This window comes from Sus scrofa, chromosome 13 (genome assembly GCF_054392235.1).
Source record: "Sus scrofa isolate SSC_HxYL_T2T_F1_AM1 chromosome 13, Sscrofa_HxYL_maternal_Yorkshire_Landrace_v2.0, whole genome shotgun sequence".
NCBI lineage: Eukaryota > Metazoa > Chordata > Mammalia > Artiodactyla > Suidae > Sus > Sus scrofa.
Genome location: NC_139395.1, coordinates 221,120,461 through 221,181,408, shown reverse-complemented (window position 1 = coordinate 221,181,408; position 60,948 = coordinate 221,120,461). Strand labels below are relative to the sequence as shown.

Sequence of the window (60,948 nt, the reverse complement as noted above, 5' to 3'; positions counted from 1 at the left end):
TCTTTTTAGGGCTGTACCCGCTGCGTATGGAGGTTTCCAGGCTAGGGGTGGAATCAGCTGCAGCTGTCGGCCTACACCACAGCCACAGCAACACCAGATCCAAACTGAACTGCATCTACGACCTAGCCACAGCTCCCGGCAATGCTGGATCCTCAACCCACAGAGCAAGGCCAGGGATTGAACCTGCAACCTCATAGATACTAGCCTGGTTCTTAATCTGCTGAGCCACAAGAGGAACTCCCCACCATTAATCTTTCTCTTTTCCCAACTCTCTCGTTTCGGTTTGTTTTGTCTCACTGTGCATCACGGTGCGTCTGGCCGGTGAACTTGCCTTTCGTAACAACTCGGGTAATAGTGACGCTTCTTCTGCACGATCCCATGGCCTGTACTCCGTTTCCAAGCAGCAGGGAGGTGACCTGCAGACACGCTGCCTATGTGAGTGATCCAGAACCTGATCGTGGGAGCAGCTGTTTCTTGAACCACGTCTGGTACCAGTTCTTTAGTCAAGGTTGCATCGGGAGAGCCTGCGGGCTCGTAAGGACAGTCTGAGAGGGGCTGTGTGTAAAGATGGGGGAAGCCCCGTAAGGGAGGGAGCGGTGGGAGTAGATTCCGCACCCTCATCCCCCTCCCTGCTGCCCGTCTCCTCTGGCCTCCCCAGTGACTGGAGGGGGAGGGAGCCTGGGTGATGCGGTCCACGCAGGTCGGCCTGGGGACCGGGGCAATCAGAATACCCCCAGCTCCACCCCTGCGCGCCCAGCCCTCAGCACAGAGCCTGGCAAGAAGCGGCAATAGCCAACAGCTAGTGTTAAAATAGGGTAAGGTTTGCGCAAGAGTTGCCAGTGTCACAGGGCCCCACCACGCATGCGCAGCAGCATCAGGCCAGCCCCACAAAGCTGCAGTGCGCAAACGCTCTTAGGATTCCTCATCCACGCTTGAGCCCTGGCTTGGACCAGTGTCTCCTCTGCTGTCCCCTTCCCCGGCCTTCTGGAGGAGGATAAAAAAATCTTGAAATGCTGTCTATGCGCCTGGCCTGCCTAAGTTTAGGGTCTGATTTTACTGAGAGCTTAAAAAAAAAAAAAAAAAAAAAGGTAAGAGTTCCCTGGTGGCTCAGTGGGTTAAGGACCAGCGTTGTCACTGCCAGTAGCTCTGGTGACTGTGGTGGCTCAAATTCCATCCTTGGCCCAGAAATTTCTGCGTGCTGAGGGTGGGGCCAAACGAAAAAGAAAAGAATAAATGGTTTTCTCAGGTTCAAACCAGGCAGCCCCACTTTCCATATGCATACCTGGGAGACCCACTGGGGGAACAGAAGCCTCTACACTTTTCTCCTCCAGGCGCGGGGTCCTCGAGCGACCTGCCCCATGACCATGCGGCCTTCATGGTCGTGTGAAAGCAGAGCGGGCCTCCCACAGGCAGAGAGGCCCAGCAAACACTGCCTTTACTGAGTCGCATATTGCCTCTGGGGGATTCTGTGATATTCTTCCACCGCTGAATTTTGGCAGCAAGAAGTTACAGCTCAGAGCCCTTAGTGAGCTCCCGCCTGGGTCCCAGGAGCCACTAAGGGGAGGAGGGTCACTGCTGTGCAGAGCCTGAGGCTGCAGGGTGGTGTGTGGGCTTCTGAATTTCCTTGTATATATATATGTATATACACACCCATATATAAAGTCATGGGGGCAGCTCCCTGTCCTATAGGTGTCTGGCCTTTAAGCCCACTTGATGTGAACACCTGGTCACCAACTTCAAAGGGGCCACCCTTCCTGATGGGCTGGCCATGAGCTTCCTTCACAGAGCCAAGTTCCCTACGGCAGAGGTTTTCAAACCTGGGCACGCATCAGGGTCACCTGCGGGCTTATGAAAACAGGTTACTGGGCTCCGCCCCAGAGTTTCTGATTCAGTGAGTCTGGGGTGGGACCTAAGTTTGTGCATTTGTTGCGAGTTCCCGGAGTATGTGGGTGCTGCTGGCCCAGGGACCACACTTTGAGGACCCCCTCTCTGAGAGCACTTAGCACATGGCTCAGAGTGGCAGTGGTTGGGACCAAAGGCAGATGCGTTCCACGTGCCAGGATGCAGGCACCAGCTTCGCAGCCAGCCAGCCTCGTGCAGGCTGCGTGTTACACAATTTCTTCTGTGTAGATCTCAGAGAATCTCTAGGAGGACTGCAGGAGATGCTGTGGAGAAGGCGCTCAGGTACAGTTCCGTATAGTGGTGACTGTTGCTGTGTCATTAAGTCCCCCAGATTCCTTGAATGCACCAGCACGCCACAGCACATCTGCTGAAAAAAAATGCATGTACTTGAAAATAGTACCCTAGAATTTGGATTTTTTTTTGTTTTTTTTTTTTGTCTTTTTAGGGCTGCACGTGCGGCATATGGACGTTCCCAGGCTAGGGGTCAAATCGGAACTGCAGCCGCCGGCCTACACCACAGCCACACAACACCGAATCTGAGTCACATCTGTGACCTACACCACAGCGCATGGCAACACCGGATCCGAAACCGGCTGATCGAGGCCGGGGATGGAACCCACATCCCCATGGATACTAGTCAGTTTTGTTACCACCGAGCCACAACGTGAACTCCCTGGAATTCGAATTTTTACGAGTATGTAAAACAGGATGACACTAAATGCCTGGCTCTTCTCACCTTTTGCAAATGCGGTATAATTATGGTTTTCATAAATGTGTCAGTTGTGAACCTTGACACGCCACAGGACATGTTAAAGTCATCGAGTGTGTTACAGCTGGGTTCTGCGAGGTTTGTCGGCACCATAAAAACCACTGAAATAAAATGATGGGAATTCCTTCATGCGCTTTTCATGTGATTCAATGCCTGGAACAGGGACTGGGAGTGGGGCTTGGTCGGGGGATGGGGGGCGGGGGGGGGGCGTGGAGGAGGCAGCACAGGACAGGTAGCTCTTCTCCCCTCCCTAGGCTGTAACAGCGAGGTGTACACGTGTCAGAATGACCCTAAAGGCAGGGCGAAGGGAAGCATGTGGAAGTGGGGGCGGGACGGCGGGGTGGGGGGAGGGCTGGGTGGTGGCCAGGGGGCTGTTGGAGCTCAGGTGATTACAACCTGGACTCCTGGTGCCACATCAGGATCAACGGTTCCTGCACTGGGGGCACCGGGAAATAGTGTCGCTGTATAAACGGTGGTTTATGGACAGCGCGGAAAGGGAGAAAATCGTTTGAATTCTACAGTCACCCTAAAGATCCAAGGCACAGTTTTCCATCAGGGCGGTCAGCTGTGGGGGCATCAGGGCAGTCAGCTGTGGGGGCAACTTATAACGAGCCCAGGTGCACTTTCCCAAGAGGGCAGCTCGGGGGCATGTGACAAGGGCTGCCCTCTGCCGGCACCAGGGTTAGCCCTTGGGCTCGTTAACAAGTCCTTACCCTAAGGTGTATCCCAATTTCCTTAACAAAATTAAACATAAACATTTTCTATTGACTTCCTTGAGGTCTATTTTATAGCAAACTGATTACACCCATTTTGAGTGAACAGTTCAATGGACAGCCTCCCAGGACAGTGGCGACTCAGAGCACTTGTTACCCAAAAAAAGTTCATGGCCATTAGCAGTCAGTTCCCCTGTACCTGGAGCCCCACGCAGACAGTATTTTGCTTTCTGTCATCATGGATGAATCTTTTCTAAAGTTTATATAAATGGAATGATGTGGTATACACTGATTTGGCCTCTAGCTCAGCACGATGTTTTCGTTTGTATCATGAGTTTATCAGTAGAGTCTGTTCCTTTGCTGGTCTGGTCCCACGTTGATGGACATTTGGGTTTCCAGTTTTTGTCAGTTTTGAATAAAGTATGGATTGAAATTTATCTTTTCCTGTGTGGATATTCTTTTTTTTAAGCATCATTTATTGAAAAGACTCTTTTCTCCAATGGGTTGACTTAACAGCTTTGTGAAAAATCAGCCTTCTGTATACATATGGGTAATTTCTGGGCTGGCTCTTTCGTTCCATTATTCTGTGTATATAATTAGGTGCCAACACGATATCTCGCTTGTTACATCTTTATTATATACCTCCAAGTCCTAAGTCCTTCGGCTTTGTGTCTCTTTCAAAGTTGTTTTGGCTGTTCTAGGGCCCTTCGCATTTTTATGAATCAGGACCAGCTTGTCAATTTCTTTACAACACAGACCCAAGAGTGCTGCTGGCAGTTTTGTGGGGATAGCACTGAATCTGCAGAACAATCTGGGAAGAAAGGACGTTTTACCAATGTTGAGTCTTACGACCCAGGAATATGGCACATTTCTCCACTTCGGTCTTCCACAATTTCTCTGAACAATGTTTTGCAGTTGTATCACACATCTTGCATGTTTTTGTCAGATGTATCGCTTAGCATTTGCATCTCTTTTTTTTAATGCCATGATACTGTTTTTAATATTAACTACTAATCATTCACTGCTATTATATAGAAATATAATTTTTTGATTATTGACCTTATATTCTTCAATCCTGTTAAACTCACTTATTAATTCTCAGCATTTTGGGGAGCAGGTTCCATTGAGTTTTCTGCATATATGATTAGTTGGTCTATGAATAGGGGAACTCTTACTGCTTCCTTTCTAATCCGAATGCCTTTTATTATTATATTTTCTTGTCACATTGAACCGTCTAGAATCTCCAGTCCCATGTTGCATGGTGGTGCTGCTCTTACAGGGAGAGCGTTTATTCTTTCATCATTAAGTTATTGTGACAGCTCTAGGGGCTTTTTTTTCCTCTTTATCAAGTTGATAAATTCCCTTCCTGATTTACTGAGAGTTTTTAATCAGATAAGGGTGTTGAGTTTTGTCAAAAAATTTTCTCTGTCTCTATCGAGAGGATTATATATATATATTTTGCTATTTTTTGCTTTTTAGGGCCACACCCACAGCATATGAAGATTCCCAGGTTAGGGGTCTAATCGGAGCTGCAGCTGCCAGCCTACACCACAGCCACAGCAATGCCAGATCCAAGCCGTGTCTGCAGCCTACACCACAGTTCACGGCAATGCTGGATCCCTAACCCACTGAGCGAGGCCAGGGATCGAACCCAAACCTCGTGGTTCCTAGTCGGATTCGTTTCCGCTGCGCCACGACGGGAACTCCGTACACATTTTTTATTTTAGTTGTTAACATCATGAGTAACAGATTTTTATTTTTGGATGTTTGCATTCCTGGGATAAATCACTTGACGAGGCTATATCATCCTTTTTATATATTGTTATATCTGATTTGTTAAAATTTTGTTAATAAGTTTTGCACTTATGTTTATGAGGGATGGTTATTTGTAGTCTTCTGTTTTTGAAATGTGTTTCTCGAGTTCTGTTATTGAGGTGATATTGGCCTCATAGAATAGGTTGGTAAGAATTACCTTCTCTTCAATTTTCTGGAAGGGTTTGTTTAGAATTGGTATTATTTCTTCCTTCCTTGTTTGGTAGAATTCACCAGTGAAGTTATCTTGAGTCTGTACTTTTCTTTGTAGGAAGGTTTTTTAACTACAAATGCAATTCTGTTACTAGATATAAGACTGGATTATTTTTTCTTGATTGAGCTGTGGTAGTTTGTGTCTTTCTTCCTGTTTTTTTTTTTTTTTTTTTCAGTCTTTTTAAGGCCGCACCCCTGGCATATGGAGGTTCCCAGGCTAGGGGTACAATCGGAGCTACAGCTGCCAGCCTACGCCACGGCCACAGCAATGCCAGATCCGAGCCGTGTCTGCGACCTACACCCCAGCTCGTGGCAATGCCAGATGCTTAACCCACTGAGTGAGGCTAGGGATCAAACATGCATCCTCATGGACTCTAGTCAGTTTCATTTCTGCTGAGCCACGAGGGGAACTCCTGCTGTTATTCTTAAATTTGTGCCTCTGTATGTTATGTATATTTTTGCTCCATCTGCTATTAAGATCTCTCCTTATTTCTGGTTTTGAACAATTTGATTATATATATTTTTCTCAATACCTTTCATTATATTTCTTGTGCTTGGAGTTTGTTGAGATTCTTGGATGTGCGTTTATTGTTTTCATCAGATTTAGAAGCGTTTTGGCCGTTGCTTTCCCCAAATACCTTTTCTTCTCCCGTCCCTTCCAGGGGCTCCAGTGCGTCATGTACTAGGCTGCTGGATATTTTCCTACAACTCACTGACATTCTGCTTGTTTTAGTGTCAGTTAATTTTCTTTCTGTTTCCGTGTGGTTAGTTTTTATTGCTGCGCGCTCACCTTCACCCATCTTTTCTTCTGCAACGTCTAAGTGACTCTCAATTCTATCCAGTGTGTTTTTAAGTCTCTCACACTGTAGTTTTCATCTCAAGAAATTTGATTTCAGTAAATGCTGAAATAGCCGCAGTTCGGTAAGTGCTGGATGACTCAAGCTGAGCACCCACACACCTCTGGGGTTCTCTCTGTGCTACTCTCCTCTCTGGTCCTGGAGCATTCCTGCTGCTTTGTTTACAAACTCTCAGCCTCGCTCCTTTACTCAGGCAGCCTCCTCGGCTTGTCTGGGCTCTTGCTCTCCGTATCAGGACTTAGAAATCCCCTCTCCACGCAGCAAGATGCGCAATTGTAGGGCCCACCTTGTTTGCTTCTCTCTCCGAGGGGTCGCTGTCCTCTGTTGCCTGGTGTAAAATATCTCCATAACCATCATGGTAGGTACTTTTCCATTTCTGGCAGGAGGAAAAGTCCATCTCTCCGCAACTCCATCTTTGCCCCAAGCTAATACTTGTCTAGGAGTTTTCGATGATATACCTGACATCACCAATGTGATCGCCAGTGCTGGGTTTTAGTCTATTTGTTTTTCGCCTTTTTGGCAAAGTCAGATCCTTAACCCACTGAGAAAGGCCAGGGATCAAACCCGCAACCTCATGGTTCCTAGTCAGATTCGTTGCCGCTGCGCCATGACAGGTCCTGCCTTATTGTATTTCTTTAAAGGCGGTGGAGTTTTTTCTATTTCGCAGTTAAGATATTCGAAGATGACTTTGATTTTTTGGAGTCTCGTGTTGGGTTGTAGCAGATCTAAAGCATTCTTTTCCTCTAGGGCTGTTTTTGTCCCACATGCCATTTATCGCTTCCTGGCCTCTCAGCTCCCGACGGACCAGTTGTTCTCCTGTGCTGTGATAATGAAGCAGTAAACATTTCTTTCTCCTCTCCAGTGAGCACAATATCAGGCTTTGTCAGCAGAGGGTGCTGGAGGGAAATTCGGGAGGAAGGAGCTTCTTTTTCTGGTTCTGATGTGCCATTTTTTTTTTTTCTTACGCAGATCACGGCCCGTGGTGCTCGGACCCAGTCTGATCACCACCCGGATGTAGCCCTCTGGGTATGGACACCACGGTTCCTGCCACCTGTTGGCAATCGGACTTCCAGTGCCCCAGCTCTCTGCACACTGGCCCACCAGCCTTGGCCCATCTGCACCTGCAGGATGCTTCCTGTTTCCATGGCTGCTGTGAACCAGCTGAGCTTCGCACAATCTGCAAAATTCTTCACTATCCTGCAAGTACTGTCTCCAGCGAGGTCTGAGTCCCGGCCGTGAGGAAGAAGCCCTCCTTCCAGGGGTGTCCATTCTTGGCTACGCGCCTTCAGCCTCGGGATTTTCTCGCGTTCTCTTTTCATCTTCACAGTTCCTCCCCTATTGCAGTTAATACTTCTTTATATGAAATTTTCCTGTTCAGACACCTGGCTGGTTTGTGCCTTCCAATTGGACCAGAGCCCATAGGTAAGATTTTGTCGGCCTCCAATGACGGCTTTATATATTCAGTGAGGTCTCTGCCCTCTGGCTCGTGGGAACTTAAATATTTCACACACGTGTAAAGCTCTGGGCAGTTCTGTGGGCATCGCTGACTGGCCTGTGGAATTTCGTGCTGCCCTTGTTCAGACTGTGGTCAGGCAGAGACTCAGGAGAACCTCCGTGCAATTTCCAGACTCCTCCTCTTGGGTCCCCTGTCCTACAGTCTGCATCTGCCTTATCTCCCCTGAACTTTAATTTTTGTCTCCTCAGCTCCACGAGATCTCGATTCTGTTCCTGTGTCCCCTCCCTGCACTGTGCTTTGGAAATTACTCGTCAGTAGAAAGCTGCAGTGATAGCGGGGTTCTTCTTTTTTTTCCCTTGCAATATCGCAGACGTGCACCACCTTTTGTCCAGCATCTGAAAGATAACATATTTCATGTAGTTTTGCCCAGATTTCTGGTTGTTTTTGATGAGAAGGCAAGTCCCGGAACAGTTACTTCTAGGACCCAATTGCAGTTTGCTACTGGATCTCTATATATTTTTCCTTTTTTGGTCGCACTCGCAGCATATGGAAATTCCCAGGCCAGGGATCAAATCCAAGCCACATTGTGATTATGCCACAGCTGCAGCAACACCAGATCCTTAAGCCACTGTGCTGGGCTGGGGATCGATCTGATGCCTGCGCAGAGACAAGCTGGATGGTTAACATGCTGTGCCATGGCGGGAGCACCTGGGTCTGTCTAAACCTGTGCCCGTCTCCTCTCACCTGGCTCCATCACACCCCAGGTGTTTGACTTGGGAAGGCACACCTGTTCACCTACTGCATCTCTCATACCGACGTGGTCCTACTCGCTCTTCTTATCAACTCTGAAATGCATAAATTGAAAGAATGCAACATGATTCCAGAAAATAACCAAGCATTCTATAAAAGCTACCATTAGGTGGCATCTGGCTCTTTTCAGGTACCTTGTTTGAACTGCCTTTCTCTTCTAAAATGCTCTTTCTGCATCCAACAAATTACCCTTTCACACTTTGGGATAGAATTCTTTTAAATCCAAATACATAGAAAAAAGTCGATTTTAATCCGTTTTCTCAAATGCCAGTACCTGCTGCCTCTGTCTTAATGCCCCACACAGATGTCCATTAAACACGCCACATCCGTGCTCACGCGGGCCAGGGTGGAGGAGAGAATCTGGAAAAAACCTGAATGGTTTTATCGGTAATTCAAGCTACAAGATCAAAACGTGTAATGGAAAAACATAAAAATCATTATATAAAACAAATAAAATAAAATAACAGAGCTTCCACCCCAAGCTGAGGTCCCTGTCTTCTGGGCAGACGGAACGGGAGAGTCAAGCAGCGCAGACGAGGCAGGAGGACTGCTCCTCCCAGAGGAGGTCCCGGCCAGGCCATGGCTCTGCTGTCTCCCTTGGGCCCTGGGCCTGGGGGCAGGGGGCTGCTGGTGGGGGTCACGGCGGGGTGAGAGCAGGCTGGGCCCGGCCCACCGATCCCAGGGTCCTTCCTGAGGCTCTGCGGGCTTGTCAGCCCTGAGAAGGGGACGGGCAGGTGTCATCAGCCACATAGAGCCTCCTCCCCCCTCCCCCTAGCCCCCTACTCTTGGGAGGCGACTCGTCCACCCAGCAGGGCCCAGGCCCAGGGTGGATTTACAACCTGAGCAGAGGGCCCGTGTGGTCTGAACAAAGAATGCTTGGTGCATTTTCTGCTTGCTTGCTTGCTTGCTTGCTTGCTTGCTTTCTTTCTCTCTCTCTTTCTTTCTTTCTCTCTTTCTTTTTCTCTTTCTTTCTGTCTCTCTTTTCCTTCTTTTTTTTGCTGTTTTTTTTTTCTTTTGATTAAAGTCTAGCTGACTTACAATGTCGTGCTAACTGCATTTTTCGTTCTTAACAACCCCCAGGATGAACACCTGCGCTCACTTTGCTGGGCTTCAATTCCGGGGCTCTCTTTGGGAGGTTCGTTCCATCTCTGGCTCAGGAAGTGCTGGGTGCTTCCTCCCCAGCCTCGTCCTTGGTTATCTCCGAGCAGCTCTTCAGGCCGCCAGGGAAGAGGGGGGCGGCGCTGCCGGGCGGGGACGCAGCGATGCTTGGACGAGAGGACAGGTGCAGGAGATGAAGGCCGACGCGGCTGGATGAGGCGTCTCCTCGGGGCTCCTCGGACCCCTGCCCACCCCGATTACCTGCCATCATTGCTCACCCATTCATCCGAGCGCGGCGGGAGCTTCTGCAGGGGGGACCCGTGTCCGGTGCTCTGTCTCCAGGGCCTCCCGTGTAGAAGATCCTCTGCTGGTCCCGTGTTAAACTCCGAGGCTTCCTCGGAGGGCTTAAGGGATGAGGGCAGCTTTCCCTCTAGTGCTCAAAGTATAGGATCACTTATCTTCTTTTTATTTTATTTATTATATTTTTTGTCTTTTTGCCTTTTCTAGGGCCGCACCTGTGGCATATGGAGGTTCCCAGGCTAGGGGTCTAATCGGAGCTGTAGCCGCCGGCCTACGCCAGAGCCACAGCAACGCAGGATCCGAGCCGCGTCTGCAACCTACACCACAGCTCATGGCAACACCAGATCCTTAACCCACTGAGCAAGGCCAGGGATCGAACCCGCAACCTCATGGTTCCTAGTCGGATTCGTGAACCACTGCATCACGACGGGAACTCCACTTCTCTTCTTTTTAAAAATGAAGCACTGTTGATTTGCGATGCTGGTTGACTTTCGGGTGGAGAGCACAGTGATTCAGTTAGACGTGTTTAGTGTCTATTCCTTTTCAGATCCTTTTCCGTTATAGGTCACTATGGGATACTGAGTATAGTTTCTTGTGTTATCTATTTTATGTATAGTAGTGTGTATCTGCTCATCCCAAGACCTTTTTTTATTGTTTGCTTTTTAGGGCTGCACCTGCGGCACATGGAGGTTCCCAGGCTACGGGTCCAATCGGAGCTGTAGCTGCCGGGCTACACCACAGCAACGCCAGATCCCTGACCCACTAAGCGAGGGATTGACCCCGCATCCTCTCGGATACTCTTCCCATTCATTTCCCCTGCGCCACAGCGGAAACTCCCAGATCATTCTTTTTTTTTTTTTTTCCAGATCATTCCTTTTTTTGAATGGCTTTTTGCTTCATTAAGAAAATTGTGTGTGTGTGTGTGTGTGTGTGTGTGTGTGTGTGTGTGTGTGTGTACGTGTGTGCCTGAATCTTAGCTTTTGAAATGGGCTTCCCTCCTGGGAGCAAATGGTATTCAACAGCTGGAGGTGGCATTTACTTGGAACCAAACAGAGATGAGAAGCTAAGGGTTCTGGAAATTTGCTGTGGAGACTTGCAAAGACTGAGCGACACAGCTGGGTTCCTATGACCCTTGGTGAAATATAAAGTCTCTAAGGTTAAGTACAGCTTTAATAGTTTGATGCCTCCGCCCCGCAGACTTTGCTCAGGGTACGGCGTGTGCTGGCTTGGTCTTGCCTTGGTGGAAGTGTGCGGTTCCCTCGAGTTGGGGAGACAGTGGGGCTGGAGGGGTGGAAGCAGGCTGCATCCAGTTGAATGGGGAGGCTGGGTCCAGATAAGGGCTGCGGCTCCCTCCAGGCGTGGTCTAGGTGCCAGAGTCGCTGGCTGGGCTGGGCGCCGGGAAGAGACACAACCTTGCAGGGTCCTGGGAGCTGAACACCTGTCTGGAGCCCAGCATGCAGCATGTCACTACATAGCCCAGCCCAGCCCTTCTCCAGGGTCTTTGGTCCCAGCCCAGTGCTGTGGTCTCCCCTCTCGCCTGATCTGGTCCCCTCCTCCTGTCCTCCCCCCTCTTTGTGGAAGAGACTTGTTTTCTTTGGCAGGAAGTGGGCACCAGCCTGAAGTGCCTGGGGTGCAGGTGCCTGCACTCCACTCAAAGCACCTGTCACTAAACCTGACCTCTCTCCTCAGAGCACAGTGGGCTGGAGCCCTCCTGCCCGCTCAAGAGCAGATTTTCAGTCTTACATTTTACTTTTTTGCCACATCCAAGGCATGTGGAGTTTCCCAGGCTGGGAATTGAACCTGCGCCACAGTAGTGGTCCAAGCCACAGCAGTGACACTAGATCCTTAGCCCACTGCCCCACCAGGGAACTCTGAAAGAGAGAGGCATTGTGCAAATCAACTAATCAAACATCAGTGGCTCAGAATCAGAATCTGGTGGGCGAATTTACAGCATAGCAATTGGCATACAGCACAGACACTCCAGGTCAGTGCCCCCCAACCCCAACCTGCTTACTAACAAGATGACACTTGTCTAGGACAGAGGGTAGGATGCTGTGACCTAGATGGCTGCTGACAGCCTGTATCAGGTTCCTAGATGAACCCAAGGCACATAGAGGTCGTGCCAGAGGTCACAGGGGTAAAGCACACATGGAGTTCAGACCTGGTCTCCCGATCCCAGTTTAACCCTTCTGAAGAGCACTGCTGTTGCTGTACAAATGTGTGGAATAATTAATGTCTCCTCATTATTGGAAACGGTGTCTTGCGATCTCATTAATTTTTGTGCCTCCACTGTCTGCTGGCCCGTGGGGCCGGTGGGGGGCAGGGGGTGGGGATTGAGGAAAAGGTCCCTCTGTTTGAGGACCCTGCGCCCGGTCCGAGGATTCTGCAGCCATTGGGGGTTCATGGAAGACTTTCAAGTTCTAGAAATTGGTTGGGAAATTCCGTCAAATGACTGAAAGACTAGAAACAAGGCTGGGCTGTCACCAGGACCCGGCCACCAGGACAGAAAGGCCCACTGACCACCCTCAATGCAGCTGTGCCCCCCCACAACCCCCCCAGGGTCCACAGGCACATCTGAGCTTCCTCTGTCCTTGGATCCACAGGCGCCTGCCCTTCAGAGCATCACAAGAAAGGGAGCTATTTGTTGTGACATTTGTTCTCATAATGGCAAGTGTACCCAGCCGGGGTTCCATGGCAACTGTGCAGGTCGTGGAGACTCCAAGGGCTTTGGCCCGTGACAGCCTGGGATTGGGGCTCTCAGCATCTCTGGGAAGGGACCACATCAGCGGTTCTTGGCTGGGCAGAGACATTTCTGGTTGTCATTAGGTGGAGGAGGGGTGCTCCTGGCATCTTACTGGGTCCAGATCAAGGCGGCTGCAAAATGTCTCACAGTGCATAGCCCCCACCCCCAAAGAATTGCCCCTCCCCAGTGCCAGTGGTGCCATGGTTGGAACTTGGACTATGTGACCAGAGCAGGTTCTCAGGTGAATCACAGAGGCAGAGAGGACCAGGGGCTGCCCCTGCCCAGGTCGAGGGCTTGGGGTGGACTTGGCACATGATCACCCTTGCGCCCTTTGAAAGAAGCAATGTCTCCACAAACAAGTGACAACAAAGAGCAAAGCAAGGCGGACTGTGACTAATGGCACTGGGGTCCCTGGGATGCAGGCTGGGATGCAGGCTGGGAGGCTGGATGGGCCTCGTGGCAGATGAACTCTGAGGAGGACCCCAGCTGGGGGCGAGGGGGTGTACATGGCTTCCCCCAATTTTACTTTTCAAATTTGTTTAAAGTGATTTTTTGGGGGGTGGGTGCTGTGCCTGCAGCAAGTGGAAGTTCCTGGGTGAGGGGTTGAACCCAAGGCACGGCAGCAACCCGAGCCACTTCAGTGACAACACTGGGTCCTCTGTGTCACAAGAAAACTCCTCAAAATGCTTTTTCTTTCTTTTTAGGGTCGCACCTGCAGCATATGGAAGTTCCCTGGGCCAAGGGTTGAATGGGAGCTGCAGCTCCCAGCCTACACCACAGCCACGCAATGCAGATCTGAGCTGCGTCTGTGACCTACACCACAGCTGACGGCAACGCCAGGTCCTTAACCCACTGAGCGAGGCCAGGGATCGAACTTGAATCCTCTCGGACACTTTGTCAGATTCCTAACCCTCTGAGCCACAGCGGGAACTCCCTCAAGGTGCTTTTTAAAGTGGATTTGAAAATGTTTTATTTGGACTGATCTGTTTTTCCTGTTACAGTTCCAGATGTCTGTACCATGATTAAAAGTCCTTCTCCCACTGAGATACTTAAAACCCTCCTACCTGATGTCTGCGGGTACGTTTACAATTTCACTTTCTGCATTTACGTCTTTGATGCGTGTGTGTGTGTGTGTGTGTGTGTGTGTGTGTGTGTGTGTGTGTGTGTGTTTCTAACTTGTGAGGAGTAACGCCCACCTCCTTCCCTGGACGGTGACCCTGTTGTCCCCACCTCACCGACTTAATCACCTAACTGGCCCCAGTCACTCCATCACCACTTTAACGTAATTAACCCCTGAATTTTAGGGCCAATTCCTGTCTATTTATACCTGCGCTCTCTCTGCCTAAAATCCAGTGCTTTGGAAACGGAGCAGGCCCCTGTGCTCACCCCACCCCCGCCACATCCTCCACCTGCCTTTTGTCTGCAGAAAAACTTCAAAGAATAAGTTTAATCAGAAAAGTGAGAAAATGCAGGCGCAAAGGAAAGCAGTCCAACGAGACCAAGTCACAACATTTAGTCACGAAGCAAAGGCAAGGACTTTAGTTCCTCTCAGGGGCTGTGGGTCACCTTCTGAGCCGTGTCCTGTGCGCTGCCTTGTCGACACTGAAACCCCACCCGCTGGAAGACGTTAGCGGCGTGACGACCAGACTGGGGCCATGACATTGCTGCCACAGTTCCCAGAAGTGGCCTCAAAGAAGCAGGAACAAACCGACCCTGGAACTGAAGACAAACTGTGCTTGACACAGTCAAGAGGCTGCTGCTCAGATCACCCGACCAACTGCGAGGTGACGGCGGAGCGGACGGCGCTGTTTCCGCACGCAGCCCCCGCCCTCCGCCGTAAAACCTCTTGCCCCCCGATTGTCAGTCTTTGGACAGGAGGCCCCCTCCGTGCTGCCGGCCTCCGAAATAAAGCAACCTCACCTCTTTATTGTCTTCAGAGCCGCGAGCGGCTGGGCCCCACTTTCAGTCAAGCTGCCACCTGCCGCCGTAACCACCGCAGCCCTAGGAGGGGTTTCACATCTGTTGGTCTTAGTTCCCGCTTCCTCCTGTTGCTCTCTTTGGGATTTTTTTTTTTTTTTTTTTCCTTTTCTAAGGCCACTCTCACAGCATATGGAGGTTCCCAGGCTAGGGGTCAAATCGGAGCTGGAGCCACCGGCCTACACCAGAGCCACAGCAACATGGGATCCGAGCCGCATCTGTGACCTGCACCACAGCTCACAGCAACGCCAGATCTTTCACCCACTGAGCAAGGCCAGGGATCGAACCCACAACCTCATGGTTCCTAGTTGGACTTGTTAACTACTGAGCCACGATGGGAACTCCTGGGATTTTTTTTTTTTTTGTTATTCCTCCTGGATGTTTGCTTTTCATTGTGAACTTTAGAATCCACTCATCTCTCCCTAAAAAGCCATTTTCATGATTTTTATTTGATTGTGATCACTCTGGGGCTTGAGTCAGGAGATGGCTCCTGTAGGTTGACTTTTCTTTTCTACAAAGGCTGTGACGGGCCTTTCCAGCCAGCTCAGGCTTCTTTTGTGGCACTTCGTGGTCGCGTGTCCCATAAGGGTGTCCCTAGGGGTTTAATGTCTGTTGTCATGGCCATGCAAATCGGACTTCTCTGTCATCGTACCTCCTCTCCATGTGTCCTTAAACAGAGCCACTGACACCTGGACGTACCCTTGAGCTGAGCCACGTTGCTGAAGTCTCTTCTCGTGGCACCAGGATGTCAGCGGCCTTGCTGGGGATCCAAGGTTGTGCTCCTGGCTTGTGATGTGTGGGCTGGAGGGAGCGGGGGCTCTGTGTGCAGGTGGAGGGGGGCGCCTCTGTCCCCACCCCAACCTCCATGGCTCCTTGGACCGAGGCGGGGGCCTGACGGAGTCGGGGGAGCAGTTAGGGCTGTTTGTGGGCCTTTGTGAGCCCCCGAGACCAGGCGACAAAGCGCTTCAGAGCGGAGAAGACCCCCCAGCCTGGCTCCATGTGAGGAGGTTCCAGGGGCACTGGCGCTGACCCTGGGCAGGTGCCTGGCCTTCCTTTGGACAGCAGGTTGGCAAAGCCACCAGACGCTCTCAGGCATAAGGGCTGGGGAGGGCTGTTGCCCACAGACCCCTTCCTGGGCCCTGTGCTCCCTGGGGGCTCTGGGGAACGCCTGTGGTAGGAGCTCAGGGGTCAGCACAAGTGTCTCTGGGCCTCGATGGTGCCCACAGCCAGGGCAGCAGGAGGTTTGGGTGATCCCGGTTCTTGCCTTTACTCCTCGCAAAACCCGCCCTCAGGGAGTCAGATTTTTATGAATGTTTGAAAGTAAATACAGAAAAAGTCAGGAGGGGTTGTGTATTCCCTGATTCCATCCCTGACTCAGGAACTTCCATATGCTGCAGGTGCAGTCATACAGAAGGAGAAGGAGGAGGAGGAGGAGAAGTGGTACTTGCACACAATGGAATATTACTCAGCCATAAAAAATGAAATGCCATTCACGGCAACATGGATGCAACTAGAGATTCTCATACTAAGTGAAGTAAGTCGGAAAGAGAAGGACAAATACCATGATATCACTTATTGTGGAATCTCAACTATGGCACAAATGAACCATCTATCAAACAGAGACAGACTCACAGACATAGGAAACAGACTTGTGGTTGCCAAGGGGGACGGGGCCGGAGTGGGATGGACGGGGAGTTTGGGGTTAGTAGGTGCACCCTATGACATTTGGAATAAATAAGCAATGAGGTCCTGCTCTATAGCACAGGGAACTCTGACCAGTCTCTTGGGATAGACCGTGATGGAAACTAATACAAGCAAAGGAATATGGATGTATGACTGGGTCGCTTTGCTGTTCAGCAGAAATGGGCACAACATTGTAAATCGACTATACTCTAATGAAATTAAAAAAAAACTACTTAGACGTAACAAGGGTGAAAAGAAACTACATAAAAAAAAAAAGAACTAGAACTATAGAATATAAAGAAAATAGTGTTTATTGCCCACTTGACCTGAGATCTGAGATTCAAACCCACCTCGTCGCCTGTGTAGACCTCCGTCAGCCCCCCAGCAGGGAGGGGGTGCTGTCTGAGCCTGTGTTACCCTGGGCGTGAGACCAGACACCTCGCCCCAAGAGGGTGAATCCATACGTCTCTTGGGCCGCCCGAGAGAACAGACAACTATTTAAACCCTTGCTCAACTTGTGCCATTTTCAGCATCGTCACAACTAGTAAGTCAGTGTGGTCCTGGGGGTCCAGAGAGGGACCCAGGGCAGCACCTCCGGCCGTGACAGTCCCCTCGCTCCGAGCACTTGGAGGGTTTCTCTTCTTCTTCCCTGGGGATGGGATGAGAGCACAACGCTGGGGGACCCCCATGGACGGCCTGGAGCAGCGTCTTCCAAATGAGAGACCCCCGGATTCACACCTTTGCTGGAGACTTCACCGCACCTGGTGACATGGGCTCGTCACGGGCCCACTCGCTCCATTTGGAGGGGCCCCCACCCCATGGTTAAAAGGGAGACAAAGAGAAGCCAGATAAGACCAGAACCCAGGGAGCCCGTCTCAGATCCTTATACCTGGGCCCCGTCTAAGCAGCCTGATGTGCCTGGGGGAGCTGGGGGGGTGTGCATGCTGGGTTGAAGAGTGGCCCCAAAGCCAGGCACATCCTAGTCCCTGTGCCTGTGACTGCGTGACGTCACACGGCAAAGGGGGCTTTGTAGATGGGCTTACGTTCAGGCTTTTGAGACGGGGAGATGCTTCTGGATTATTGGGTGAGTTCAGTGTAATCCCAAGGGGAGTTACAACAGGGAGGCAGGAGGCTCAGAAGCGGAAGGCAAAGCAGCGGAATGGGGAGGTTTGGGGAGGGGCCATGCTGCCTTTGCAGGCGGGGGAGGGGCCAGAGCCGTGTTCTGTGATGAGATCAATTCTGTCATATTTTAGACACCACATAGTCCACGTAGAAGTGATGTCACATGGCATTTGTCTTTCTCTTCCTGACTTATTTCACTTAGTATGAGAATCTCTGGAGGCACCCATGTTGCTGTGAATAGCATTATTTCATTTTTTATGGCTGAATAGTATTCCATTGTGCATACGTACCACATCTTTTTTTTTTTTTTTTTTTAATCTTTTTGTCTTTTAGGGCCGCACCTGTGGCATATGGAGGTTCCCAGACTAGGGGTCAAATCAGAGCTGTAGCCGTTGGCCTACACCACAGCCACAGCAACACCAGATCCAACCTGTGTCTGTGACCCACACCATAGCTCAGGGAGATGCCAGATCCTTAACCCACTGATTGAGGCCAGGGATCAAAACTGTATCCTCATGGATCCTAGTTGGGTATATTTCCACTGGCCACAATGAGAAATCTTTTTTTTTTAGGGCTGTACCCGTGGCACCTGGAGGTTTCCAGGTTAGGAGTCTAATCAGAGTTACAGCTGCCAGCCTATGCCAGAGCCACAGCAATGCTAGATCCAAGCCGCATCTGTGAGCTACACCACAGCTCACGGCAACGCCAGATCCTTAACCCACTGAGCAAGGCCAAGGATAGAACCTGCAAGAAGACGGGAAGTGGGGCTCTCCCAGAACCCGCTGGCCTACCTCGGAACTTCTGACGGGGACCGTAGCAGAATAAACCTGTGTGTTTAAAAGTTGTGTCTCTAATCACTGCCGCAGGGGAAACTCATCACGGCAGCATCAGGAAACTAACACTGGCTCTGTGGACACTGAGCTCGGTTCCCGGTTTTGATTCGGGAGGTGGTTTCTTGTACCATTTTATTCGACAGCCTGCCTCTTTCGGCCCCTGCGGACATAGCCCAAGAGCAACCGCAAACGGAAAAAGGACAAAGGCTGGGGAGCTTGACGAAGAGGAAGGTGTAAAATGAAGGGGGGTTTTCCTCCGGGAGGGGTGTGTGTTGAGTCTTTAATTCCTCGACACCAGAGTCCCAGCTCCTCGGTCCCCTCCAGGCTGACGATGCACATGGCGCACGGTGGCGTCCCCACGGCCGAGCTTGCAGGACAACGGGGCCGCTGAGGGCGGGCACCGGGGGGAAAGCCCAGGGCAGACACTCTGGCGCCGCAAAGTGCATTTTGTGCTTCTACCAATCACACTGGGGGCAGGGCGGGGGCGGGCGAAGACCCCGTCCACCTCATGGTGCCTCCCAGCCTCTGTGAAGGGTTCTGCCCCCTCAACGCCACCTTATGCCAACATCGAGGTGGCTCTTAGTTGTCCTGGACCCAGTGCCTCCAGTTAAAGGCGGGGTTTGAGCCATGAGTCAGCGTCTTCACGGGAGGGTTCACCAGCTCCCATTTCCCTTCCTCTTTGTTTTCTTCGCAGAAGCACATGCCCAGAAAGGGGATCTAGAACGGAATGAAATCCCTCATTACTCTTTGACACCAAGCCCACCGAGTTTAGACTCACTCTGAAACCAGCTATGCCTTGGAGGCCGGTGTGACGTACCCAGGGTGGTCCCGCTGCCGTGAGCGCAGAACCAAGGTCCAGCGCGTCTGTCCTGGTGGGTGAGGGGCTCCCCCGCCCTCCCATGGCAACGAGAAATGTCTACAGACCTTACCGCTTGTCTCACCCAGGGGCGCTCTGGCGTCTAGAATAGGGGCCAGGGATGCTGCTCAACATCCCACGAGGCACACGACGGTCCCCGTGGTGTGCCATTGTCCTGCCCAAACGTCAGCGGTGCTGCAGCTGAGAACTCCGGTCAGGCGGGCACATTCTCAGGGGACAGCTGGGTCCCTGTGGCCCTGGGCTGCCAGGACACTTATCTCCATTCTGAGAGGGGACTGCAGTGGCCCTGCATCCTCGGGCGGCCGACTCTCTGGCCCAAGGAGGAAAGAGGCCGCCTTACCTTTCTCACCAGCCGGCCGAAGTCTGCACAGTCCCGGGGCGGCAGCCTGAGCAGCGGGCGGGTGCAGGAGTCCAGTGCCGAGCCATGGCCCACGATCAGGGTGACACCCCCTGTGGGAGGAAGAACACCCCAAGGTCAGAGAACGCGGGGGTCCCCAGTGCTGTCGGCGGAACGACCTCGGGGTGCCCCGAGGCCTTGCGCCACCCGGCAGGAGGAAGGAGTGGTTGGTGGCAGCTGACTAGTGCGGGCAGTCGGCCTATCGCCCGTGGGTAAGTTCTGAGCAGTCGCGGGGCTGGGTCGGCCGCACCTGCCTGCTCGCTTCGGGGACAGGAGGGTGTGTGACTGAGCCGGTTTGCTGGAGAACTGTCACCTGGTTGGTGTCACCTGGTTGGTGTCACCTGGTTGATCACAATAAGCTGCGATGACTCACTCGGGAGAAAGACCTCCAGGATCCGGGGCTGAGCGAGCCTCCTGAAGGTGACGGGTGTGGGAGCCGATGCCGGGACAAGCAAGGCTGGGAGCTGGACCTGCCAGGTGAGTCAGGAAGGCCGGACCCAGCTGGGAACGAGGTCAGAACACACGGCTCCCAGAACGTCCGGTTCCCGTCGCCCCCGGCCTGAGCATCAGTGCTCTAGTGTGACGTCCAGGCCGAAGCCCCTCCCTGCTTCTCCCGGGTCGCTTCCTCGTAACGGGACACTCACTCCTCTGGCCTCCAAAGTCATGGTGCAGGGGAGTTCCCGTTGTGGCGCAGTGGTTAACGAACCCGACTAGGAACCTTGAGGTTGTGGGTTTGATCCCTGGCCTTGCTCTGTGGGTTAAGGACCCGGGTGGCCGTGACCTGTGGTGTGGGTCGCAGACGTGGCTTGGATCCCAAGTTGCTGTGGCTCTGGCGTAGGCCATCAGCTACAGCTCCGATTCAACCCACAGCCTGGGAACCTCCATATGCCACGGGAGCGGCTCAAGAAAAGGCAAAAAGACAACAAAACAAAACAAAACAAACAAACAAACAAAAAACCCCCAAAGTCATTGTGCAGCTGCCAGGCAGCGCTTCTGGGAGCCAGACGTGCAGGTTTGAGCCCTGGCCTGTGCCCTCCAGTGGGTGACCTGGGCCCTGGCCGTCTCGTCCCTCTGAGCTTCAAGGTCACGTGGTGTATGTGGAGGTAACACTTCAGACAGTGTGAGCAGGTAGAGACCTGACAGGTGAGGTCTGTGCCGGGTGCCCCGTGCCGGGTGACTGGAGGTTGCGCTTTTACCAACTCCAGCCCCCCTGGAGTTTGCGTTGCTCCAGACGCTGATGTGCGCCCTGGCTTCCTGCCTTGCCCGTGCCCTCTGTCTCCTCCGGGTCCATCCTCTGTCTTCTGAACCTACTCATCCGACTGCTCAGGTGCTGCTTCCTGAGGGCGGGTGGGTCTGCGTTCCTGCAGCCGCAGCTCAGAGACGGGCTCCGTAGACCCAGAGGTGACACAGCGGATCTGCATCCACGTCCAGCAGCCCTCACGGCCGTAGGAGGCTCTAGGCAGGGAGGGTGCCCCGGGGACACCGACGCCAGCCTGGGTGAGGCTGACGGGGCGGGGCCCTGGATGCGCAGAAGAGGCTGTCATTGCATTCTGCCCCCAGGGGGCCTGTGGCAATAACTGTGAATCACGTGAGTTTGATGGTTACTCAAATGCCACGAAGCTGTGGTTGCCCAAAGCACCTTCCCTGAGGTGCCCATCAGTCTAAACAGGCGACGTGGACCAGCCTCGTGCCAGCTGTGCCTGGGGTGCTGGACACCGCAAGCTTTGGGGTCTCAGAGGGTGTCCCCATGGTGTGCTGGGGGCTCTGGGGCGAGGCCGGGGGGCTCGGCTCTGGCCAAGACCCTGGTCATCAGCGTCCTCTGTCCACCGAGCTCCCTGGGACGTCGGGGAAGGAACGCAGGCGGGGCCAGCGGGCGAGGTGGCCTCTTATCAACTCGTCTGAACTTGTCTTCGTATTGTTGAATGCTCTTAACCTTCCAAATGTTTGTGCCCCTCTCCCCTCAACAACACTCAAGCCCCTCGAGGGTGGAACGCGTGTCTTCTTTGCTTAATTTTCTTTCTTCCTTCTTTCCTCCCTTCTTTCCTTTCTTTCCTTCTTTCTTCACAGCCACACCTGTGGCATATGGAAGTTCCTGGGCCAGGGATGGACTCTGAGCCCCCGCCCCGAGCTATGTCACAGCTTCAGCAACACCAGACTCTTAACCCACTGCACCACAGTGGGAACTCCTAGATTTTCTCATCAGGTTTTCTTTGCTGCCTGATGCCTCCTGGTGGTCAGTGCTCACTTGCTAACTTCATTTTTTTTTTTTTTTTTAGGGCCACACTCATGGCACATGGAGGTTTCCAGGCTAAGGGTTGAACAGGAGCTGCAGCTGCCAGCCTACACCACAGCCACAGCAACGCCAGATCTGAGCCACCTCCCTAACCTACACCAAAGCTCATGGCATTGCCGGATCCTTAACCAGCTGAGCAAGGCCAGGGATCGAACCCACATCCTCATGGATACTAGTCGGGTCCTTAACCCAGGAGTCACCACAGGAGCTCCGTAACTTAAATTTTTATAGAATGAGGTTTCCATGTTTTACTCTGGATGTTTTCACGTATACCCCAAAGGAGGGTCTGAAGAATGCCAGGCACCTGTCACGGAGCACCAGCAGCTGACGGCGTTTTGTATCGTCTGTCTGCGAAGTATTTTATTTTATTTTTAAAATTTTTACTGACGTATAGTTGATGTACAGCATAGTGATTCACAATTTTTAAAGGTTATATCCCATTTATAGTTATTGTAAACTGGCAGCTTGATTCTCCATGGCGTACATATATCTGCATAGCTTATTTTATACCTAATAGTGTGTGCCTCTTAATTCTCCACCCTTGCAATGCCCTTCCCCCGTCCTCTCCCCACCGGTAACCACCGGTTTCTTCTCTGGATCTGTGAGTCTGCTTCTTTTTGTTGTTGTTGTTGTAATATTCAATGGTTTTGTAGTGTTTTTAGATTCCACATAGAAGCGATCACGCAGTATTCGTCTTTCTCTGTCTGACTTATTTCACGACGCATGATACCCTGAGGGTTCCTGCTGTGGCTCAGTGGATTAAGAACTTGACATAATGTCCTTGAGGATGTGGGTTCGATCCTTGGCCTTGCTTGCTGGGTTAAGGATCTAGTGTTGCCTCAAGCTGCAGTGTCGATCACAGACGTGATTTGGATCTGGCATTGTTGTGGCTGTGGTGTCGGCCGGCAGCTGCAGCTCCGATTCCATCCCTAGCCTGGGAACTTCCATGTGCCACAGGTGTGGCCCTAAAAACACCCCCAAAAACCTCCAAATCCACCCATGGCAAAATTTCATTCTTTTTAATGGCTGAGTAGTATTCCATTGTGTATATATATATGTGTGTGTGTGTGTGTGTGTGTGTGTGTGTATGTAGGTGTGTCATATCTTCTTTATCCATCCATCCGTCGATGGACACTTCGTGAAGGCTTTTAGAGCAATCCCAAAGTCCGACCATTTCACAGGAGGCCTCAGTCTGCATCTTCAAATGCGGAATTTTCACTCTTGCACAACCACCATGCTGTTATCGCAGCTAACAAAATTAACATTTCTTGAATACGTCCATATTCAGATTCCTAATTCCACATTCGAATTTCTCTAAGGGTCCCAACTACCAGCTTACCTGGATGTTTTGTTTGAATTGTCATTTAAACATGGTACAACATTGGGATCTTTGGTTCTTAGTTTCTTCCGTTTGCTACGAGGTGGCACAGGCGCTCTGTGTTGCGCCTGCTGCCCTCAACCCCAGACTCTCGGCTCCAGAACTGGGGGGCCCCCCGGGCCTGGCTGGTGGGGGAGTGTGTCTGTCTAGGGACAGTGATGTGACACTCTGGTGGCTGGAGAACGGCGTGGGGGAGTGACACTCTGGTGGCTGGGGAACGGCGCGGGGGAGTGACACTCTGGTGGCTGGGGAATGGCGTGGGGGAGTTTGGGGCATTGCGAGCTTCAAAAACCAGCCACTTCCATTGCAGAGGTAAAAGCTGAGCCCTGGGGCTGCTCGCACCCAAGGTTGGAGGGGACACTCACCATCCTGGGAGCACGTGCTGACGATCTGCTCCATGCTCACCGCACACCTGTGCACGTAATCGTTGTAGCTCTCGGCGGGCAGGAGGGAGGCCAGGGGGAAGGCGGGCCTGCAGGAGGGGAGGGGCTGCCAGCTGGGCCTGCTTTCGTGTGGTCGGCAGAAGGGCCAAGGTGGCTCTGCCTCCAGCAGCGCCCAGGGTCTGCAACGAGCCTCAGTTTTGTGCTCCAAACCAGCAAAGGGCCAGCCTGCATTCTTGCTGAGCACCAGACAGGCAGGCCTGTGACAGCTGCCAGCCACGGGCAGAGGGGGACATGGGTTCTCTGGCTGACAGACGCCAGCCGGGCTCCCTGAGGCTCTTCTCAACAGCCTGACCTGTGGGCCTCATGTCCAACCTTGTGGAATCCATTTTAGGGAGAAGCTGGCTGACTCGGTTTAGCCAGAATTCCCCACGCCAGTACCCGATCACCCTGGGTATCTGTGCCAACTCTGCTTCCCCTCCATCCCCGGGGGTGCCTGACCCCTGGCTGGCTGCAGAAGGGTCCTCTTGGGTCAGTTTAGCAAGAATTAGCCTATTCTCCTAGGAGTGTCCCTCCTTCCACCTTGCCCCTGGGCTAAAATTCCCCACTTGGCCTTAGACTCGGCGCTGAATCTGACCTCCCCCCCTGTAAGCCCCCACCGTGGGGGACCCTCTTGAATAAAGCCACATCCTTGCCATCTGTAGCAAGCATCATGAGTGATTTTTCTCTAGCACAACGAGAAAAGCCCAGCAGCAGAGGACGCGGGCTGGCTTACCTGTAATCCATGCTGACATTGAAATTGGCCTCTTTCAGCTCTTCCAGGGTCATGAGGGTTGGGGTGGTCTTGCCGGCCTCCCACTTGGTCCATTCAAAGATGCCAGGTTCCACTCTTATCTTAACTTTTTTCTCCAGTTTGAGCTCTGGATGCAAGAGAACACCAGGGTTTATGCTGTGCATGGTCCATTCTGGCTTGATGCAAAGAAGTCTCTTACTAATCTACATCAAACCTTTGAAAACATTTGATTTTTTTTTTTTTTTTGGCTTGGTGAATATTGTCCTGTGATTACGCATGGCCATGTAATTTCTCGGATGCGGGCCACTGGGCCATTGGCCATTGGAGGGTGTCAGATGAGGGATGACCCTCTGTCCATCAGGAAGGGACAGAATCTCGCGGGATCTGAGAGGCACCACTGGCAGCCCCCCCAACCCCGTGGGCATTCCGATCACCCAGGGCAGCCCCACAGCAGCTGACCCAGGCGCATCCTCAGGTCAAGGGGAGGGCACCTATAAGGACTTGGCCAATCCAATGATGCGTTGAAAAGACGGGCCAATCACGGAGCTTGTTAGTCACAGGGAAGGGCCATCCTGGTAAAGACTCCAGATGGAGCCCGAGCAGAGGGTAGAAGGCAGTCATCTTCCAGAACATTCTAACTCCCCCATGCTTTTCTGCCTTCACTAAGGGACCTAGGGACTAAGCTGTCTCTTTGAGTGGGAGAAAAAAGAGACCCATTTTTATTCGGAATGGGGAAAGGCTATGAAACAGGTTCTTTGGTCAAGCACGTTGAGAAAAGAGAGTTAAGCCGCGTGGAGGGGGGTCCTGGGCCCTCCTGCAGCCTGTGAGGGGCTGTGTCCCCGGGAAAGAGGTGACAGGAAGGAAGAGTCTGGACGGTGTCCCGAATGGCACTGGCCCCTCTTCCTGTTCCACGGGTCACTCTTGGGGAAATTGTCGGTCTGGACACGCCCTGAGCGGTGTTGAGATAAGGTTTAGCATCCTGGAAAACAGGGTAGCTGTGTCTGAGGAGGTGGGAAGAGGCCAGGGGTCCTGTTTTTCTGGATTAACACAGGATTTATGAATTCATGCTCCTTAAAGTGACCTCTCTGCATACAGAGCAAACGTCCATGAGAAATCATGTTGAAGCCATTGACAGGATCAAGGGCAGAAACCTTTGGGGAGAACTTGTAGTTATATACGTAAGAGACCCAAATAATAGAAGTCAGAGAAAGAGTTCCCGCTGTGGCCCAGTGGGTTAAGAATCCAACTGCAGCAGCTCAGGTTGCTGCAGAGGCATGGGTTCTGTTCCTGGCTCTGGGCAGTGGGTTAAAGGATCCAGTGTGGCTGCAGCCCTGGCTCGGATTCAGTCCCTGGCCTGGGACCTTCCATATGCTGCAGGGGCAGCCGTTAAAAACAAACAAACAAACAAACAAAAAGAAGTCAGAGAAATTGGAGCACCTGCTCCCAGCCACAGGTGAAAATTAAAGTGGCTGCTTAGGTTCATGGAAAAGTAGCAGCCTCCTGGGTGGGTTAGAACAAAATAAGCTCATCACACGGCAGGTATGAAGGTGGGCGGGGCCTGGGACATTCAGGACCCCGGCACCTGTTACCTTTCATCCTGGATTTGTGTGTGTTTCTCGCTTTCTTCCCATCGGATTTCTCTAATTGTGGAATTCACACAAACACTTTGATCCTAAGCTGTGCAGCGATGAAACGACATCACAGCTATTTTGCTTTGCTAACGTCATATTTATTGGGTTATCAGACAGAAACACTGAGAGCAAACACTGCCTAGAGGACTTGCCCAGCTACTGGGAAACTCTGAGCCTTCATGTGGCCACTTCTGCTCCTGCCACTTCCTGCCCCCCTCTGGCAAGAGGCAGGGCTGGAGGGAACACACCCAGTTCTTACTGATGGAGAAAGGGAATCTGACCCCACAGGACCATGGTTGCTGGTGGGGGCTGGGGTGGGGGTGCCATCACTTCTCTGAAAAAGCACTGGGGCCACAGCATCCTTCCAATCCCTTCCCCCAACACTAGAGTCTATGACCCTGCAGTTGAATGAAGCCCCGAGGCGAGTGTGTGTGTGTGTGTGTGTGTGTGTGTGTGTTAGTTGTGTGTGTGTGTTGGGGGGGCGGGTGTGGTTGTGACCTCCTGCCCCATTTTAGCCCTAGAGCCAGGCCCCATCTCCCAGGCCACACTGAAGTCACATGCTGGGGGTCCTGGGTCCCTCCCTGGGTTTAGCCTCGGACGTTGTGCATCAGGCCAGAGCCCAGAGCTGCAGGGAAGCAGAGCAATGACCACGAGAACACAAGCACCGGTGAACCATGGCTGTTTCACGGTCTCAGGGACCCGAGGCACCATGCAGGGGCGTCGGAGGCCCCTGTCATGCTCCGGGGAGAAATGACAAATGTAGGGTGGCTGCAAGGCCGATGAGACACAGACACGGCCCTTGAGTTTTAAGTGAGTGGAAGGCGGACTGTGACGAAATGGATTCCCACCCCCACAGTCACTGCATGGATTACGAAGCAGCACGTCCAGGAGAAGGTAGGAAAGGAGAGTGGACTGGCCTTGAGCCCAGGCGGGTCCAGAGTGTGGATCAGGTCCGTCCTGGGGTGGGATTCCCAGCCGCCTGTAGACTGGGGGGCATTGGTCAGAGCGGCTCTGATGTACAGGTAGGAGGTACGGGGTGGGGCTCGGGCTGGCAGATCCAGCATCAGTTGGACAGCCCCTGTGGGGAAGGTTTTAACCCTGGTCCCTGCCCGCTCTCGGACACCTGCCGCTATGCCAGTATGGGCAAGTCAGCTCGTCCAGCAGGAACCTCTTTGCTCCCTGTCACCCTCCTTCAATGACACCCTTCCTCCCCGACCTTGATCTTGTGCTTCCAGCCACTGCATCCTCCCCAAGCTCAGGGCCAACCTCTCTGTCTCCACCCAGCAGCCCCTTCCTGCAGCCTCCTCCCTCTCGTCCTCCCAGGCTCCGCCCCATGGAGCTCACTCTTTTCCTGGCATCGTTCACCCCCCACGGCCTCTAACTCCCACTTGAAGCAGCTTCAAGTCGCCAGTAACCGTGGCCCCCATGTGCACCCTCTCTGGCTTCGTCATACTCAGAGGTAGCGCCAGCTCCTCCTGCCCCTCCCTGGCCATGCCTGGGGGCCAGCCCAGGCCAGCCCAGGGGTCTCCGTGTGGAGCCCTGCCCACGGACCTCAAGCGGCTTTGTGCTGCCTGATGGCATTTTGGACTTAAACCACCCCATCCCGGTCCCCTCCCTGAGAAGCATGTCTTGCCTTATTGCGCCCCCTGCTCAGCTGGTACCCTGACGTCCTGGGCGTCTGAGAGAGCAGAGGCAAGCCCCCTCCTCCAGGTGCACCCACCTGCTGCACCTGTCCTGCACTCTGCTTTCGGTTTGCTCCCGGTGGAGGGGCCCCTTCCTCACGCTGGGAGTGCAGGACCAAGGCCGCCCCCGCAGGCAGGCTGCCCTTTCCTGGCAGCAACTTGCTTCTTCCTGCAGTTGGAAGCTCAGAAGGGTCTGCCGCTGGCTTCCCAGCACGTAGCAGCCTTCAGGGCGCTGGGTGGCTCCCATGAGCCGATTCCCTTGTTGGGGCAGTCCTGAATTTTTTTTTTGTCTTTTTGCCTTTTCCTAGGGCTGCTTCTGCGGCATGTGGAGGTTCCCAGGCTAGGGGTATAATCGGAACTGTAGCTGCCAGCCTACACCACAGCCATAGCAACTGGGGATCCGAGCCGCTTCTGCGACCTACATCACAACTCATAGCAACACTGGATCCTTAACCCACTGAGCAAGGCCAGGGATCGAACCTGCAACCTCATGGTTCCTAGCCAGATTCGTTGACCATTGAGCCACAACGGGAGCTCCAGTCCTGCATTTTGGACTTAAGAAGGGACCACAGCAGGATGCAGCTCTCTGGGAATACTCACACCCTCAAATTAAAAAAATCCTCCAAACAAAACCCAAAAACCACAGGGCAGAAGCAGACCAAAGGCCAAGGGCGGTGGCAGCCCCCTGGCACACGATGACGACCTGACGTTCCAGAAATGCCAACGGGTGGGGTGCCTGCTCACAGCTCTCAGGGGCTGGTTCACAACGGTCTGATGACTTCAGGTGGCTGCTCATGGCCACCCACCCAATTCTCCCTCTGCCCTGCCCTCTCCCCCTGCAGGAGAAGCCTGAGGTCAAGGCAACACGAGAAGCCCGCTGCGGCCCCCACTGACCTTCCAGGATGTGCTTGGCTGTCTGCACGCAGCGGAGGGCCGGGGAGGTGAACACGGAGGTGATGCTGGTACCACTCTCCAGCAGCGCTTCCCCTGGAAAACAGTGGGTGGAAGAGTGCCGTCTCCATAACTGCAGCCCCCTGGCAGCCACTCCAACAGGTGGCTTACTCCCCACGGTGGGTGGGGCCTGAAGTCGCCCCAAGAATCCCCCCATCCCACGGACAAGCCCTCCCCTTGAGCATGAATGGAAGCTGTGCATGTGGCGAGCTGACACCTCCGGGACAGCTCTGTTGGATGGCCGAAGGGGATGAGTGTGTCAGCTGAGCCCATTAAGAGCAGAGTGTCCTCCAGCGGGTCCCAGAGGTCAGCCACTCAAAGCTGGAGGGGTTTGACACGCAAGCAACTCCCTAGAGATGGCGGCAGCCACGTGGCAGGGAACGTGCATGGGCTCCTGGAACCGCGAGTGGCCCTGTGCCGATGCCTGGCAAGGGAGCAAGGACTTCAGTCCTACAGCCACAAGGAACCGAATTCTCCCACCAGCCTGAGGAGTTTGGAGCTACTTCTGGGAGGCTCCACCTGGCCCCTTGATTTCAGGGTGGAGACGCCGGGCAGGGAACCCAGCCAGGCTGCTGTGTTTGCATGTCTGACCCACAGAACCGTGAGCCATCAAGTGGGGGCTGTTTCAAGTTCACCACCATCAACTCTGCAGTGATGGAAACTCCAGGACCCCGCGGCTCATGGAAAGACAAGCCTGTAAACCCCACTCCCTCTTGCCAGATCAGAGGACCTGATCTTTGGGAAAGAAGGGGATTCTTCAGCCCCAAATCCACATGGTACCAGCACCAGTGAAGTGTCGGCAGATGCTGTGAGGGGCTGATGTGTGTCCCTTAATTCATATGCTGGGGTCCTAACCCCCAGTGTCTCCTGTGACCTTTAGACGAAGGGTCTTTACAGAGGTGATCAAGTGAAGGTGACATCATTAGGCAGGCTCTAACCCAGTCCGACGGGCGTCCTTATGAGTAGGGGAAATCTGGACACAGAGGGTGACACGCTGACAACCAAGGGAGCAGACGTCACCTGTGAGCCCAGGAAAGAGGCCTGGAAAGAGCCTGTCCCTCCCCACCCCACCCCCACCAGCCTCAGGAGGACCAGCCCTGCTGACGCCTTGACCTCAGCCTTCCACCCTCCAGAATTGTGAGACCGCACACTTCTGTGACCTGAGCCCTTGCACCTGGGGGGCTTTGTTAAGGCAGCAGCCACAGGAAATGAACACAGGGGCTGCCAGTTGCCCACACGCACACCCGTTCACACGTCCTCCCACGGGGATTAGGCAGCCCTCTGGGCGAGGATCTGGGCGTGAAACAGCCTCGGAGGTACGGTACGGAAGGGGCTTTCGCACAAGCCCGTGCGCACACATACACATACGCACGCACACACACACAGGTGCACGTGTGTGCACACACACGCGCACGCGCGCGTGCACACACACACACACACACACACGCAGACTGGGAGGAAGGAGCCCGGGCAGGGCTGGGGGTTGTCACAACGCCCCCCCCACCCACCGCCGGAGCCCCTGTTGTGTCATCTCTCCCAACTTGAGCTCAGGGACCAAACATCCGTACCCTGAAGCCACAGCCGTGGTGCGGGCTCAGCATTTCCACCATGGATGCCAGCAAATGCTGCAGCCCAGGCCTGCCCACCCGGCCCGGGAGCTGCTGACCGGACACTGACCGCCCAGCTCAGGGCGGGGAACTCTGGCACGTCCCTCCAGTTAACAAGCGTGTACCTGGCAGGCCGGGGAGCCCTCCCGAGTCTAGCTTTGAGTTTCTTAATTCGTAAAATGAAGACAAGCTAGCTCAGTGGCCTCTTCTGCTCCAAAAGATCGATCACGTGGCACCAGAACCCCACAAAACCAAAGCCCAAGGTGACAGATTTTGAAGTAAAATCAAAGAGAGGCTGTGTGTTTTAATTTTTCAGTGACATCCTTAATGCACACAGCGGTCACTGATTTTTTTTTCCCCTTTCCTCTCTTTTCTTTTCCTTCCTTTCGTCCCTCCTGCCTTCGCCAACCATGCATTCCCAGGCCAAATCTCTGAGCTCTTTCACCTACTGGCTGTGTGACCTTGGACAACATACTTAACCTCTCTGTGCCCCAGCTTCCTCAGCAGAGTGAGGATAATGCTATTACTGATGCCGTGTGTAGCAAGCGTGAGGGGTGACAAATTGCTACGACTATTGTTACGACTCCTAGCAGAAGGGGCCTCCAACACACCTGCCATTCTGGACTGGAAAATTCCGCAAGATGATAGCGGTGGGTCGCTCTCGAAGTCTTTGATACCGTTGCTCCGTCTGGGCAGACCGCGAGGGAAGTTCAGGTCTGGCCGGTAGTATTTCCCTAAAGCATAAATAAGCACCAGGGGTTTAGTTTGTCAAGTTCATGCAGATTTGTCCCACAGGACTCTCAAGGACAAGACCCACGTTTAAAAATAAAAATCATTATTAAAAAAAAAAAAAAAAGACCCGCGTTTGAAGCTTGGCAGTTATTTCAATTGTTGTCAACTGCGTTTTTGCCTTTTTGTTCTTTTTCTTTTTTTTTTTTTCTGGGTGTGTTTGTGGGAGAAGGTGGTGCCACGTCTTCCTCCTCTGCCGTCTTGATCTTCCTGCCTTTTTTTTTTTTCTTTTGGCTGCACCAGCGGCAGGTGGAAATTCCAGGCCAGCGATTGAACCCTCACCGCAGCGACAGCCTGAGCCTCACAGTGACGGCTTCCCCGGCTGAGCCGCCAGGGGCGCCCCGCGTGTTTTTTCTCGAACGCGCCCTGTGACGTGGGTTCGGTTCCGGGAGAAAGTTCTGCTCTACTGAGCATGTGTGTTTCCTCAGACACCGAAACTCATGTTTTGATGCAGGAACCGCAGGATGCCCTCTTTGCCCGCTCACAGCCGACAGATTCGCTCATGCAATTTTCCCGACTGAGAACCAAGCGTCTCCGTGACCGATGCGGCTTAACTTGATAAGCGTCTCGAACGGGCATCAATTAGGTGAAATTCCACCTGCCCCCTTAGCCGTGAGGCGCACTCTGCCCACAGGGACAGGGTCCTGCGTGGTGCAATATGAGTCAGTTGGTTGGGGGGGGCTGGAAATCAGGGGGCTTCCCTGGGACTCTGCCCACCCACTCCTCCAGAGGCTCAGAGCCCCTTGGGTCAAGAGTTTGACCTTGAGCTCTAAGATGAGACTGTCTGGTGCAAATGCCGGCACCACCAGGGATGCGTTGTGTGATTAGAGGCAACGGGTTAATCTCCCTTATCAGCGAAAAAGAGGGGGCGGTCGAGTTTGAAGGAATCAGTGGTATAAGGCCTGCAGCCCAGAGCCTGACCCAGAGGGAGCTGTCAACGCGGGGCGGGTCCGACCTTATGGGCAGATTACCAATAATCCCTTCGGAGGCCACGCCACCACCCAGCCCTCGCGTCCTCCCGCGTCACCTGGCTGGCCTGTCACCTGCGCCTGAGTGCGCACCCAGCCCTCCGTCACAATCAGCGGGAGGCAGCCGCTATTTTGTGTGCCTTGTGGTTTGGGTTCCAGGACGGATTTTTCTGGAAGCGGCCTCCCTGGAACGTCCCTCAGCAGAGACTTAGTTGGAACTCTAAGCTCCGAAGGCTTTTATTAAACTCCAGGGTTAGCTGTGTCCAGGGAAAGGTGTTTTCTGTTGTTCATGCCAAGAGAGGCTCCTACACGCGAATCCTGTTCTCAAGGGCGTCTGGGATCCCCTGCCCCGTCTAGGTCTTCTGCCCACATTGGCGCTTTATCTGTGGGCACTGCGCGAGGCAGGGGGCAGAGGGCAGAGGAAGCCGAGGACCGGGGCAAGGTTAGGTTCTGGTGGGTGTAGAGTCTGAGCAAATAGGGGGGCCCTGGGGAGTGAGAGGCCATGGGAGGGGGTGGGTTGCTGGGCCGGAAGTGAGAATGGACCCCAGACTGTGAAGAGGGGCTGGCGGGGCCCCCAAATACCCCATCGTAATTGCTCAGACAATGCAGCTCGCCCAAGTCAAGGTCGGCCACCGGAATTCACTCGAGCAGGGCTTCCTTACCTTGTAAAAAGATCCACCAGCAGTTTCCTTTAAGCTGGGACCTTCCGTGACTTTAAACTATTTTCCCCTCATAGGAGGCTTGACCTTTTTTGTGTGTGACCGAGCTCTTCCCTCGTTTTACGAAGTCCTGGCACTGGTTTTGAGGCTGGCTGTCTGGTCTGGTTCCCGCACCACCACCGCAGACACACTGACAGGTGGCCCTTTTCCGTGTGTCGTTTCAGTCATTGTTTTACTGCAAGAAAGCATCCTGTAATTCTTTGTTTGCATGTCAGTGCATCCGCAGACACACCTGTTTCTTCCTTGAGCCTTTGCGTCTCTGGTCTTGGTTTGTGGAGACAAGCTCGGCCTTGGGTCCGTGGGTTCCGGGAGAAGGGGGTGGTGCGTTTTCTCGTGTGCTGGTCATCTGCCAATGCTTTCGTCCCTTTACGCCCCCCTTTCCTGGCTCGCTGGGCTCCTGTGGGGGGCGGGGATCCCCAAAGGGCTGATCCCCTACGTTCCCCAGCCGCTGCGCGTGGATTCGATCCCTACGTTCATTCAGTGCTTTGATGTACGCAGTTAGCCAAGGGTTTGAAGTTGGGCTGCTGGACCTTCCGGGGGGAGGGCTGTTGACACAGTCGTGGGTCAATACAGAGACGGCCTGCGGGCTTCTGTATATGGACAAGCCCTGTTCTTAGTTCTTGGCCTCCGGAGGGGTGAGGCTGGGGTAAGCCCCGCCGTGTTAAAAACGCACGCCCTTCGGGTTAGGGTAGGCCGGGGGCCACCACAGAGAAGCTGAGCTCAGAGAGGTGCAGTGATGAGATGGCAAGACGGGGACCTGCCAGCAGCTGAGGGTTGGAGCCTGCCAGTCAGAGTGACCTGCCCTGGGGTCAATGCCCCACCCATTAACCATAAGCCCTGTGTGTGCGGCCAGGACCCCCAGGCTGTCCACGTGTCCCCCCAGCAGACGTGCTCACCACTGAATGCCAGCCCTCATCGTCCCCAAAGTGTTTGATGTAAGATCCTAACAGGTGCAACCCCCTCCAAGGCACATGGGTAGCAGCAGGGGCGGGGAGAGAGGGAGTGCGTGTCCCCTGCCCCTAGTCTCTGCGTGCTCAGTGACGCCGCCTGGGGCCCCGGGGGCTCAGGCTGGAGAAGGCCCGAGTCCCGCGTCTGGCCTCTGCCCGGGCTGCACCTACCGTCCGGGGTGGAGCACTGCTGCAGCCACGACTTCCCGAAGACTTGATCCACTCTCTCCCCGTGGCGCACCACCAACACGCCTCTCCTCAGGATCGAGGCCTGGGGGCGGGGGGAGAAGGGCACAGGACATGTGACACCCCCGACGGGACTTGTTCCAGCAGCGTCTCCCCTCACCCGGCGGCGGCCCAGACCCCGCGTCCTGCGCGTCCTTGTTTAGCAGCGGCCGCCCGTTTTGCCGGAGCTGTCCCTGTGCGAGGGGACTCGGACTTGCAGCTCTTCGATGTCTGGCAGGTTTTAGTGTTCTGGGCGTTATCACGCGCACAGGAGATGAAAACAAAGTGGGATGAACGCGCCACCTGGCGGCACGTCAACGGTCTGCGTTCTGTGCCCCCCGCAGGCCGGGCCCCTGCTCAGGCTGTTGTAACACAGTACCCTGGGGGCCTAGGAACTACACAGAGACGTGCCTCACCGTCTGGGGGCGGTGAGTCTCAGGTGCCAGCCAGCAGGTGCCAGCAGGTGCCAGCAGGGGGTGCAGGCCCACCTCCAAGCCAGCTTCTCCCTGTGTCCTCACGTCATGGAGGGCGAGGGAGCATCTGGGGACTTTCTCTAAAGGCCACTAGTCCCAGTCGTGGAGACTCCACCCCCGTGACCCAGCACCTTCCAAAAGCCCTGTCCCCAAACACCGTCACATGCATCATCGAGATTTCAGCCCAGGAATTCGGGAGACACACAAGCATTCATCCTCCTATAGTGACGTCGCAGAACGTTATCTGCATCCATCTTAATACGATAATAGGGAGTTCCCGTCGTGGCGCAGTGGTTAACGAATCCGACTAGGAACCATGAGGTGGCAGGTTCAATCCCCGGCCTTGCTCAGTGGGTTAAGGATCCGGCATTGCCGTGAGCTGTGGTGTAGGTTGCAGATGCGGCTTGGATCCCGTGTTCCTGTGGCTCTGGCGTAGGCCGGTGGCTACAGCTCTGATTAGACCCCTAGCCTGGGAACCTCTGTGCTGTGGGTGTGGCCCTAGAAAAGGCAAAAAGACCAAAAAAAAAAAAAAAGAAAGAAATACAATAATATATACATTTATACTATGTGTGATATGTAATTTTAATCTATTATGATATATATCATATTGCAAATGGTATATATAATATGATATATTATATGACATATAATCTATTATTAGAATATATAATTATATGTTATAAAATTAAAGTAACATTATGATAAGGTATAATATAATTAAAATTATAATAAAGTATATTATAATTATAAAATTATAATGAAAACATAATATTCTTATCATATAATTATAATAAAATATAATTATAGTGATATAAAAGGATAAAATTATGTCATAGTATTACAGATTATATGTTGTAATTATGTGCAATATATATAATATATAATGGAGGTATCTGTATAACACATAGGTGTATATAGATCTTTCTCTGCTTATGGTGAAATTACATCCCAATGATCTCACTGTAAGTGGAAAATCTCAAGTCAGAAACGCCTCTAACACACCGAAGGTGCTGAGTCGTAGCTGAGCCCGGCCACCCCAACCGTTCTCACAACACATACGCCTACCGTGGGGCAAAATCGTCCACCACAAAGCCTGTTTTAGAATAAAAGGTTGACTCTCTCCCGTCATTTCCTGAGTCCTGTACTGAAGGTGAGAAACAGGACGGCCGTGTGGGTCCAGAATGGTGAGTGTATCGGCCATGGTCCCTCCCGAGTGTGGGGCCGCCTATGCCCAACTCAGAGAGGAGGGGGCTGCACAGGAAAGAATCAAAACTCAAGGATTCAGAGTTCCCGTGCGGCTCAGTAGAAACAAACCTGACTCGTATCATGAGGATGCAGGTCCCATCCCCCGCCCCTCTCCGTGGGTTAAGGTCACCAACACGGCTTGGGTCTGGCGTGGCTGGGGCTGGGGCTGTGGCGTCGGCCGGCAGCTGTAGCTCCAATTCAACCCTCCAATTCAACTCTCCAGCTGCCTGATGCTTGGGACCGACTCCGTTCTGATGGACACGGGGCGTGTGGTGTCTGGGAGCCCGAGGGGGGTCGAGGTCTCCCTTGGGAGTTTCCCAGGCCCTGGGGCCGGGGCTTCAAATCGGGCCCACGGTCAAGACAAGGTGAGCCCCGAGATTGCTCGTAATGGGGGGCAGGTGCTTGGTTCTGGATGCAAACACCCACCTAGGTGTTTGCACCCAGCTCCGAGGGCACGGCCGTCTTTCCGTCTGCACACTGAAGTGTGGCTGTGCAGAACCGCCTGCACCAACACCAGCCGCCTTTCCCACCCCTGCCCCCTCCACGGGCTGCTCCCTCAGCCCTGGGCAAAGTACCGCCACGGCCTTGGGGTGAGGTTCTGGATTTTTGCCGAGGGGCTAGGGGGTGGAGGGCATTTTCTTCCCTGGAAGAGCCCAGAGCATTGAACTCTGAAGCGCAGAGTTTGCAGCAGGAGTGGTATGTAAAGTGGAAGGTCCGGGGGGATGGAACGGACGGACCCCTGGGTCCCCAGAGCTTTGGGGCTGCACTGAATCTTTCCACGTAAGGTGTGGGATGCCTTTCCTGGGACAAAGGCACCACCAGCGGGGATGGAAAACAAAAGCTATTCTCTTCCACTTCTGAAGGCTGGACATCCAAAAGCAAGATGTCACAGGCCCAGGCCCCTCTGAGGCTTGGGGGGGGGGGGCAGGTGCGTTGTCTTGCTCACCCCTGCCAGCTCCTTGCTGTGTGGCCATGTGGCTCCAGCCTCTGCCCCACCCATGGTCACACGCTCCTCCCCTGGTGCCTGGGCCTCCCCATCTCTGGGCATCACGTCCCCTGGTTCCCAGTCATGAGGACGGATGTGCTTCAGGGCCAGTGGGTCAATCCAGGATAATCCCCGCCCAGACCTTTGTCTCAGTCCCGGCTGCAAAGACCCCTTCCCTCGAATGTTTCCAGGGGCAGGAGCTAAGCTCACTTTGCCATCTTTTTATTACACCTGTGGCCACCGTTGTCCTTTCTCACGACCTGGAGGGAGCGACCTCAGACCGGGATGGGTTTTATTCACGGGACGGTGTCAAGTTCACATCCACTTAAAGCACCAGCGTGTTCGGATGGAGGCTGAGCTTGGGGCTGAGCCTTTGGGTCCAGCCCCTCCCTTGCTCAATCGGGAGTGCCGGGCGCAGCCTCGGGGAGCCCCAGCCCCAGGCCGTGCCCCAGGCCGGGGCGCCTCCTCCCCTGCGTCTGCCTCTGGCTCCCAGTCAAGGGCTCCTCTGCCCGAGTCGCTCTCTCCCACTGAGGACCTGGCTGAAGGGGTCACCCCTATGCCCACCCCGTGTCCCAGGGTCCTCAGCCTTGTGCTCAGCTCTCGTGTGACCTGGAGGCGGCCCTGGGGGGCTGGTGGGTTCCTGAGAAAGGAGCCAGCTGGCTGATGGCAGAATGAGGGTGAGGGCGTGGCATCCTGGGAGGACCGTGCCCTGCCCCTTCCCTGTCCCGGGTCCTGGGCCCATGCCTGGCAGGGCTGTGGACACAGCTGTATGTGCATGCGTGTGTGTGCTGGAGGAGAGGTCACCCTCTACCCTGGTGCAGGGAGCAGGGCGACCCAGTAGCAGAGGGACGGGCCCCTTGCTGGCCACCCGGGTCTGGGCTCAGGGCAGCTGGGTCTCCACCCAGAGTTCACACAGAGCGCGGTCTCGCCCGGCTCACTTTGCCCTCAAGGGGTGCGTCACCTGGAGGGACTGCAGGCTGCTGGCGCTCCGGGACATGTGTGGCACGTGGGGCTCCCCGTTGCGTCTGCTGCTGGCCTCGTCCTTCCTGGAGCCTGGGTCCAAGGCACGACTGAAGGTGTACGTCCTATGGGAGAAGAAAGACACCCGGAGTCAGGAAGGCGCTGGGAATCACCTGTTGTCACGCGCTCGAGAATGTAGGCGACATGATGGGCTGCTGGGGTCCCCGCGAGGATGAAAGGAAGCGGTGGCTGCAGAGGACACGGCGCCCAGCACGTCGCGCTCCCGAGCCAATGGCGGTTGAGCGTCTCCATCACCATCTGCGCGGGACGAACCTCGGATGTATAGTCCTGGCCCCCAGGGCCTCCGATGGGCCCGGTGTGGAGGCAGGGCCTTTAAAGAGCTGCTGAAAAATGAGGCCACCAGAGGGGTACTGACTCCGTCTGCCCGGGTCCTTCTGAGAGGAGGAGATCCGGACACAGGCCCTCACAGCGGGACGGCCGTGCGAGGACACGGGGAGGAGTCGGCTGTCTGCACACCTCCGGGAGAGGCCTCCGAGGAGCCAACGTGGTCTCGGACGTCTGGCCTCCAGGGCTGTGAATGGACGCCCCATCTACAGCATCTTGTTCCAGGGCCCCAGCAAGCCCGTGCATGTCCCTCCGAGAGTCCCCTTCTGAAGCAGCCACAGGCGTGAAGGTGGCCGAAGCGGGGACACAAGGACGAGGGAGCAGACACATTTGGCAGCCCGGGGTAGTAGGGCAGGACACACGCAGGAAAGGCCCAGGGGCACCAGGGGCCGTGGGCGACTGGAGTGCCCGAGCAGCTGCAGGCAGAGAGGAAAGTGCTGCTTGGCTGGCACACGGAGCTCCCGGGCCAGGGATGGAGCCCGAGCCGCGTGCGTCTGCGACCCACACAGCAGCTCGTGACCACGCCGGATCCTCTGCCCATGGAGCGAGGCCAGGGCTGGCACCCACATCCTCATGGATTCTAGTCGGGTTCTTCACCCACTGAGCCGCAATGGGAACTCCCTTCCTTCCTGCTTCTGATGCACCCGTCAGCCGGGGACCCCCAAGATGCCAAGTCGCTGCTCTGCTAGCTGTTCTGTCTCATCGATCTGTTTTTTTTCTCTTTCCCTGAAGGCAGGACCATCTTAGGGGTTTATAACACGTTTCTAATATCTAATCAGGTAAAGATCTTCTCTCATTTTCCCCCCACTATTTTAATTCCCAGACGGACTCTCAATCGTTCAGTGAGGTTCCAGCAAACGCTCCCCCTGGGATCGTCCCCCGAATTCCGTTAAACCCGGGAGTAACTCTGGGAGGGTCCATTTTCCTTGATCTCACACGTGCTGTGTTTCTACATATTTGGTCCGTTTGTAAGTGTTTGCCTTTCTCTCCCACAGACGCCCTAGTCTCCCCGTTCTCGTAAAGCTGACGGCTCCCAGGCTTCCATCTGGAGACCCTAATGGGGTCCTGTGCTGGAAGGGGCGGCATTTTTCCTGCATCTCAGTGGCCCGGGGTCAGGCCATCTGCCTTTCACCTCCGCAACTGTGCTCCCAGCACCCTCAGTGCCCACGTGGTGTTTGACGCAGTTAACGCATTTCCCAAGTCCTGCAAGTGGCACCTTCTCTCTCCACCTGGGTACCTCTCCCGTCTTGCGCTGCAAAGCCTATTGGCGGATCCGGGTCACATAGGCTTATGGGATTCGTATGCTCTCGGGGCCAGATGCCACGCGTAGGAAGTGTGGGTGCTGGCTGGTCATGGGCGGACGAGAGCACGACCCCTGTCTTCAAACTAGTGACAGTTTCCTCTTCAAATGAACCTGCTTCCAGTATTCAAAGAGCCTCGTCTTGACACAGGAAACCTTGGTTGGTTTCCTCTTCCTGACGGCGCGGTGGCGGGCGTGGCTCACGATGCAGGGCGCAGGCTGCTTATCTATAAATAACATCTGTGAAGTTTACAGTCGGAGAGAAAAATTGACTTTTTCTTTTTTTGGGGGCCAGTTTTTCAAATGAAATACATCATAGCTTTGCCGCCGGGATGTTGGTGATGAGAGGAGAAAGGAAAGAACCTAGCACTTTATTTTATTTTATTTTTTTTGTCTTTTTGCCTTTTCTTGAGCCGCTCCCGAGGCATATGGAGGTTCCCAGGCTAGGGGTCGAATCGGAGCTGTAGCCGCCGGCCCTACACCACAGCCACAGCAACGTGGGATCTGAGCTGTGTCTGCGACCCACACCGCAGCTCACGGCAACATCAGATCCTTAACCCACTGAGCAAGGCTAGGGATCGAACCCGCAACGTCATGGTTCCTAGTCGGATTCGTTAACCACTGAGCCACGATGGGAACTCCGAGAAACTAGCACTTTAATATTTTCTGTTTTCCTCTTAAACTTCAGAGCCTGCTTAGCATGTACGGTACACTGCAGAAGTAGATTATTTAAATTCTCCCTGGTTCAAAGGGGCCCAGCTTGGGGGCTGTGTGGACCGTGACCGTTTGTCTGCTGGGGCTGCTATAACAAGGTACTGTGCCCCGGGCGGCTTAAACAACGGACATTTATTCTAGAACATTCTGGAGGCTGGAGGTGCAAGATGGAGGTGCGAGCAGGGCAGGTCCCCGCCAGTCCTCCCTCCTGGGCATGTAGATGGCCGTCCCTCCCCGTGTCCCCACACGGCCATCCCTCTGCGGGCACCTGCGCCCTGCTCTCTTCTCATAAGAACACCAGTCAGATTGGGTCAGGGTCCACCCTTGAGACTTCATTTTGCCCCCATCCCCTCTTTAAAGACTCATCTGCAAATGCTGGGGTGCTGGGGGTCGGGACGTCACTGTGGGACTCTGGGGGGCACCACGCAGCCTGGGGCAGCCCCTTTATGACGTCTGGGCTACTGGCCATTGACTCGCTCTGTGGTTTTGGGAGGTTCCTGGACATGTGCTGCTTCAGGATCGGGACTCTTCTCTCGGCTCGAAAAGGACAAAACGTTCTCGGAGCGCGAATGGTCGTGGTTCTTTGGAGATTATGCTGCCGGTCGTCTTCTCCGCGAAGGGTCAAAAGCCTGAGATTCACCCACACACTCCGTCGCCGTCACTCGGGTGGCCTCCCATCTTTTCCTCGGGCAAATACTGTAGGGTCATGGTACTGCCCCGTGGGACCCCATCGGAGATGTTGACGGGCTGTCGGCACCGCAGTCTCCCTGCCCACAGCGGGAACAGACTTGGGCCAGCACCATCGAACCGACTTTCTGCTCAACAGACCGGTGATATGTCCAGACATTCTAGGGCCATTTTCTGATTTCAAACGTTTGACTGTTTAATAAGGTACACTTGGGGCTGCTTTAAAAGACACAGCCAGGACAGCTGAGTCCCACAACAGGGCTGGTTCTGCCCTTCTGGCCCACAGTCACAGGTCACACTTTGTCCCACTGCCTCCCAGCAAGGGCGGAGCTTCCAACACACAGCCCATCACATGCCCCATCCTTAGCCCTTACGATACAGCTCAGGCCAGTCCTTAGTTTCCTCTTAATTCCTAGGGGACACCTGTTTCCAGAAAGAAGAGTCCCAGGAATGTCCACTTAAAAGCTGGAATGGTTATTTTGGTGGTAGGTGACGGATAGATTAACTGTGAGGTGTGTAAAGCCACCATCTCATTTTCTAGAGTCTTCTCTGCATAGTTCTAGAAACATCCACTTGGCTGAATGCTTGGTGACGGTGAAGCTCGCTTGTCCTGGGCAAGGTTTGGAGGACTTGCTAAAGGGCGGGGGCCAAAGTGGACCAGGCCACCTGGAGCTCAGACAGCCAGTTAGGGTAGAGCCAGCATCTTCTCTCCTGCTACTCCTGGAATGGTTCATGGACCAGTGACGGACTGAGTTGGTTCTAAAAGGAGACAAGTGCTTCCTTAATTGCAAGATGTCATTGGGCCCCTCCACCTCCCGGGGCCCAAACGTCCATGGCCCTCAGGGAGCATGACACGATGCAGCTGATTCTCTCCGAGGTCCCTGGTGTCACCAATGTCCTGGGATTCTGTTGTGGCCACTGGACCATGGCCATGTCTACACCTGCAAAATTGTGCTTGTTCAGGACGACTGGTCTACCTGCGGCTGGGAAGGCTGTGGTTATTCGGTGGAAGTCGTGTCACTTTCCACACTGGGTGTGGGAGAGCTTGGAGCCTGGGTCCTTCATCGTGCAAGGTGTGTACAGAGCTTGGCCCTGGGTTCGTCTGATTTCTCCCCTTTATTCTCCCTTTGACCCCATTTCCTTATGTTTTCTTTGAACTTAAAATTGATTCATTTATATTTTGAATAAGTAATGTATTTCTATGGTTAAAGGTTTTTAAAAATTATGCAGTTCCTATCCTGTTCTCCCCACTTTGCAGCTAGTTACCGTTAGAAGTTTCCAGGGATTTCCTTTCCAGGGAACTTTTAGGCCTAAACACGCATATAAATAACTGTGTATGTATATACATACCGACAACAACGTTCACTTCATCTTTCCCCAGAATAATACCATCCTGTACCCATTGTTCAGCAAAGTATCTTCAGTTTTATGTCAGTCCGTAAAATACTTTCTCATGAGCAATTGAAAAAACTTCAAGTATTCTACTGCCTGCAGGTATTGCCGTTTTTTTCGCTGGCTTATTTTTAATTTGATTATCTGCTGGATGAGGTGATAGTGGAAAGCCACACACACCTTTGCCCAGTTGTCCAGTGAAACGTGACGCCAGGTTCTGCCGCAAAGAGATTCTGCAGATGTGGTTAAAGTCCCTAATCAGTCAACCCTCAGTGAATTGAAAGGGAAGCTCTCCCGGGTGGGCCTGACTTACTCAGCTGAAGGCCTTTTAACAAAAGCTCAAAAACTTTTCCAAATAGCAGCTGTGTCTGAAGTTCACTGCTCTGCTGCCCACCTGGGTGGTTCTGCCCAATGGTCACACCTGGGTGAGAAGTTCCACGCATCCCTGGATGTCCACACATCCCTGGATGTCCTATGGTCACCTGGCCTTCCTTCCTGCCTGCCCTCGCTTAGCCAGCTCAACAATCGAGTACGGCAGTTTCCTTCCTTCCTTCCCTCCCTCCCTCCCTCTCTCTTTCTCTCTCTCTCTCTTTCTCTCTCTCTTTCTTTCTTTCTTTCTTTCTTTCTTTCTTTCTTTCTCTCTCTCTCTCTCTCTCTCTCTCTCTCTCTCTCTCTCTCTCTCTCTTTCTCTCTTTCTCTCTCTTTCTTTCGCTTTTTAGGGCCACACCTGCAGCACATGGAAGTTCCCAGGCTACGGGTTGAACCGAAGCTGCTGCTGCTGGCCTACACCACAGCCACAGCAATGCCAGATCCAAGCTGATTCTGTGGCCTATACCACAGCTCACAGCAATGTCAGATCCTTTAACCCACTGAGCGGGTCCAGGGATCAAACCCACATCCTCATGGATACTAGGTGGGTTTGTTTCCACCGGGCCACAACTGGAACGCTGTAAGGCAGTTTCTTGTAATAAATCCACATGAGTGTACATATGCAGTGTGCAGTATGGATATATATTATATGCTATAATAATATAAAATAGTAGAACAAACATAAATTATTTATACAATTAATAAATCAGCATATGTTAAGTATAAAATAATATAAATATCTTCTATGCATATATTTATGTTATATAAGCACATGATATAAAATTTAACAGGTTTTGCTTCTCTGGTCAGCCTTTCCTGACGCTAAATTTGGTTTTAGGAGTGAGGTGTTGCTGTAACAGATGCAGAAAATTTGGGAGCAGCTTTGAGACTGAGCAGGGGGTGGAGGCCAGGAGGATTTTGAGACGTGTGGACAGACTGTCGATAGAGATATGGATGTTACAGGTGTCCCTGGCAAGGGCTCAGAGGGAAGTGAGATCCGTGTCGCAGGACATTGGAGGAAGAGGGGTCCCTTTCATGTAGTGAGGAAGAGAGTTTAGTGCAGTTGTCCATGGAGAGCAGAACTTGCAAGTCCTGAGGCTGGTTATGCACCCAAGGACCTTTCCAAGCAAAGCGTTAACGTTTCTTCTCAAGGCTCATGTGTGAGGAGAGCGAGACATTGAAGGAAGAAACGTTAAGCCAAACTGAATGAGTGTCTGATGATTTTGAAAATCCTTAGCCTCCCCAGGTGATGCAAAAATTAAGAAATTCTATCTGAACGGGAAGAAGCAAGCTGGGGTTCCCATCGTGGCTCAGCAGGTTAAGAACCCAGCTAGTACCCATGAGGATTTGGGCTCGATCCCTGGCCTTGCTCAGTGGGTTAAGGATCCAGCATTGCGGAGTTCCCGTCGTGGCGCAGTGGTTAACGAATCCGACTAGGAACCATGAGGTTGCGGGTTCGGTCCCTGCGCTTGCTCAGTGGGTTAACGATCCGGCGTTGCCGTGAGCTGTGGTGTAGGTTGCAGACGCGGCTCGGATCTCGCGTTGCTGTGGCTCTGGCGTAGGCCAGAGACTACAGCTCCGATTGGACCCCTAGCCTGGGAACCTCCATATGCCGCGGGAGCGGCCCAAGAAATAGCAAAAAGACAAAAAAAAAAAAAAAAAAAAAAAAAAAAAAGGATCCAGCATTGCTATGAGCTGTGGTGTAGGTCACAGACACAGCTTGGATCTGGCACTGCTGTGGCTGTGGTGTAGGCCTGTAGCTGCAGGTCCATTTGACCCCTAGCCTGGCAACTTCCATATGCCGCAGACGTGGTCTTAAAAAAAAATAAAGGGGAGATGCAAGCCACCAGAATGCCTACAGCTTCAGAGAAAGGAATTCTCCCAACGACCACATGTGCTTGGGAGAGAACCCCTTAGATAAGACCCCAGCCTCCAGCCCAAACTTGGGAGACCCACCACGTGGAAGGCCCAATTATGCCAGACCCATTGGGGAAACTAGGAGACAACAAATGCGTATTGTTCTAGCTGTTAAGTTCATGGCCATCAGTAATAATGGTCCTTAAGACTTCAGAGTTTATACCCTAAGCAGAAGGATTAGGGCGTCTGACCGTAACTTACTAGGTCCATAATAAAGAAGTGGTGATTTGTAGTCATTTTGGGATTAGGATCTCAGGAAAGTCTTAAGTAATTCATGTTTTCTGACTGTTATGAGCAGAAAACTGTGATATTTACCATATGCCTGCAAGGATAACGCTGCCAGCCGGGAGAGGGCAGCTTTGACCAGCGGTGGAAAGGTCTAGACGCATATGGGCACCATGATTACTGTGAGCAGACTCTAGCGGGAGGGAGGAGCCCGGCCCGCGGGGATGGGTGGGGGAGGGGGCCCTCACCTGTGCTTCACCCAGGTGTCACACTCGCTGGCCCGCTCCGTGTAGTTCTCGGGCAGGAAGCCCCGGCAGCCTGTCCGCTGGGAGATCCCAATGACCCAGCCCTCGCTGGCTTCCTCCTGCTGAGTGGGGTCCACGAAGATGTAGTCCCCGAGGCTTAGCGTTAGTTCGTCCACGTTCTGGGGTTTGTACTGGAACAGGACCCGCAGGGTCTAGAAAGGAGGCAGGTGTCTTCACGTAGGGCAAGGACTCGGGTTGGAAAGAGAGATGGGAGGCCTTCCGTTCTCAGGGACCCCCGACGGGTTCTGTGTCCCCAAGACATACCCAAGCCTGACAACAGGAGACTATGACAAAGGGGGCACGGACTTCTGGATAGATTTAGAAGTGAAATTTGGTATCTATCCATCCATCTATCATTGGTCAATTTAACATTTATCTACGTATCTGTACCTATCAATTATCTATAACCTATCTAATCTATCATCTAGCTACCTCTTACCTGTCTACTTCCTATCTGTCTATCTATTTATTCTCTATCTATCTACCTATCTCTACTTATTTCTTATATGAAAAAATCTCAAAGCTACCCACCTCTTTGTCTCTGTCTACCTTCTATCTGTCATCTATCATTTATCTACATCTGTATCTATCAACAATTTATCATCTATCTAACCTATCGACTATCTATCTCTCTATCTATCCGCTACCTAACCTACCTTCCTTATTTCTTATTTGAAAAAATCTCAAAGCCTCACCAGATGTTCACACCCATCTTCCTTGGAGCGGGGGTGTTTGCAGCTTCTCCCACCCCGTGGGACACAACGGACTCATTCACACTTATTCCATATGGGTCTGAAAGGACCACCCAGCACAAGCTTTCTGCCTAAAACCAATCCATTCCGTGGGGAGGAGGTCCTGCAATGTGGCTTCACTCAAATCAGATGTGAACAAATTAATACACAACACGCTGTAGTCATAAGTCTTGGCACCAGTCCCTTTATAACACCAGACTTTTTTCAATTTCCTGCCCAAATTTCTGTGTGTCTGCAGCTCATACAAAAGAATGTTAATTCCAAAATGCAGACAACAAGATGATTTTAAAGAGGGGATAGAAGTTCTTCCTTCTACCGGAAGACCTCCAGCTCCTGGGGCTCCTGGGGGTCAGGGCTCTGTCCGGTGCTTCACCTGTTCCTATGGCGGGAGGGGGGGGGGGTCCGCTCACCTGGTAGTGTACGAAGCGCATGTCGCGGGAGTAAAGCGCGGCTGTCCACTGGCAGCTGTGGCCTGGGTGGACGGCTCTGGCCAGCTGCTCCAGCGTCCTCTGGTGGTGGGGGTAGAACTTGTGGGCCAGGGTCAGATGCAGCTGCTTGGTGCAAGGCTTCACCGTGCAGTCTGTGAAATCAGGCAAAGGGGGCACTTTTACCCAGACGTCTGCAGCACACACCCGGGGGCTCAGCATCCAGGGCGGCTGCCTGCCCAGGCCAGTGGTGCAAACTTCTCTGCACATTGCACCTCCTGCCTCTGCCACCCCTCCCCACGGCTTTGGCGCATCCCCGACAAGGCGAGGACTGGGCGCAGACTGGCCATCGCACAGCTCACCTCGTTAGGGAGATGGCTGGGCACCTTCAGGTTTTATGGGGAGTGGGAAAGCAGAGGGTGTAGAGGTAGAGGTTTGGGGTCTATCGAGTTGCCAGCTAGTTGCCCAAACAGTTGATTCTAGTCCTTCATCCCCTGGGACATGTACAAGCCTCAGTGGCCTGGACACGGGGGCTCACACTCCAAGTCAATGGCTTTTGGCTCAATCACAGAGTCTCTGGAGGAAAACGGCCTGAGCAATGCATCCATCAAATACGGCCGCGTCTCCAGCACTCAGCTGGCCTTGGCGTCATCGGAAGCCCTTGGAGCCGCCAGGCCGGGGCCTTTGTGAGTGGCCTCTGCCCTTGTGGTCCCACCCTCCCGGGCGTCATCTCTGGGCTCTCAGGTCCATGGACAGTGGCGTCCAGGAAGCAGCCAGGACCTGATTACAGCCGGGCCACAAAGCTGCTGTGCTCCGGGGCAGTGGTGATCAGCACAACTGCAGACCTCGGAATCCGAGTCACTTAGCTCTAGACCCAACCTGTCCCATTTGGCAGGTCATTTTGGTCTGACCCAGCCTCCTGGAGGCTGGGACAGCTGCCTGCTGGGTTGTCCTGAGAAACCAGTCTTAACGGTGAGCTTCCCGAGGGGACTTTCAGAAATAGGTAGCCGCTACCTTTCCCACGGGCAATGCTTAGCAAGACCCAGCATCCGTCCTCCCCCCGAAAAAGGTCAAGGGGGATGCGTGCACTTCTTGGAGCCCAGCCCGGAGGCCCCACCTCCATCCTCTGCCTGAGCCTTTTGTTGCTAAGGAGAACCTGGAGGGGTTTCCACACCCTGAGCTGCAGGGCTGAGGAGCCCAAAGCGGAGGGCGCATGGGCGGTGGGACAATTCCTTTCCTCCGGTTTCGGCTGCTGTGGGAGGACGGCCTTGCCGTGTGTGAGCCAGCGGCACCTGGGAAAGGCCTGTGTGGGTCATCACGAGAGAGGTCACCTAGTCACCTGACTCCTGAATGGGCGCTGTCTTCTCTCCGTGGCCCGCGCCCCTAGGGACGTTGAGCTGGTGACGGGCACACTTGTTGGTGAGGACACACCAGAGCTGTCACCAGCCCCTCCCACCCCATCAGGGTCAGGCTCAGGGCACAGGGCGTGTCAGGGTGGGTGGAGCCTGCTCAGGGTCAGGTGATGGACGTGAGATCAAAGCCGGCTCCCCCAGGAAGCGGGGTGGCCAGCGTGAGACCCAGGCATCACGGGGCAGGACAGGGCTGGACTCCAGGGCCACACCCACCACCCACTGGTGGGGAACTCTGTTGGTTTCCGGGCTGTGGTCACAAGTTGTCCAGCACTGGGTGGCTTAAGACCATAGAAAGCTGTTGTCATGGGTCTGGAGGCCAGAAGTTCAAACCCAGGGGTCGGCAGGGCAGATTCCCTCTGGAGACTCTCGGGAGGGTCCCTCCTTGCTCCCTCCACCCCCCAGGGCTCCCGACACTCCTTGGCTGCAGCTGTTCAGTGCCTGCCCCCGAGGTCACGCGGCCTCTCCTCTGTACTCTCTCTTCTCAAGAAGATTCCAGTGGTGGGACTTCGGGCGGCCCCTGCTCCACTGTGACCTCCACAAATTACATCTAAAAGCCCCTATTTCCAACTAAGGTCCTTTTCTGAGGTTCAGGGCAGACATGAATATGAGGGGGTCCTTTGCAGCCCATGACAGTGACCTTGGGCAGACACTTGGCCCTTCACAGCCCTAGGTCACTTGGTTTTTATTTTATTTATTTTTTATTTTTATTTTATTTTTTGTCTTTTTTTTTTTTTTGCCATTTCTAGGGCCGCTCCCGTGGCATATGGAGGTTCCCAGGCTAGGGGTCGAATCGGAGCTGGAGCTGCCAGCCTACACCACAGCCACAGCAACGTGGGATCCAAGCTGCCTCTGCGACCTACACCACAGCTCACGGCCACGCCGGATCGTTAACCCACTGAGCAAGGGCAGGGACCGAACCTGCAACCTCATGGTTCCTAGTCGTATTTGTTAACCACTGAACTGTGACGGGAACTCCGGTCACTTGGTTTTCAAATGGAACCGTGGAGAAGCCACTTCGGCGGTAAGTGAGGGGCTGGGCTGCTCAGAAGCACGTGGCTGACACGTGGCATCGGGCCAAGATTGTCCTTGTGGAGACAAGAGGATGGAGAGTGACCCTCTGAACTCAGGTTTACATAAAGGAGACCAATCCTCAGAGACATGGACCTTGCGGATGAGATCCAGCAAATACCATGTGGTATCACTCACAGGCGGAAGCTAAAAAATGGCACAGGTGAATCTACCTGCAGAACAGAAACTCACAGGCGTAGAGAACAGACTTCTGGTTGTCGAGGAGGAAGCGGGGGAGAGGGATGGGCGTTTGGGGTTAGGAGATGCAAGCTATTACATTTATTTTTTAATGGAACTGTAGTTGATTTACAATGTTGCGCCAACTTCTGCCGGACAGCAGAGTGACCCAGTGATGCATACATATACATGCGTTCTCTTTCCCATATTATCTTCCGTCCCGGTCTATCCCAGGAGACTGGATAGAGGCCCCGTGCTGTACAGCAGGACCCCACTGCTTCTCCATCCTAAATGTAACAGTTTGCCTCTACTGACCCCAGACTCCCTGTCCATCCCACCCCCAGCCCACCCCCACCCCCCTTTGGCAACCACAAGTCTGTTCTTCCTGTCTGGGAGTCTGTTGCTGTTTTGTTCATTTGTGCCTTGTTTATTTATTCATTCCTTATTTCTTCTTTTTAGGGCTGCACCTGCAGCATATGGAAATTTCCAGGCTAGGGGTCCAATTGGAGGCACAGCTGCTGGCCTACGCCACAGCCACAGCCATGCCAGATCTGAGCCGCGTCTGTGACCTACACCACAGCTCATGGCAACACAAGATCCTTAACCCACTGAGCGAGGCCGGGGTTGAATCTGCATCCTCATGGATACTAGTTGGGTTCTTAACCCACTGAGCCACAACAGGAACTCCCATTTGTGCCTTATTTTTATTTTTATTTTTTGGTCTTTCTGTCTTCTCTAGGGCTGCACCCATGGCATGTGGAGGTTCCCAGGCTAGGGGTCCAATCGAAGCTGTAGCCACTGGCCTACACCAGAGCCACAACAATGCCACATCTGAGCTGCATCTGCGACCTACACCACAGCTCATGGCAATGCCAGATCCTAACCCACAGAGCGAGGCCAGGGATCAAACCCGCAACCTCATGGTTCCTAGTCAGATTCGTTAACCACTGAGCTATGACGGGCACTCCCTGTGCCATATTTTAGATTCCGTATAAGAGTGATATCATATGGTATATATCTAAACTAGTACCCCGAGAATGGATAAGCAATGAGGGCCTACTGCACAGGACAGGGAATGCCACCTGATCTCTTAGGACAGACCGCGGTGGAAGATAATCTAAGAGAAGGGAAAGCAAATCTGAGTAGGACTGGGTCACTTTGCTGTACAGCAGACACTGGCACACCCTTGTAGGTCAACTACACTTAAAAAAAAGTTTGAGGAGAACCTGGTTAAACGAAGTTAAACAGGTTCTTTAAAAGCAAGTTCATGTCTAGCACATAGGATTCAAAAAGCCAGCCTCCAAATGGAAGTCTGGGATTAACGAAGGTCGCAGTGGCTGGGGGTCCCTCTCCATACCTGTCTGTGGAGGGGCAGGGAGGGGCCTCTCCCCAGGGTGCCGTGGGCCCTTCCAGTTTCAGACCAGCCAACCCCAGGAGCACCGAGCACCGCTGTGCGCCCGGACCACAGCCACGTTCCCCAGACAGGCTGCATCGTTTGATGGTGAGAGCCCCAGCCGTGGGCCGGGAAAGAAAGCTCAGGGGGTTAGATCCCAGCTCACAGCTGAGGTCAAGTCCAGAATTCTTCCCGCTAGAGTCTCCAGGCGGGGCTGCTGTTTGAGAAAAGAGGATTGGGCTAATTCTCCAAGTGGGTCTAGATCATTTTCCCCCAAGAGGCTGAGGAGACAGGACCACGCTCACACCAAAAAAATCAACATAAATGAGCCAGGCCTTGCGTTTGACCCCCAGCGCTGGCCCGGTGAGGAGAGATGCTGCCGGTGGACATGGGGCTGGGGGAGGCCCCCACTGCCCACCTGCGCCAGCCTACGGTGCCCTGTCGTCATGAAGGCACACAACGTCCCCTCCAGAGACAGCTCCTGGGCAGCTGGAATAGGGCGAGTGTTCTGAAAAACCATGTGCATGCAGACGGGGCCCTCTCCCGCTCAGAGAAGAGTCCTCTGCTGGTCCTCAGGCTTCTACTTGCTCAGGGTTTTGAAGGACGCCCTGGACCATTAGGGAGGGTCTGTCTAATTGTTGGGCCTCGGGTTAAGGCCGGGTCATAGCTGTGGGCTGCAAGGGGCCAGGTGGGCGCAGACATGGGCGGGCGAGGGCCCAGGCACCCTCTGTGAGCAGCCAGCCAGAGCCACCAGACCCGCCAGCAGGCTGACCCTGGCTGCATCGGGGAACCGCCTCACTCCCGCGGCCCTGGGGTCAGCCCATCGCATCCGAGGGTGGCGAGCTGGACCCCTGGCACAAGGCACCCCTTTCTATGAACTGGGCTCTGCGTGCACAACTGCCCGGGGCTGCCCACCTGCTAGGACCGAGGCTTCCGTGGCGAACATCACGGCGAATTCCCGGATGATGTCTGCGGGGCCATCGTCCACGAAGAAGCCCAGGTAGCTGACGGAAGAGTGGAGAACCAGTGGCACGGCCGCGGGGAAGGCGCCCAGGCTCCGGTCCCCCGCTCGCTTCAGTGCCTCGTACAGACACTCCACCTTCTGGTCTTCGCACTGGGGACAGAGACAGGACGCTCACCTTTACCTTAACCAGTGAGCCAGGCAGCGGGGAGCTCTCTGCCGCTCACGACGCCGTGATGTGGCCTACACGGTCCTGGCGTTTGGGGTTACGACCCTGTTCTAGAGCTGGTCCTGTTTCCTAGAGAATTCAGGTCAAGTTCTTTTTGGAACTAAGTATCCTTTCAGGGCCCAGGTCAGAAACCCTCCTCCCTCTAACTATGCCCCTCATGCCACGCCAAGTTGACCCACCGGGCATCACGCCCGAGCCCCCTCCTCCACTCCTGGGGCCCACAGCTGTGCTCAGTGCTGCATTGTTGGCTTCTGGATGTTTCCCGTGGCCCCAGTGAGGCAGACCCGGGTGCACTGCTCAGAACTTACCTGCCGAGGAGGGTCGTAGCCTAGGTCTCGGCTGCTGACCTTCAGACCCGACAGAGGCTGTGTTCTGGCCAGAGATCAAGCCATCCCGCAACAAGCTCCCTGTCAACCCCGCCGTCACCCACATACCTACCCTCTGGCCAGACGGAGCGCCTCCAGGCTCCTGGGCTCAGTGCTGCTCAAGGAAAGCCCTCCCAAGACTGTCCACGTGGATGAGTCTATGCAGCCACGTGGGACCCCAGGGAAACCCAGACATGGCGACCCCCCCCCCGAGATCCTGGCCACCCCTTCTCTCCCAGCAGCTAGCTCCCTCTGATGCCCACAGCCTCTTTATCCTCTGAGCTGGGGCCTTGTCTTGGCTTTATGTGCACCCCATCTCCCCTCCTAACCAGGAGCTCATGAAATTCACCAAATTCACCCCTTTCGGCTCTATCTTTGCAGCCCTTGCAGGGCCTGGAAAGTGCTCTGCTCATAACTTAGGTCCCGGGACCCCAGCCCACCACCAAATGGCAGGGGTTGTCAAGGGCTCTGCAAGGTGCTGTTTGTCCTGGCATCTTCTGGAAATCTTCCCTTCACAGGACTGCCTCCCCCTTCCATGCAGTGACGCGGGGCCTGGGACCAAGGGCTGACAGCAGAGCCGGGGCAGGGCGGGGAGCACCCTCTCTGTGCTTCTCCGTCAGGAACCACAGAGGACTTGGTGTCTCTCCTTCCTTCCCTCGTTCTCAGGCTTCCCTTTTCTTCTGAGTTGCCCAGGTCCTTCTCACCTTCCCAGGCCGCCTAACTGACCCTCTGCTGGATCAGAGGGCTGGTCTCCAAGCCAGGGTGAAGTCCTACATCTGCGTCTGGCCAACCCATCCTTCAGTTGATCCATCACACATTCAGAAGCACCCACCCTGTCTGAGGCACTGCGCTAGTCTCCGAAGGTACACCCGTGAGTGACACCTCCCCTTCCCTTGAGGATCTCAGTCCACTGAGGGGTGTAGCGCTGAACCAGGCACATCCCCACACAACAGGAAAAGCACCGCTAAATGGATAAACAAGAAGGTGGTGGGACACAAAAGGCAACAACCCCTTCTGCCTGGGGTGATGGGGGACACTTTAAAAAGGGAGGGGATAAATGAGTTGGGTTTTGAAGGATGAATAGGAGTTGACCGGATGAAGAGGCAGAGGAAAGTAAAGGATATCTCACACCACAGTTGTGGCCCATCCAAACTTATTTATTTGGATAATTTATTATTATCCAAATAATAATTTTTCATAAATTTATTATTTATGAAAATAAATCCCATGGCTTTTCTCAATTTTGTCCCATCACCACCTAGTTATTGCAGGAAATGACTTCAGCCACCGTATTAATGAGCACTAAAGGCGTGTTGGGCAGACTCACCGTGAAGAAGTCACAGAGCGTGATGTGAGGGAAGACCTCGTGGGCTCTGTTCTTCGCACACTGACGCTTGCTCTCTCTCCAGAACTCTTGAAGTTTGTCCAGCAGGGGCCCAGTGGGACAGAGGAACAGGGCATACTCCTGGGGGATGGGGTCGTCGAGAGAAGGGTCATTGCAGTGGCATCGCAGCCTGTAACGGAGGAGGGGACGTTTTCTCCTGCTGTCGTGGCAAGGAGTCTTTCCCCAGGGAGGACAGCAGTGACGGCGACTCTGAATAATGGCCCCAGCGGGACTCCTCCAGCACAGGGCTGGGTGCGTCCACCCTGGTCTCAGAGCCAGGCTTGTCAGATTCCCAGGCCAAAGACCACGAGAAGGAGAGAAAGGTGACAGGAACACTCAAAACCTGGTCGTCTTACCATCTTTGTGGGCCCTGCATCTTCTCAGGGTGGAAAATCTTGTGGGAAAAACTCACAGTTTAATTCTATCTCTAACTTCAAGTTAAGTGTAAAAACTCAGTCACAGAGAACTAGCCGGGATTTAGGTGGCTACTCTATTTTCTTTCAATCCAGAAAAGTATTTTAATATGGGCGGAACGGATATACAGCCCCGAATTCAAGTTCATTCTCACCAATAATAAAAAAATATTTGAGACAACGCTTTCCTCATTTGTCAAATTAGCAGAATGTCTTTCAGAAGAGAAGAGTTTTGCTTAAGTCCAAGGCGCAGTGAGACTTAAGGATAAATTTCTACCACCTTTATACAAAGCATTTTCCCAATATATATCGAGAGTCTCAAAATTGGAGAAGCTGCTGTGGTTCAGTGGGTTAAGAACCCGACACGGGAGTTCCCGTCGTGGCACACCAGAAACGAATCCAACTAGGAACGATGAGGTTGCGGGTTCGATTCCTGGCCTCGCTCAGCTGGTTGGGGATCTGGCGTTACTGTGAGCTGTGGTGTAGATCACAGACTCGGCTCGGATCCTGCATGGCTGTGGCTGGGATGCAGGCCAGTGGCTACAGCTCTGATTGGACCCCTAGCCTGGGAACCTCCCTGTGCCATGGGTGCAGCCCTGAAAAAAAAAAAGAACCCAATATCGTATCTGTGAGGATACAGGTTTGATCCCTGGTCTTGCTCAGTGAGTTAAGGATCTGGCTTTGCCGTGAGCTGTGGCATAGGTCAAAGCCGCAGCTTGGATCCAGTGTTGCTGTGGCTGCGGTGTAGGCTGGCCGCTGCTGCTCTGGTTTGACCCCTAGCCTGGGAATTTCCATATGCCGCAGGTGAGGCTGTAAAAAGAAAAACAAAACACACATACATACACGAAAAGAAAGACAAAGAGAAACAGTCTCAAAGTCCCCACTCCATTTGAACCAAGAATTCTACTTCCAGAAATTTATCTGGAGGAAAAAGTAAACTATGTAGATAAAACTGCACATATAAAATATTTATTGTGCAGTTATTTATGACAGGAAAGCAGGAAAAACTAGAGAAATGAGAGTAAATTTATCATCTAGTCATTAGAAATTATGGATTTGAAGACTTTTTGATGACTCGAGATGTGCTCGTGATGGAATATTCATTTGGAAATCCGCATCCAGCCCCTGGAGAAACTGTTAAGTTTCTGGTCCTTAGCAGTGAAAAGGTGCCGAGAGAGGAAGCTCTAACCTCCTCGTCGCGGCTCACTTCCTCCTTCTGCAGGAAACCTCGCTTCTTAATCTGTTTGTCTTCTTCCCGACCTTTAGGGAACATGCTCATAGGTAACACTTGTGTGTATCTTACATAAGTCACAAGCTATTGCTCAAGTTATTCTGCAACTTTCATTTTTTTACTCAACAATCCGTTTTTGTAATCTCTCCATGTTGATGCACACACATCTAGTCGAGTCTGCCATGAGTGAAATTTTTTTTTTTTTGCTTTTTAGGGCCATACTCTTGGCGTTTGGAAGTTCCCAGGCTGGGGGTCCAATCGGAGCTGCAGCTGCTGGTCTACACCGCAGTCACAGCAATGCCAGATCCGAGCCACGTCTGTGACCTACACCCCAGCTCACGGCAACGCCGGATCCTTGACTCACCGAGCGGGGCCAGGGATCGAACCTACATCCTTATGGATGGTAGTCGGTCTGTTACCACTGAGCCACACAGTCACTTCCCGAGTGAGCCTTCTAAGAGCTACGTAACATTCCGTCATCTGCATACGTAACATTTCACCCATCCACATGCCTTTGATGGGCCTGGAAATAGTTTTCTTTTTAAAAACTATCAGAGCACCGTGATCAAGATTTTGCACGTGTCTTTTTAGGCCCTTTGCATTTCTCCAGGGAATGAACTTGGATGCGAACCGCTGGGCAGCGGGGGCACACATTTGCTGGGTGGATAGTCACCCCCAGATGGCGACTGGGAAAGTAAGAGCCCCCCATCTTCACCTTGAGGCTGCCCTTGTGGTTAACAGCATCCGAATCTGCAGCTCCCTGCTCAGGAGTGGGGTTGGGTCCGCTCTAGCAGAGTCCAGGGCACCCACTCTCTCCCTGTTCCTGGCAGGGCTGCTGGGCTTTCTGGCTGACTCACTGCTACCAGGACCAACCCCAGCCCTGGAAGCACTGTGGGTTTTTTTAGGGCTGTACCCATGGCACATGGGGAAGTTCCCAGGCTAGGGGTCGAATCGGAGCTGCAGCTTCTGGCCTACCCCACAGCCACAGCCATGGGTTCTGAGCCGCATCTGTAACCTACACCACAGCTCACAGCAATGCCAGATCCTTAACCCACTGAGCGAGGCCAGGGATGGAACCCGTGTCCTCATGGATGCTAGTTGGGTTCTTCACCCCCAGAACAGCAACAGAAATCCTGGGTTTGGTTTTTAGTTCAAGTTTGGCAACTGACCTTGGAGCTCACCTAGGCTGGATGGTCCTGGGTGCCCCCCCCTTGTCCGTACCAGGGTTGAATGTTTGCCCTTGGCCTAGAGTTTCTGGAGGGGGTGGGAGTCCCCACTGAAGACTCGCTGGGCACACAGGGACCCAGTGCCAGTGACGACCATCCTGCTCTGGGGCGGGGACCCCAGCCTGGCGGGACCTGGGTTTTTTGCGTGTTTTTCGTCACAGCTCTTCTGGGTTAGAGCGTGAGGGGACTTCCCCTTGGGGCAGGACAGTGGCGTCACGGCCCACGCGGGCAGGGCTGGGTTTCAGGGAGGGGGTGCCCTCTTGGAGGCCCAGGGCAGAAATCCCAGGCTGGTAGCAGGGGGCAGCTGGCAGGGTCGCAGACCTGGCGGTGGCAGAGCCACTTGGACCCTAGCCTAGGGCTCCCCTGCCCGAAGCAGCAGGCTCCCTCAAGGTGCCACATGTGGGGACTTAAGGGACATACGCCCGGCCCCCGCAAGGCCCGTCCCCATCAGAGGCAGAGATAGTGGTGACTCGGGGTCATCGTATCTGCGACATGGCTCTTCCTCATTTGGTCAGCAACCCCCCCCCCCCCCGCCCCCCGCCAGCCGCATTCGGGTTACGGAAGGCTTCAGACATTCTCTCTCTTTTGCTGTCCATTCAAACACGGGTTCTTTCCTCCTTCGGCTCTGCCCCGGCCGCCCAGAGGGTCCACTGCGCAGAGACCTCACCGCCCTGCCGGTGCCCCACTCACCAGTCTGATGCCTCCTCCACCGTCTTCCTCCCCGTAGCTGCCAGTGCCTTGAGCCTGTGGGGGCAGGACGCAAGGAGCCCTCAGAACCTGCCTTTTGCTTCTGGGGGGAGGGTCAGAGCAACGGGGTGTCTGTGCAGGACATGGGACCTTCAGCCCCCCGATCCACCGCTGGGGGCTGGTGGGCGAGACCTCTCCTCGGGGAGCAGCACCCAGGCCTCTGGCCTCTGGTGGCATCGCTGTGAGTTTGGAAATGTGGACGCTCACATCTGGCCCCTGCCCCCCTGCTTCCCTGGCCCCCACCTTCGTCCATGGAACGGAGAGCAAGGGCTCATGTCCTGAGTCCACCCATGCCTGAATCCCACCTCCCTGACCCAACCCCTCCCCACAGCCAGGTGGCCCTCCTCTCAGACCCTTGAGTTCGCGTGGGGAATACATTAGAAGCTGCCTTAGGCAACCTTAGGCAGCCATCAGGGCCGTGTCCCTGGCTGGCACACATGCCTACTGGCCAAGAAGCCGCCTGGCATCAACACACCCTGAGGGAGGTGGCTCTCCTCTGGTGTCCCTCTTCCAGAAAGCCCACCCCAAATGCCCAGGTAGGGGGGCCGTGCAGCCCCTCTGTGTCTCCTCGCTGCCCGTGAGGTCGCCAGGCCCCCATCTCAATGGACCGCCCTCCGATCCGTCTGCCAGCTCCCCGGGCCCGAGTCTTACTTGTCATTGAGACCAGGACACGTGCACATTGGATGGAGCTTAACCGAAGGGGACCAGATTGGGCCCAGTGGAGTTTGGTGGAGGCATTCAGCCTGGAAATTGCTGGAGCTGATCAGGAACCCACTTCGCTGGATGCCTGAAGTGGGGAGGCCCCTGGAGAGCTCATTGGAAGCTTTACCTGGTGCTCCAGCCTAAGGGTCACATTTAAAACATGCTTCTCCACCCAGCACACAGCTGATGTTTAAATTGGAAGGGGCTTGGGGTGTGCTTTCAACGGCAGCTTTGGCCACATGGCAAAGTGTGGGCTCTAGAGGTGAGGAGAGGGGGTTTCAGCCCCCCTTTTGCACCCCCTGCCCCCTCCAGCCTCGGGGTCCCCCTCCGCACCCTGCCCATGCCTTGTTTCCTTTCGAGCTCACAGCCCCCCGCTCAGTGTGAGCAGAACGTGAGGACAGAGCCCCAGTGCGGGTTAGGGAGCAAAGGGGTCCAGCCTCAGGCACTCCAGCAGCTGGGTCACAGGGGTTCGTTAACCTGTTTAAGGCGCGTTTGCCCCCCTCCCAAGTGCAAGGTCACATCAGGAGGCCTCCGGCATAGTTCCCAGACAAATGAGCATGTGAAAAGGACCTGATCTAAGGAACTGGTTCCCCGTGGAAACTGTGACCGGGTGTTGGTCTGAAAGCTCATAGTTTGGGGATGCCCCTCTGTCTCCGAGAGGGTAACTCGCGAGGTTGAGGGGTCTCTGGGTGCACCTCCTCCTTGGATAAGTGGGTCGTGTCCACCTGCTCGGGGAGGTCCTTGACCCTTTTTTACATCATCAGACATCCGGGAGCTTCCCCTCAAAGACAAGGGCTCTCCCTTCGCACCGAGAGAAGCACATTCTGGCGGATTTCAAGAGGCCCCCGCCTCCGAGGCCCACCCGACTTTGGGGCTTTCGAATTCGAGTCTGCAAGGCCATCTCAGGCTCGCTGAGCTGACCACCGAGGGGGGCAGCCAGGCCCCAAGTCCCCCCACACCCTGGCTCCCATTTCCCAGATGTCACAGGGCCCCCATCACCAGCCAGAAGAGTTTGTCTTTAAAAAGCGAAGGTCGTGTCCTTCATAAAAGCAGAACGGGCCTCACTTGGAGCAGGTCTCTGGCCCTGCGCGGTTCACCCCTCGCACAGGAAGTAAGTGCTCTGAGCCACCTGCAATTTTGCAGCCGTAGAGGGGTCGGCGGGGGGTCAGGGACCCTGGCCAGGCAGGGGGGTACTCACGCGGTGTGGGCCGGGAAGCCCATGTCCAGGAGGGGCTCCAGGAGCGCCGAGGAGCTGCGGCCCTTGAGCTTGCTGGTAACCTTGGCGTAGAGCTGTGTCTCCCCCGCTGCCATCTCTTCCTGCCCGCAGACTGAGCGGAGCAGATAAAGCCGGAGAGGGAGAGGCAGGGAGCCTGAGGCTGAGAAGAGAAACCTCAAGCCCTTTGTGATCTGTCTGACAAAAGCTAATATCCTGTTTGCACGAGATACCCGTTTGCAGAACTCTCTTTGCAGAGTGTGGGTGTGGCGCCCCTTCCACTTTGGGCTTTGGGGTCCGTCGGACTCCCCGCCTGGGATCAGCCGCCGCTGAGACTTGGGCTGCCCTTGGGAGCCAGTTGGCCTGCGAGGGGGTGGGGGGGACAAGGGGGAGGGGAAGCGGGGGTGGGGTTCTGAACCCCGAGGCACCTGGATCTTGGCCTCCTTAACCTGCATGGGACATTAGACTCCGCTGTATCTACTGTCCCTGCTAGCTCTGAAATGCGGGACCCTTTCAGCTGTTCATTGACTTTTTAAACATTTCGAATACTTTTAAAGTTGGATGTGTGTGCAGAAAAGCTGACGAATCCTACATGCACGGCTCAGGGCATTTGCACGAAGCAGGCACGGACACCTCATCCTTCAATAAAGCAGGTCTTCCACTGGGGGAATTTTAGCCCCTTTCCCCAGGGACCACTGGCTCTGTCTGGAGACATATTTGGTTGTCACAATGGATGGAGGGGGCGCTCGCCATCAGGTTGAGGCCAGGAAGGCTGCAGGGCTCATGACAGTGAAGAAGGGTCCATCCCAAGGTGTCAGCAGGGCCAAGGCTGAGAAGCTGTACCCCAGAACACCACCATCCTCAGAAGCCCCCGGCCCCCGGGATCCCCGCCGCCTGCGCAGGCTTCTAGCTGTCTCCTCCTTCCCCCGAAAGTAGCTGCTGGGTTTACTTGTGTGTTAATTTTGTCCCCACGTTGAAACTGACATAAACAGAACCATAGAACAAGCACTCTCCCAGGTCTGGTTCCTTCTGCCCAAAACTATGTGGGTGGAATTTACCCACATAACGGCCCGCAGTGGTGGTTCACTGCATGGATGTGTGTTATTCCATCAGATACGTGTACCCCATCTTATTTCTCCGCTTCTCTGAGGATGTGCACTTCTGGGGTTGTCAGTTGTTTGGATGCTGAGACACTCTTGTTTATGCCTGGGGGCCTGAGGTGTGCCTTTCTGCTGGGGACCCATTGAGGAGTGGGTAGCTGTGTCCTAGGACACGTGCCCGCTTCATGAGCAACTGCCGGGTGACTCTGCAAAGCCGTTGTCCCAGCAGCGGATGGGGCTCCTGCTGTTCTGCCTCCTGGCCCACCCTGGCTTCTGAGTTTCAGCCCTTCTGAGGGTGTGGCGAGGTGTGTCATTGTGGCTCTAATTTGCATTTCCCCGAATGGCAGTGGCACGGAGCACCACGAGTCGGGCTCCGGCCCTTGAATATCCTCCTTGGGGAAGGGTCTGCTCAGGCCATCTGTCATTTTTAGATGGTTTGTATGGGTTTTCTTATCCATTTCTGGCAACTCTGGAGGGGAGTCTTTTGTTGGGTTCCTTTCAAGGTAATAACTTCTTACAGGCTGTGGTTTGCTTTTTAAATCTCTTAGTGATGACTTTGAGTGAAACAAAAGTGCTTAATTTGAATAAAAATGAATTTATCTTTTTTTTTATGGTTAGAACTTTCGACATCCTGTGTAAGAAATCACTGTTAGACCCACAGATGCAGAGAACAGGCTTGTGGCCACCAAGGTGGGGGGAGGAGGCAGGGGAGGGTGAGACTGGGAGTTTGGGATTAGCAGCCGCAGGCTATTCTGCAGGGAATGGAAAAATAACAGGTCCTATTGTATAGTCCAGGGAACTCTATTCAATATCCTGCCATAAATCAAAAGGGAAAAGACAAAAAAAGACACCACTGCTAATTCCACTTTGATGGAGATGGCTGTCTCTGGAGTTTTACCGTATTTACTGTTTGTGTTGAGCAATACGGCCCATTGGAATGAGTTCTTTCTATGGCGGGAGGTAGGGGTAAAAGATCGTTTATTTCTCTGTACCTTTGCTCATTGAAAAGACCGTCCTTTACCCCGTGGATGGCAGTAGAGTGTATTACACATCCGCTGACTGTATATGTATCAGTCTGTCTCTGACTCTATTATGCTGCCTTCTTTGATTGGTCCATTTCTGTGTCCACATGATGCTGTTATAATGACTAGCGTGCTAAGCCCTCTGATTTGTCTTCCACTTTAAGATTCTCTCATCCCTCTAAGGCCTTTGGATTTTTCAGATACATTTAAACATCAGGCGGCCGTA

The 60,948-nt window shown here is 53.8% G+C and overlaps 1 protein-coding gene and 1 long non-coding RNA gene across 2 annotated transcripts; one reads left to right on the top strand and one right to left on the bottom strand.

Annotated features, from left to right (window-relative positions):
- Positions 1 to 7,223: 7,223 nt before the first annotated feature.
- LOC110256494 (uncharacterized) lies at positions 7,224 to 15,092 on the top strand. Its single transcript, XR_002338086.2, has 3 exons — positions 7,224 to 7,688; positions 13,675 to 13,750; positions 14,027 to 15,092. It is a non-coding gene; the product is annotated as an uncharacterized LOC110256494 (long non-coding RNA).
- Positions 15,093 to 18,379: 3,287 nt separating this feature from the next.
- On the bottom strand, positions 18,380 to 58,704 carry UBASH3A (ubiquitin associated and SH3 domain containing A). The gene is made up of 14 exons (XM_003358975.4): positions 58,586 to 58,704; positions 56,629 to 56,682; positions 53,012 to 53,198; positions 51,045 to 51,243; positions 46,065 to 46,234; positions 44,846 to 45,054; positions 37,590 to 37,713; positions 33,872 to 33,971; positions 30,889 to 31,011; positions 28,614 to 28,706; positions 24,389 to 24,533; positions 23,599 to 23,705; positions 19,506 to 19,615; positions 18,380 to 19,005 (listed from the first exon to the last, which is right to left on the bottom strand). Exons 1-14 carry the CDS (start codon positions 58,696 to 58,698, stop codon positions 18,868 to 18,870), a joined length of 1,872 nt encoding a protein of 623 aa, XP_003359023.3. The 5' UTR covers positions 58,699 to 58,704; the 3' UTR covers positions 18,380 to 18,867.
- Positions 58,705 to 60,948: the final 2,244 nt, after the last annotated feature.

Excerpts from the sequence above, each read along its gene's own strand:
- UBASH3A (XM_003358975.4), bottom strand. The coding sequence starts at position 58,698 with ATGGCAGCGGGGGAGACACAGCTCTACGCCAAGGTTACCAGCAAGCTC. Across the intron at positions 53,199-56,628 it reads GTGGAGGAGGCATCAGACTG|GCTGCGATGCCACTGCAATG; the intron begins GTGAGTGGGGCA and ends CCTCCGTTACAG. Across the intron at positions 31,012-33,871 it reads GCAGTGCTCCACCCCGGACG|GGAAATACTACCGGCCAGAC; the intron begins GTAGGTGCAGCC and ends TTTATGCTTTAG.